The sequence below is a fragment of the Clarias gariepinus genome, chromosome 24 (genome assembly GCF_024256425.1).
Source record: "Clarias gariepinus isolate MV-2021 ecotype Netherlands chromosome 24, CGAR_prim_01v2, whole genome shotgun sequence".
Taxonomy (NCBI): domain Eukaryota; kingdom Metazoa; phylum Chordata; class Actinopteri; order Siluriformes; family Clariidae; genus Clarias; species Clarias gariepinus.
The window spans coordinates 23,162,109-23,234,197 of NC_071123.1; the positions used below are offsets into that span (position 1 = coordinate 23,162,109).

Consider the following 72,089-nt stretch of genomic DNA (forward strand, 5'->3'; position numbering starts at 1 on the left):
AACTATTAACCGCCAGGTCTGTTCACATCGCTGCTCTTCGGATGCATTAAAAATCAACAGTGCGCTACTGATTTCGCCTTAGCCCACTTACCGATTTCAATTGTATTTGCATCTTTTCTAAAAGCAATGTTCACCCCACCAAATATGCAAAAAAAAAAAAAAAAAAACTGGAAACAGAACTGTGTATGAAATTGTGTAACAAAAGGAAACCTTTCCTACAATGCCGCAGGTGTCTCCTGCCTAGCTAACGTTAGCTAACCAATGATTAAATCAACTTATCGTGATCATGAGTAGCCGCAAAACAAAAACACATCTGTCCTGAGGTTACTATCTACGTATTTGTTACAAAGACTCCCTCTATAAATGCTGGAACGTTTTTTTTTTTTTTTTAGCAGAAATGGACCCAAACGTAAGGACACCAGGTAATATTTTTGTTAAAAATATTTATTGTAAAAGAATGAATATTCAAGCTAATGAGGGATGAGTAGGTGAAGATGGCGATTTCTTGCAGGCAGATGTTGAAGAATAAGATGAACTGTATGAGGCGGGAATGGAGCTTGTACCGTAGTTGTATAGGATTGAGACTCAAAGTACTACGGGACATCCTACATACAGTATTCCCTAAAGGAACAGTGAAAGAGACATCTGTTATTACATCAGCGGGATTTGTTAGCTTCGAACCTTTCTTTTGTGACGAGTTCATGTACTGTATGGTACCAAACACTGCTAATGTGCGATTATGAGCGAAATTACTTTAGACCTCTGTTAACTTTGGAACCAGTACGAACGAAAGTATGATAAAACCGCGCTGAGACTTATCACTGTGTAGTGATCATTGCAGCTAATAAGGATAATCGCGGTGCGGATGCTAATAGCCTGTATGTACCATACCACACCCTTGCCTCGTTACATGGTAAACAAGTGACCAGCTGCATAAGACGCTTGTAGACAATGTTGTTTTACTAACAAGCCAAGTAATCTGATATCTGTTGGACATACAGGCACGGTGGGGTAGAGATTAGCCCTGTCGCCTTGCACTTCCTTGAACTCTTGACCCCGCTAGTGCGAGGCCACAGTGCTAACAGTACGTAGTGCCAAATTTACTTCTAATTACTCAGATTATTAACAACCTACGCAATACATTACAAGGAAATCCTATAATAATTCAGTAATTAGTGTATTAGTGTTTGTCTGCTATTCAGGATGAATGTTAATGACGTTTAATCCATCATTAACTCATTATGATGTCAATCACACCATGATGTTTTCTCCCAGGGCAACAATACAGGTGTACTTCACATCACCCTCAGGGACTTTTTGTCTGTTCAGAGAGAGCATAACAAATCATGTGCGCACAAATGCACACATGCATAAACACACACACACACAAAAAAAAAAAACGCTGGCACGCTTTGAAGCAAGAGGAAGCCTGACAGCGAGTAGTGATTAGCGCTCAGGTCAGTGCTAATAAAAGCTGGCGGCCATTTTGGGAAAGCCTCACATGAGTTGCTGAGTGCAGGTGTGTGTGGGGGGGGGATTTGTTTGGTGTTGGGGGTCTGCCTGGATATTATTGCATCTCAATATATATTTATTTTCCGTCTAAAAATTTTCTTTCAAAAATAAATTTTAAGCTCCTGAGATTAAGGATAGTGTTATTTTTTTCATGTAGCCATGCATCAGTTAGCCGAGTTAATAACAACATCAACAGACGTTCCTCACAAAGAGAGCAGCCATGTCTGTATGTGTATTCACCAAAATTCATTTGGTTTTAAATTCCTTATCACCAGGAAAAAGCTATTTCAACCATCATGACTCGGTCTAGAACATTGTTAAGGCAAAACGTGTGACGTTTATAAGCGTGGAAAAATGACAAGAGGAAGTGATCGAGGCTGTTGATCGAAAAGCCGCCCCGGGGCATCGTACACGGAAATCAGATTCCAATGAAAAACCAAGTGATTTGAAATGCAGACATTAAACAAGATGAAATCTGAAAAGTGAAGATAAAAGAGGAGACATTACTCTGCTATTCAAACTGTTGAGTGAGGAACAGTATTATGTTCAGTCTCATTGTCTGACAGCTGATAATACAATACACAGAGCTTTGCGAAAGTATTCATACCCCTTGAACTTTTCCACCTTTTGTCAGGTTGCAATCATAAACTTAAATGTATTTTATTGGGGTTTTAAGTGATACAACAACATAAAAGTGGTACATCATTGTGATGGGGAAGGAAAATGATAAATGGTTTTCAAATTTGTGCCACGTATTCAACCCCCTCTACTCTGATAACCATCCCCTCTACTCTGATAATAATCTAATTAAAATCCAGTGGAAACCAATTGCCTTCATTCCACCTGGGTGTAATTTAAATTCAGTATAAATACAGCTGTTCAGTGAAGCCCTCAGAGGTTTGTTGGAGAACATTAGTGAACAAACAGCATCATGAAGCCCAAGAAACAAGGAAGTTGTGGAAAAGTTTAAAGCACGGTTAGGTTATAAAAAAATATCCTAAGCGTTGAACGTCTCACTGAGCGCTGTTCAGTCCATTATTTGAAAATTGGAAAGAGTACGGCACGATTGCAAACCAACCAAGACTTGGCCGTTCACCTATACTGACGGGCAGGGCGAGGGGAGCATTAATGAGAGAAGCAGCCAAGAGACTGACCCATGGTAGCAGAGATCCACAGCTCAGGTGGGAGAATCTGTACACAACTTTTAGTTGTAAACTCCACAAATCTGGCCCTTATGACTTTAAGACCATTGTTTAAAGAAAGCCATAAGAGTTTGTGAAAATTTTATTATGATTGGAGAAATAAATATGGCATTTGATGACAATAACTACATATACAGCGTGGATGAAAAGTAACTAGGCATTACAGTAATAAAGTCCTCCAGTGTGCAATGATTTGTCCTGTACAAAAAAGTCACATGGAGTGAGATCTCAACTTCTTGGAGGCCATTAATGAGGTCCCAGCCAACATCCTGGAAAATGCTGGAGGACACACTGGAGGACTTGGGAGGCTTTAGGAGGTTCTCAGCAATTTCTCAAAAAGCTCCCTCCAGAAGATTCCACTCCTGTGCATTCCATCCCTGGCTGTTTGAGGAAACTGGTTAATGTTACCCGTGCCTACAGTACGTTAAAATTTTAAGATGTGCTTTAATTTTCCTATGTAATGAAGTACATGTACAATTTGTTTCAATAAATTTGTATTAGAAATATGCTAGTTACTTTTTACCCACGCTGTATATTTCACATGGTGGACTTCAGAGGAGACACAGCTCAATCAGTTACATTATGTAATTAGAGTGAAGGCACATTAACCAAAACATTGGGATTAATTAAGTAATTCAACAAATCAAATATCCTAAATTTATCATTATAATAGTTTAATAACCTTGATTTTATATCTCATGGCTTTATTAAGCTGGCACAAAGAACAAATTCTGATTCCCAGTGTTGGATCAAGTGCTATCCGCTGCTGAATAATGCGTGCGGTAGCCACTTGTTCAAAAACAGTAATATTTAACTAGAACTAAACTATTTAAAAACAAATTATGTTTTTAACATCTATGCAACTTTGTTGTTCTGGTTTAAAGATAAATTTCCATTTGTAAAGGTGGAACGCTAGATGCTTTCATAATAATTTCAATCAGAACCCGATAATTACATTTAGGTGATTGGGATAATGTGAACGGGATGCCCAGAAAGTTTAAGTCTTTGCATGGTCAAGTTCTCAACATAATTAGCTTTTCCTGCTAACTATGTGCTCTGCACACTGAATGTTACTGGATTGTCACCCAGTATGTGAGTACAATGGAAGTAATTGGGAAAAATTCAAAAACCTTTGTTCTGCGCAAAACTGCATTCTAAACTTCAGCCGAGACTCAAATAAAGCTTCTGCAGTCCCACTGAGATAAGGCAAGTTGGTCTCTTTCAAAGTTACAGTATAACATTAAATTACCAGTGTTACAAATTTAAGTCCTTATACTTACAATAAATAACTTTGCACAGATTAAAGGTTGTGGAATTTGTCCCCAATGAAACAAAGAACAAACATTTATAACGACCAAGACCTATGGTAATGTATTCATGTGCACCTCAATTTAGATTTAAAAGAGACTTACAAAAATGTGAACTATCTCTTTAACATAACTTTAGAACATACGTCGCAGTACTGTACATTGCCAGCTGGAACAGCCCAACCATCTAAATATTGGTCTTGGGGTGTTCCCTTCCTTGATGGATGTTGCAGAGGGAGGAAATACTTTATTCATCTACCAACCGGCCAAATCTGTTGGCTCGATGTACAGTAGGAGAAATGTCTTGACAACATAAACACAAACACACACTCGCATACATCATCAAAATGAAGGGAATTTATTCCTTTTATTTTTTTTTTCCACATATATACTCATTATAGATATTTTCTTTCTTATAATCACTTATTCGTAATATATGTATTATTGCTGCAATACCAGAGCCATATTCAGCACAGGTTCCATAATCCCATATCTGCATGGTGCTATAGTTTTCTGCTCAGCATGCTTTGGAGTACATAAACAGGGTGCAAATAAGAAAGAAAAAAAAGTCTTTTGCATTTTTTTTTTTTTTTTTTTTAGAAAATAGAAACAGCCCAGGACACTGTCTAGCCATTCTAATAATGCATCATTAACATGCCTTGGTATTTTTTTTTCTGCAGAAGGTTATGCAAAGTCTGTTTAAAAAAAAAAATCTTCTTTTATTATGTAATGTACAAGATTCTTTAATAAAGAGCAACAAATAAATACGTAAATAAATAAATAAAGTTCATATTTTCTTACTTTCTTTGATTTTTTTCTTTAAACAATCTTGCAATTCAGCAGCCCATTTGCGGTACTGTATTTTGGGTCAAGGACAGTCTGCTCACACACTATGGAAATCGAAAGGGGTCACAAGTTATTTTTTTTCTGAACATTTGCTTTGTGATCTTACTTATTTTAAACGTTGTTATTGTTGACGTGACAAACTCTACGTTCACATGTTAACTTTCTTTTTAAAAAGAAAACCTAACATCTAAAAGTGACATCTAACCCACCAAATCGAGAGCTATTATAATCCTAAATCGACAGAGTCTCCGATTGCTACACTGCTCAAGCAACTGAACACAACCTTCATGTACCAACCAGCAGGCACACCAGCAAGCTAGCTGGACAATTCCTTAGACCTGAAAGTGTGAATGCATAGTTTTGACAAAAGTTCAAATGGCAGAGATGAGTGACATGGATCGTGTGGGGTTTTACCCATGGTTAGCCCCACCCACAGATAGCGTATACATTGTCTGTTATACTGTATTACAATATAGAATTCCTGTGATTTCACCTGGCTGTAAAATAAACCACCTAGAATAGCTATGTAACATTTATAGCTCTATAGCTCCCTCTTCAACCTGTAAGAGATGGATGGCCGCGGATGGCCATCAAGATAAATATTATATCGTTAAACTTCTGAGCAAAATGCGTGAGAGCAGAAACTGTGCTTGACTTGGACATACAGGACCACCAGTTATACAAAGCAGCATTAAGTAATTGTTCAAATAATGCAGGAACCCATAATGCCAAAATATGTACAGAATTGTTTCTAGGCAGCAGCTCGAGGGCTCTAAGAGAAGTGAACAGAGTAACGAGTGTCTGGTTATTCTTTTTATTCATGGTTACTTTTAGGTAGATGACTAAGGTGGTGGTCCTCTTATTGCCCGGCTGCTGTAAAAGGGGGGAGGGGCTTGTTTTCATCATCAACCTCGTCGTCACCATCATCATCATCATCTTCTCATTCTTTACTTTTACATGTCAATTCTTGCAATTGTTATTTCACACAAAAAGAGACAGACCAAGCTTAAACTTGTCGCGTAAGACTTGAAAATGAATAATCACTGAGCAACTTGGTCTCTCTCCATCTCTGCCTCCCAAAAACAGTTCTTTTTGTTCGACATGGCTCTGTTTGGAAGACACCCACAGGTCTTGGGGAGACAGACATCCGAGTATCAGGATACCGTTCTTGCATGCGTATATGTTTTTGAGTCCCACAAAAGTTTCTCTCTTTAACATTTAGGTCCATGTCCCTTAAATCCCATCCCACTTCCCATAGTCCGACCCTGCGAATGATTACCAAGTCATCTCATGCTATCAGGTTATAATCGTAGGACGCGCCTTCTGCTTTCGTCTGGTCATCCATGCCCATGCCCTTCTAAGCCCCTCCCCTATTCTCCGTCAGACGTACGCCGACTCACTGCTCTGTGTGCGCCCCAGGTTGGGGAGCGAGGACAAGTGCGAGGCATCCTTCTTCCTGAGCTCGCACACCGACTTCCTGCGCTGCTGAGCGCCCCGTACTGCGGCTTTGATCTTCCTCCAGCCCAGGTGGTTGAGCTCGGCCAAGTTTAGCACGACGCAAACGCCGCTAACTGCAAACATAAACACCAGGAAGACAGTTTTCTCAGTGGGCCGTGATACGTAGCACTCGACCTCCTTGACACATGGGTAGCGGTCGCACTCGAACATCGCCGGCACATTGAATCCATAAAGAAAGTACTGGCCAGCAAGGAAGCCAATCTCCAACGCGTTACGGAACACCACCTGGATTACATAGAAGCGTGAGATGCCCTCCTGTCGCCGTGCCTTGACACTCTTTGAGGGCCGAGTAGGCCATGAAGGGATGTTCGGAATGTCCTTAAGCTCTGGAATTTCTTCGTCCTTGGAGTCGTGGACAAGGATGCCGTTGAGGCTGCGCATTTTACGGCTTGGCCCGTGCCCGTGGTCGATATAGGGGCCATGCAGGACGGTGTACTGGCGGTCTTTGTATTTGGCCGACTGGTGCACCGAGTAGGTAATGAAGCACAGGCTCGGGGTGCACACCAGGATGATCTGGAACACCCAGTAGCGTATGTGCGAGATGGGAAAGGCCTTGTCGTAGCATGCCTGGTTGCAGCCGGGCTGCAACGTGTTACATATGAACATAATTTGCTCATCCTCGTACACCTTTTCACCCACTATACCCACGATCAGGATGCGGAAGATCACCACCACTGTTAGCAGGATCCTGCACAGAGAGAGAGAGAGAGAGAGAGAGAGAGTGATGTCAAATTTGCATTCTTGCAGAAATTAAGGTCTCTAAAGCATACAGTCTTATTCCAAAGTTTGGGCACCCCTTGATAAATAACCAATGATTTTGGAGATTTTTTAATTGAAAAGATGTTAACACAGTCTCTCTTAGAAATTTAAAATAATGCACAATATTTTCAGCAAGCATTGATGCATAGTTACTTCATATGCCACGAATTGAACAAAAATAAAAAATAAAAACATTATAATGGCACTGTGCAATAATTTGGGCACCCCAAGAGTTCCAGAGTCTCAGATACTTTTTACAAGGTTTCAGACCTTAATCAGCTCGTTACATGCATGCCAACAGCTGTTATTAGTTAAAGACAATTTCAAAGCTTTACAAGTACTTTGACTCTTCAAACCCTGTGCACACACTTGGGGACACTCAACAACCATGGGTTCCTCTAAGCAGCTGTGTAAGACTCTGAAAATTGAAGTTATTGATGCCCAACAAGCAGGAGAAGAAGAAAAAAAAAATACATATCAGCAATACTCTTGCAAAATGATGCAAGGGGTTTACTCTTGCTCTGCGGATGATGCAAGGGGTTTATATTTTCTGTGATTGTTGTCGTAGACTTTTAAATAAATAATGCATTGTACGACTGTTAACATGGATAATTAGGAATAAACATGGGAATCAAAAACTGACCCAGAGATTTTACAAAAGGAATTCCCCAACAATGTTTGGAGTAAACTGCCTAATCAATTTAATCATACAGCTCTATGGTAAATTGATGCCACCTGAATAAGTTTTAGCGAGAGCTTTCTTACCACATCCTCTTCACATCTGAGTTCATTTGAATTGCATCTAATACATCTTGGAGATTCTTTGCATTTAAAACATTTTTTTATAGCAGGTCAAAAATAGCCAACTAATTTGTTATCACTTTTTGGAGAGGTTGGCTCTAAGGCCTGTAAACTGAAGGATTGGAAGGAGGTGGGAATCAAACAATCAGGCCAAAGTGCTGCCATTCCCAATTATAGCTTATCCTTATTCTCCAACTGCACCGTCTTTACATTACTCACTTTCACCCCTGTACATATGGACCTATACCCTTCATATACCAGATTGTTATTTATTGTAAATAGGCTGCTTAAGCACTTCTGGTTTGTACAATGACAATGAATTTGCATCTAATCTAATCTAAGACTAAGATATCAAGTGTTTCCAGTGCATGTGGATGTAGTGTGAGTTGGGGTAGGTTTAAAAATAATTTTGAAAATAAACATTAGCACATGATCGTACTGCCTGCTTCACGCCTGAAACACTGGCCTCCCAGGAACTCCATTAATGACCCACACATGTGGAACTGTCTTGGAACAAGGTCAGGACTGTACAGGGGAAGAGGCAATAACTCTCAAGCAGGTTCCTGTAAAGTGTAAGTGGTGTTGGTGAATGCGTGTGTATAGTTCACACAGACTGGTGCATCTCTTCCTCAAGTTGGTGATGTCATTTTTTTAAGGATCAGCCATTCCAATGGGCCAGCCGGGATCGTCATACCATCTTTTTTAACTCGTTTGCACCATTCAAATGTCTTACTGTGGTTAAGCGTCTAAACACAGTACTGTGCTTTGAGTCTTCTGTAAATGTCAGTTAGTTTAAAGGTTTTTTTATTTACCGGGGTTGAACGTCCTTCGTACAATATACTGTATGTATACACACACACACACACACACACACAATAATCAATGCTTGAAGTATTGAAGTCGACCAAATGTTTGATGTATGTTGGGGTGCCAATTCAGCACCACAAAGCCACGTAATTACACCATCACACAGCTGCAAATCATAACGTCCACATAACCCTGAACATCCATCAAACCTTCACACAGAACACACCCTGCTGAGCCGTTCTGACTAACACACAGATGTATACATGTGTGCGTGCGTGTGTGTGTTAATACCTCTGTGGATTAACTGGGTCACGCTATATCAAGGCCACTGAAGCTGTGCTCAAGTGTGTGTGTGTGTGTGTGTGTGTGTGTGTGTGTGACATTGCTGCTATGAATGGTGTCGTGGTTGGTGCTACAGCAAGGTTATTATTGTGATGAATGAAGGACACAGCCAGCCAGTTTATTCATCCATGGTGTGTGTGTGTGAGAGATGGGGAAAGAAAGACAGAACTGCAGAATTCGTGAACAAAATGAGTGCACCGTGTGTGTGTGTGTGTGTGTGTTTGCTCCCAAGATCACTCTTTCAGTTCAGATCTATCCAGTTCTTGCTTCTACACACACACACACACACACACACACACACCACATGCATGCACATTCACACACACACATGAATGCATGCACACACACACACACACACACACCACATGCATGCACATTCACACACACACACATGAATGCATGCACACACACACACACACACACACACATCTAATAGTTTCTCAGATAAAATTGTTTTTGTGGCAAGAGGTGGATAGTAATGTGTGAACCTAATTCATTCATTATTATGTGTGTGTGTGTGTGTGTGTGTGTGTGTGTATTCATTATGCTAATACCACCACCAAAACAATTGTCAGCAATATCAAAGTGACATAATTATTATAAACATATTAAAAGACCTTCTTTGAAACAGCTAGTTCTTTACTGCACTTTACTCTTCAGTTTCAGGAACATTCCAGAAAATTCCGAAGCTAATTTTTGACAAACTCTCGTTAGCATTTCTGAAGTGACTGTAACTTCTTGAAGGGGTTTGGCGCTAAGCTATATATAGGGCAGCAGGGTATAGATCACTGATGCTGTGAAAAAAAAAACCCAACAGATTCCTCGCCTTTGCGTGGGTGTAACAGATGCTAAATTAGCAGACTGCAAAGCAAAAACAAGAATGGCAGTTGTGCTAACATTAATCCAGTAACAGATGCTCAATTAGCAAAGTGCTGAGGTGAAAAAAGCAGAAAGGACACCGACAGAGATGTAGAGAAGGCTCTAAGATTAGCACACACCCATTAGACGTTTTACGCGAAATGCTAAATTAGCTATAAAAGAGGGAATTTGAATGGCAGATATCCATCCGCTGACTAGCTCAGGATATAGCGAGGCTAGCAGCGACGTGGCTGTGTGTCAGCCGTGAAGGTCCCTCGAGGGTCTTTAAATTAGCCACAACCTCGCCCCCCTCCAGGCCACCATTACCAAGGCAACATCCTAACGAAACCACTTAGCTAATTTCTCTCCCTCCCTTCATCCAGAGAGACACAGAGAGAGAGAGAGAGGGAGAGAAAGAGAGAGATGATTAATGGAGTACTGGCTCAGTAAAGAAGAAGGTGAGAGAGGGGACAGGGGAAGATGGATGGATAGAGAGAACAAGGGCACGCTGAGGTGAAAGACAGAGCAGAAAAGCAAGAAAAAGTGATGAAGAGCAAGAGGGATGTTAGCATGTCAAGAAGACGATCAAGCGTTGCACAAGTCAAGGAAATGATCGATATAACGAACGATGGATAAAAGGCCGAGAGGGACGAAGAGATTGATTGAAAGACAGGCTGACAGAGGTGTGGTTTCTACACACGTTAGCAAAAAATCAAGGCTAAATCAAGAGCTCAGTCCTAATCAATAATTACAGTGCACTACAAACTGCAACTTAGCATACAAAGTTTCTACGGTTTATGTTTCAAATTAATGGAAAATTCTCTGACACGATCCTCATGCGCACCAGTGATACCGCTAAACATTTATTTTTTTTAATAAAAATGTCCACAGCTAAAACATTACCTGCATAAACGTAGCAGAATTACTAGCTTTATAAACTCATAAAATCTATTACTATTTTAAAGGTAGCTAAACTATACTCACCAAACTATAACTTTTATAAATCTAGTTAATCTATAATAGTTTAATTATTATATTAATCTAGCAAAAGTATACTCATTGTTAAGCTGGCCAAAGTACAATTTTTTGTTTGGCAGTTCATCTATTACTATTTTAAAGCTAGCTAAATTATACTTAGTAATATGCTAGCAAACTTTAATAAATCTAGTTAATATATTAAACTTTTTTTAAATCTAGCTTAACTATATATATTTTTTGTAAAGCTAGCCAATCTATGTATAACTTTTTCTAATGTAGTTAATCTATTACTATTTTAAAGCTAGCTAAATAATATTTACTTTTAATCAAGCCAAACCTTAACTTTTATTATGCTAGTTACTGTTTTAAAGATAGCTAAACTATAACTTTCATGAATTTAGTTCATTCATTATTATTTCGATATAGCTAAGCTATAGTCATTATTAAGCTAATCAAATCCTAATGTTTTCAAAGGTAGTTAATCTATAACTATTTCAAAAACTAGCCATATTTGAAAATGCTAGCTAAGAAATTATACATTGCACAGCTAGCTAGATCATTACCGTTATACAACTAGCTAGTCATTGCCATACAGCTAGCTACCGTATTAGCTTTATAGAACTAGGTACATTTCCATAAAAGGTAAATTTCCATTTCTGTGAGTGTGTGTGTGTGTGTGTGTGAGAGAGAGAGAGAGAGCAAAGACAGATGGAAGAGGATGTATATAGGGATGAAGGAGAGACAGATGGCAATGTGTACCAGAGGAGTGTGAAGAGATAAAGAACGACAGTATGTGTGTGTGTGTGTGTGTGTGTGTGTGTGTGTTCAATTTTAAATTCCTCCTGTATGGTATATAAAACACACACAGGGCCGCTGCAGGACCAACTCTAACACCTGGTACTTATGTATGTATGTGTGTGTGTGTGTGTGTGTGTGTTTGCATGTGTCCATATGTTATGCTTTGGCTTTATGTTGTGTCTTGTACATTTGAGATTTAAACAGTAAAATAGTGGTTTTATATTTATTCACTGGGTATTTTTACATCAGAAGACTACAGAAGGGTAACTAACTAACTGACTACATAACTAACTAACTAACTAACTAACTGTTATATATTGCTGAACATTTCTTTGTTCTTTCTTTGTGCATAGCGGTTTGTAAAAAAAAAAAAAGATATTATATAATTAAATTTTACTCTCACTCACTCACTCATCATATGGACCACTTTAACCTGTATACCGGGCCGCAGCGATCATGGACCCTGTCCCAGGAGACACGAGGCGAGATACACTCTGGATGGTCTGCTAATCCATCATGGAGAGAGCACACACACACACACACACACACGCACACACACACACACACACATACACTACAGGCAAATTAGGAATGACAGTTGGTCTGATCTGCATGTCTTTGCACTGTGGGAGGAAACCGGAAACACCGGGCACACCGTGCCGTGTCCACATGGTGCCGTGTCCCCCAATTTCAGCCACACTAAAATCACTTATTTGACAATTACACTGAATACAGGTACCTTTTTCAATGTTGACCGGAGGTCCTACCACGGTTGTAAAAAAAAAAAAGGAGAATAAATAGTATGATCACCTCTGGCGTCCTAGTTGGACTACAGAGGTTCCTGTACGGATGGATGGATCTGCCTTTTCAGGATAAAACATAGAGAAAATGATATATCATGGAAGAATAAACCTACTATACAGTAGTAAACTCCTCAGTTAGAACAGCAGGCTTTTAGAACATCACCAACTGACCCATTAAAGTGTGTGTGTGTGTGTGTGTGTGTGTGTGTGTGTGTGTGTGTGTGTTAGTATGAAGAGTACATCCCCGCCAAAACGCTCCAAAAAACACATGGGTTCTTCATACACCTCCCACCCCACCCCGTATTCTTACATCTACATTTTTCACATTCTCTCTCACGTTTTCTCTCTCTCTCTCTCGTCTCTCCATCCCTCTTTTTATATATATTTATTAAAAATTATTTCTAACACCTTTCCTTTCACCCCTTTTTCCATTAATTTAATCTCTCTTTTTTTGCTCCTTACCAGAATTTTTATTACTTCTTTTGCTATCCGTCCTTCTCTCACCTCCACTTTCTCTCTCTCTCTCTCTCCACCCATTTATGCGTTGTCACACACACATCGTGTTCTTCATGAACAGTGGAACACGCTAGTATTTTGTCCCCAGAGCACTTGCACGTGTGTGTGTGTGTGTGTGTGTTAGATCTTATTAAACAAATCAAATATGTGCAAAATTATCTTTTTAATGATTTTACTTTTTAATAAAATATAAATACATATCTCTAGTTTGCATTCAATATGAATGTGTCTTTATTGAACTAAACTGAAACACACACTGTCTGGTGGTTTTATCTTTATGAGGACGAGCTATTGATAGAATTATAGTATATAGAATGTTACACTAAACCTAAATCTAATGCTAAACTCAGCCTCGGCAACTGAAATCATACCATCTAACACTTTAACTTTAAAGGAATTTGTTTAAAAAAATTAAAAGAAGGAAAAGGCTTAATGGGGACCTGCTTAACGAATGTCCCCACAATGTGAAACTTTCAGATATTTTTGATCTTTGTATAGTCAGCTGTTCGGCCAATGACGTACTCACATACAGCTAATTAATTAAGCAACTATAAGCCCAACTGTAGCAACTGAAATTAAACTTTTTTAATAAAAAAATATCTTTATATACTTTTTTACGAAAATAGAAAGAAGCACATTGCTTTATGGGGACCTGCTGAATGTTCCTCTAATGTCTAACCTGTCAGTTATTTCTATCTTTGTATAGAAAGTTTGCCCTCAACAAGAAAAACATGCCTACATGACACACACACACACACATTTTCTCTGCCACTCGGTCACACTGTTCTAAGCTCCAAGCTTTTCCCCTAGGTAGGCAGCATTTACACACTACCTGAATAAAACTGTCCTATTTGGACTGACGCTTCTTTGAAGCCTCTGAGGATCTCTAATATTATGTCTGTGTGTGTGTGTGTGTGTGTGTGTGTGTGTGTGTGTGTGTGTTATGACACAGATTATCTGTTCTCCAACTAGATCACTGCCCTCGGAATAAAGTTGCAAGCTTCCTGTGTTTCGCTGCTAGACGTCTGCTCCAGATGTATTAAAAGTCCTAAAGGTTCAACATTAATGACTACACTCTTAAACAGACAAAGAGGTTCTAAATATTTAGATAAATATAATAACTAAATATTTGTTAGCTTCATGCAAAAGTTTTCCTTGGAATTTTTTTACTTGGGATAGTGAGGACCTTTTTGGATTTTCTCAGAAGGTCAAACAGAGACCTGCTAAGTGTCTTACAGTATTAGAGTCACACCCTGCTGGAGGCTTGATGTTGCGGGAGGTAGTTAGATCACTTCCCAACCTACTGTACGTTCTATATCCTCACCTGCGTATGAACGGCTACAACAACGAGCCAAACTCCTCTGTCCCAAAGATGTGGGGAAACCCGAGGTCCCAGCTCTACCCTTAACCCTGGAGACTCCTTCAATCCCCTTACGGAAAACGTTTACCTTACACACTCCTGTATTTCCTGTATTGTAAATAACATTGTTGTAGTGCAACACAACCCTGTGAGTGAGGCGTTGCTACAGAAATTGTTCTATAATTTATTAATTACGTTAATCCGAATGAATTAACAAAAATGAACCCTGTGCGATTATCAGAAATTTATTCTTTTCAACAGAAAACTATTTAACACCTGACAGCCAATCAGGATCCAGAATCCGGTGGTGATGTAAAGTTAGAGTCAATATTTATTTATAACGTGATTGTATTAAATATCTCTTTCTCTTTTCTTTCTTTCTTTGTGTGTGTGGGTGTGTCTGCGTGTGTGTGTGTGTGTATGTTTCGCGGATTCTGAATGACAGACAGACATTTGATGTTACTAAAATTACTTCAACCCGCAGGAAAGGCGGAACTTGAATGTCATGTGCCGCTTCTGAGCTTCTGTGGGAATAAAACGATGCGTCATTTTTTGCCCTCTGTGTGTCTGTGTGTCCTTTTAAGACTTAAAAACCAGTATGTGTGTGTGTGTGTGTGTGAGTGTGTGTGTGTTTTTCTCTGTTTAAATCTGTGTGTGTGTGTGTCTAATTTATACCAAATATGCAAAAAGATTAACACAATGGCAAAATAGCATAGCAATTAGGCGTGTGCTTTTCTGTAAATTACATATTGAATAAAATGCAACACACACACACACACACACACACACACACATAGAAACACACAGGGAACCGTATTGATTACAGTGTTGTGTCAATTCAAAACCACAACACCAAGCAAACATTTAAAGTCTCTCTCTCTCTCTCTCTCTCTCACACACACACACACACACACACACACACACACACACACACACACAGCACTCTATTACACGCACACACAGAAATCTGTTTAAATATGCATCAGATTTTCAATTATCGGAAAGACTTCCTGCAGTCTAGATTGTATATGAATATTAATGAGATTCTGGTGAATATTAATGAGCATGTGCTGAATATTAATGAGCATGTGCTGAATATTAATGAGTATGTACTGAATTCTAATGATTGAGTATTAAGTAATGGATACTAACGCATACATAGCAGATCTATTAATGACACTACTGATAAATTGTCCTGATTTTGGACACTGTTCTGTCAGTGTGCGGACACACACACTCACACATACACTCACACACACACACTCACACACACGCACACACACACACCCATAGTTAAAGAGTAGAAGCTGTTTGTGTCAGTACTAATAAAGCTCAGCACCTGACAATCTATGGTGCTGAAGCAGCATTAGCAGTGTGTGTGTGTGTGAGTGTGAGTGCAGAGGCTGACGAACGTTAGCAAGGCTTTGGTTCATCTGATTCATGGTTTGCCGCTCCGCCTCACTCATTCTAGCCTTGGGTGCTTGATCTCGACTCGAAAACGACAAGTGAGATTTAAACAGAGAAAACCCACACACTCACACACACACACACACACACACAAACACACAAAATACAAGGACTCAAAATACATTCCTGAGCCTAAAAGATAAGAAAAAAAAATGTCTTAATGTTTAGTGCTTAATGCTAAACCGGACACTATAAGCTGGCGGTCCTTGTTAGCAACATTAGCAAGTAGCTGCTAATCGATAGCATCGGCTAATGAGTGTATTTGGCGTACATTCCACAAGCCTTGAAGGAAACTTTTACAAAAATATTCGCAATTTTAAATTTTTTTGACTTATTATTGATTTTTCGCCTAACAAACGTTTACGACAATCAAACACGCGCGAAAAACTCACGTTCGCAACGAACAGCTGAACGAAAGTAGTGGAGCCCTACGACATAAGGAACACGCAGCAGGTGTGAATGTTGAATCTTTAACCGTTTAGACGTCGTTGTTTTTCGGCTCTCTGTTAGCTTCGCCTTATATGGGATTGTGTGGGCGTGGCTAAGTGCGAACCAGCCTGTGTGTGTGGTGGATGTTGTCGAATCGGTGTTCATCGCTTGTCTGTTGCTTCCATGTCATTTAAACGACAGGACGTGCGGAGCTGTGGTGCTGGAATATTCCGCCGCTGCGAGACTGTAGAGCCGCGGGACTCGATTAGTCCTGCGTCATTTTGTTATCGTTGTGTCTCTCCGTCTCGTGCTGTGCGTCTGCAGCATTAATACGGCGACATCACCGCATCATTACCTGCTCATTTTAGTACGCTGCTAAATAGACAATAGCACTGGAGTTAAAAAGCAGACAGATTTAATCACTGTCTCTCTATCTCTCTCTCTCATACACACACACACATAGCCAACATATACACATACAAACACATACATACAACAAAGTGTTTCAAAATTATTGGCACCCTTTATCTGTCCATTGGGAAGTACACTGTCATCTGTCAGTCTACTGTAGCAGTACAAAATCGCAAAGTAGAGTGTGTGTGTGTGTGTGTGTGTAAGGCTTTTTATTAGGGTCCCCTATAGTCTAAAAATCAATCATCCTATTGAACCCAACCTCTCTCTCTCTTTCTCTCTCTCTTGCACATTTTTTTCACTCCTTTCGCTATTGATTCTTTATAATTAACTCAAACCACCTTAAAGTAAGCTGTAGGGCCATGAGGGGTGGAGGCGGCAGGAAAGAAGAGCAAAAACAGAGCTAGAGAGACAGAAAGGGAGAACAATGCATGCATCTTGCATACACACACACACACACACTTTGTGTGTCATCATTTTTTTTGTTGTTGTATAGGTTCAGCATTCGATATGCAAAGCGAAAAGAACAGGCAAGCACCGCCAACCCCCAACACTACTGCATTCATCCATCATCTGTGTCCACACACACACACACACACACACATGCACACATACAGCATTTATATACACTACCAGCACACATACACGCCTATTACTGTATACTTCACTACACCCCAAGGTAAAAACCTACAGTATGGTGACCCATACCATGCACACACACACACACAGGGCAGTTGTCTATGCAGTATATATCTTTGTGAGAATGGTGAGATCACATGACTCAGGTGGGGTTTCCATGGAGAAGTAGGAGGTGAGACTGTAGTTACTGTATGATTGACCAGTGAACCAGTTATCACACGTGAATGAAGGAAGGAGTCTCCAGTGTCAGCGCTTTGTAACAGTCAGAGACAAAACTGAACTTTAATGCTTTACCAGTCCAATTTGACCCCTCCCCCGTTTAAAAAAAAATAATATCAACAACTGTATTTTAGTTTTAGAATGACAACATCTAACGCAATAAAATTAAAAAGTATTTTATTTATTTATTATTTTTATTAACTAAAGTTACGGTGACCCTTTAGGCCTTCCATTCTACCAAAGAGCTATAAATAAAGGAAAGAAATCCAGATTTCACAAAACAGATCATTTTCGTAATGTTGTCATTATAGTGAATAGATCGATATATAATCCTTAATATTTTTGTGTGATTATCTTAACATGTGTGTGTGTGTGTGTGTGTGTGTGTATCCGCGTATGTTCATGATGGGCATCCTGATTATGGAAGCCCAATAAGGTCACTAAAAGTCATAAATTTTAGATTCAGGAATCTCAAGGGAAGTAATAAACGTCATTTAATTAAAAAAAACAGGAACGCTCAGATTTTATAAACTAAAAATATGTTTTTCTTTTAAATAAAAAGCACTTTCATTCTGTAAATCATGTTTGTTCGCTATTTAAATGTCTGATTTAATTATATTTTATTTCATAGTTTAATTTCTAGCTTAATTTGTTTATTGTAAATTCTATATTTAGTTTGTCATGAAAACATATGTGGTGTGATTATACTGTACTTCTCTTTGTAGTTTTTCTATTCTAGGTCAGGGACATGGTTTTGTATGTTGCAAATCGATTATTTTTTTCCATATAAAATTTCCTGATGTAACTAGATTTCTACTTGTATAATGAAACAAAATGTGAGATAACATTACTAATAATAAGCGGACACTTTTCTCACTCTTTTTTAGTAAAAAATTATGAATTTAAGGTTTTGCAAAATACAGTTTTCCAAAAAGATTTTGCGGAAAAAAATGTATTGGTTTTATATTTCTTAGGTCATTATATTGAAACGATATACATGTTTGTTTGTTTGTCTTGGCTTATTGTTTTGTTTTGTGTTGACTTCAGTAAATTACGTTTGAAAAAGAAATTCACAATTCCTTTATCGAGCCTCTGTATGTAATTAATATTAATGAAATCCAAATCAGATGCCTTGTTGGTTTATTAGTTTTATATATCTTGATGTCTTCACGCGAACAGTAATATGTGAGAGGTATGACCTTGTGGGGACCTTTCGCTGGTCCCTATGAGACAAACTGCTTTTGTACACAAAAAACTGCAGGTATAAATTACAACTACTAACAGAGCTAAAAAAAAAAAAAAAAAAAAAATTAATTTTAGGTTAAATAAAGTTAGAGAAAAAGTTAGATTTTGGTTTTCATTTATATTATTTTATCAGAAAATCCTCAGAAAGGTAATAGATGAACATGTGCATATGTGTGTGTGTGTGTGTGTGTGTGTGTGGGCTCACCTCCCGATCATGGTGGAGTGCTGCTGCACCGCAGCCTCCAGCAATCGCTCCAATATCGTCCACTCGCCCATGGTGGCTTTCCGCCCGTCGCTCTCGCCCTTGCTGCTGTGCGCCGCCGTACCGACGGACGTAAGCTGGGGTCACCACCTCTGACCCAGGACCGTCCCCGTTGCCAACGACCCCCTCGTCTTCCCTGGTGCCAGTGTGTGAGTCAGTGTAGATGAGTTAGCGGTGCTTCTGCAGCACTAATGCTGAGGATGCTGGAGTCACTCTCACACACACTCTCACACACACCTCAATTTCTTCTTTATCTCAGATCCTCCTGTCCTCGCATTGTGTCCGTCTGCACATTCGTCTCACACACAGCGGCAACACTGCACCTATCAGACCTCCCCATGCACACACACTCCCATGCTCACACCACATACACACTCGCTCATACACACGGTCACTGCAGTGTCCCTGTCTTCATTAACGGAACTGAGCTGAGACCATGCTGCACTCTGGAATACATATCACACACACACACACACACGCACACAAACGCAAACTGCTGTGATGGAAGCCGCTACGTCCGCTACAGCAAGGACATGAAAGCTCAATCTGTCCCTTCTTCCCCTTCTGCTCAGTCTTTTCCTTCACTTTTACCTCTCCTGTGAAAATGTATGTGTGTGAGAAGGTGTGTGTGGGTGGGGGGGGCCTGATGCTGACACCTTCGTTGTCCTCGTCCTCCTCTCAGCTCCTCCTTTCTCTTTCATCTGCCTGCATGCCGCCTCTCTCTCTCTTTCCTTCTCTGCTGTCACACTCTGCAAGCATGGCTCCCTTAAAGACCACCTCCTTCTCTCTCCCTCTCTCTGTCTCTCACTCGAAATCCCTCTCTCTCTCTCTCTCTCTCTCTCACACACACACACACACTGTATACGTCTCTCTCTGTAGGAATCACTGATGCTGCAGCTGCAGTTGTGCCTTATGCATTAATCTCTCTCTCTCGCTCTCTCTCACACACACATACACACACACACACCAATACACACACACACAGTAATAAAGAACCTTATCATTGATCATGTTTTATCACTCACAGGTCCAATTTATCTCGTCTCTCAGCTCTCTGGATAATACAGAGAATTCTCACCCTCTCTCTCTCTCTCTATATATATATATATAAATATATATTCATTAAACACCCTTTGCTCAGGTGGTCTAAGTGCAAAACTCAAAAATATTGAAAAAATGATTATAATAATTATAATGATATAATTATAATTTTAAAAAAGCACAATCATAATTATTATGAATTTAAAACACATGCTACATTTGTGTAACCCTGTATATATATATATATATATATATATAAATTTATCCTAAATTATAAAGCTAGAGTGAAAAACATAGAATAACGCATTTACGCTAGTCTGTACGTTAGCCTGTTTTCTATAATGCTAGTTTGTGCTATAGCCTGATTACTTAAAATTGCTAATCATCCATTAAAGACAATTATCACCATAAAAGACCTAAATATGTAATTAATTATAATAAATATGCATGCCCTTATGAAATTAAAACACATGCTACATTTGTCTTACCTTGTCCTTCTGTCTACTATAAGGCTAGTTTGTGTATTAAACTTTCAACTATAAATCTAGTTGTTTTTAGGCCCGTTAAACATACTGCTAGTTAAATATTAATCTGTTTACTATAATGCTAGTTCATATATGTACTGTATTACTACATTAATGCTAGCTTTATATATTAATCTGTTCACCTTAAAGCTAGTTCATACTGTTTACTTTAATGCTAGTTTGTACATTAGCCTACTTAGTATAATGCTAGTTTATACTGTATATAAATCTGTTTACTATAATGCTAGTTTGTATATTAATCTGTTTACTATAAATCTAGTTCATATGTTAATCTGTTTACTATAATGCTAGCTCACACGTTACTACAATAATGCTACCTTGTATATTAGCCTTTTTACTTTAACGATAGTTCATATATTAATCTGTTTACTATAATGCTAGTTTATATATGAACATGTTTACTATAATGCTAGTTCATATTAATCTGTTTACTATAATGATAGCTCAAACATTACTATATTACCGCTAATTTGTATATTAGCCTGTTAACTATAATGCTAGTTCATATATTACTATATTAATGCTAGTTTGTACATTAGCCTATTTTTTATAATGCTAGTTTTTACTGTATATTAGCCTGTTTACTATAATGCTAGTTCATATATAACTGTATTATTGCTAGTTTGTACATTAGCTTATTTAGTATAATGCTACTTCATATATTGCTCTGTTTATTGTAATGCTACATTGTAAACCTCTATACCATAATGCTAGTTTATATATTACTACATTAATGTTAGCTTTTATATTAGCCTGTTTACTATTATGCTAGTTTTGCTTTAGCTTGTTTACGAAAGGTTGTCAACCATCCAGTAACATACGGAATCCTCCCGCAATTGTAATTTAAAAGACCGATTTATTATTGAATCAATACAGGACGTTATTTGTTTCATACTTTTGAGAATCTATGGTAGAGAAATATTACAGGTTGGACTGCTAAGACACAGTCAATATTATGAGAAAGACGCATATAGTGGACAGAAGGAAACCCCTCCTCTCCGTGGCCCAATTTTAATTGTCATTAAAATTATTATTTTATTTTTTTAAGCTAGATGCTGTGATGTAATCTGGCTGAACACAATTTTCTGAGACTGGTTTTCGGCCCCCAGTGTATGAAACATAAAGATATCATTAAAAGAGTGAGTTCTGATCAATGTACAGACAAAACCTTGGTTTTATTAATAGAGATGTACACAGGAAAATACGTAAGTAAACCCCTTATTTAACTTACATCACTGTGTTGCTAGTTTAAATAACATTATATATAATTTCACGTTTTTTTCGTGAATTTCTCATGAATGAGGGTGTTAAATGAATTGTTAACATTTCAATCTGTTTACTAGCGTATTAAAGCTAGTTCATATATTAGCCTATTATTAGTAGTGTGTGTGTGTGTGTGTGTGTGTGTGTGTGTGTTTTGGATTAGGGCTGTGTTGCTTTGGCATTTCAATGTAATTCTAAAACTGTGTATAATTTAATTACATCAGTGCTATAGAGATCAGCATCAACAGAGAACACACACACACACACACACATATATATATATGCACTCCCATGATTCTCCCTGAGTGCACTGGAGTGAGTGGCACTGCTGAGAAACGGTTAATCACACAGCAGCAATGTCATTAGCACAGAGGGCATTGTGGGTAAGGACGTGCTGACTTTGGCCAAGTCAGGTGTTTCTGCACTGCTTAATGTGGAGTCCTGCTTAATGTGCACATGGGAACGTGAACACACACACACACAAACATTATAGGTTGACTTCAAAGAGCAAAATGATGGGCAGTGAGGCTTCAGTGCTTTGTGACAAACCTACTGACCTGGATCAAAACACACACACACACACACACACACACAAATTAATATGCAGGACCAAAGGAGGTCGGATAAATTATATTAACGTAGGAGTGTAAAATTAAAACATCCTGTTGTATTTTCAGTCTTCAGGTTTATTCAACATTGGTTTCGTGCCATAAGGCCGGTCTACTGACCTCTTTTGGTTTGCTAATGAACTATGAGGGGCGTTTAAGTCAAACTGTGAATTTTTGATTGCACAGTGCACAGTTCTGAGAGTAAAAACTCCCTTTATCTCTCACGCTACACTAATGCACTTATCCCAGCGTTTCACTGGAGTTTGGATTCCATGAAGGTAGAAAGTTCTCTCAGCACTGTCTGTCTGATTCATGTCACAAATGCCCGGCCTCCCTGGAACTCAGGTCAGGACTGTACGGGGGATGTGGCAATACACATGTGGCCATTAAGAATGCGCGTCTTGAGGAAAGAAACCTTATGAGCTGCTGAGGCAGTGCGCGGTCAGCTGTGAAGTTTTCAGGCACATGACGTACATTACCTGTAGGGGGCAGTTGTGTTTCAATCTCAGGTATTGCGTGTCTACTACTAATAATAATAATACATTTTATTTATAATGCACTTTATGTTTGAAGCAAATTTCAAAGTGCTACTGAAGCCAGTAATGTGTTCATCTCTCTTAGCTGCCTATTGACAGCAAGCGACAGAACTCATAAACATGTCATGCTCAAACTGTAAATACTGAGACATGTATTTATTCTTAAATTTATTCTTTCCTTTATTATTATTATTAGTAGTAGTAGAAGATGTACTTGCATTTTTTTTTTCCCTTGCTTTTGCTATAAATACTAAAAGTGCTACTGTACATGATTAACGTTATTATGTCGCTAACACGTCCTTATCGATCTCTCTCTCTCTCTCTCTCTCTATATATATATATATATATATATATATATATATATATTTTTTTTTTTTTCCTTCTTCTTTTTTTCTGTTTGTTCCATTTCCAGTTTTTGTTTCTTGAACCTGTTCAAAGAACTGATTTTAATAGTATTTTTCCATATAATTAGTACCTTTGGTTAGTGGATTACAATAGTCATTGTACTGTAGCTTTCATTCGTGATAGTTGTAAAGTTATTAAACCGGTTCCGCTGGTGGAAAATTGGGGGTTTTAAGACAAATTAACAAGACAAAGCAGACGACTCCGCCTAAAATTAATTTGTCCAGCAAAGCATAAAACAGATAAAAATAAAAATATTTACTGGTAGCAATTAAATCAAACTTTACAGTTGGATTTGATACTTTTTTAACATTTTGATTCCTGAGATTAACTTTAGTTTTTCCAGTGGGCCGTTGGACAACGTGGGCTCGCCCAGTCAGTACGCAATCATATTAAAAAATGACCAAAAACCATCGTATTGCATCTTTTTTCTACGCAGATAAATGAGTGCGTCAGTCATATGGGTGCCGCCGTGTTTGCGTGCCCTTGGTCTTGGGTGTGTCTATAATAAAACAACATAATTATAACGCTCAGAAAGAACTGTTTGTTTGGGGTAAAGTGACTGGTGTGCCTAAATTTTTTCAACAGTTTCAGAATATACGCTTCATATACGCTTCTTTTGAGAGAAACAAAAACATAAAGCCGCCTTCATTAAATTGTTTGTTTTCCTGCGACTAAGAGTCTCATCACCGTATTGTGTTTTATATAAGTTTTATATCAATCGCTGAAGCAACGTAAATATCAATTGCTTTTATTCCTTCATTCAGCAGAAAATACATCACACTGGTAGTTGTTAGCATTAGCATAAGTTATGGATGTAGCTTTAATGTATGTTTTAGCTAGCTGTGTTACAGAAAAACTGTTTCCTGATCCCTATTCAGAAGGTAAAGACCATGCCCACTTAATTTGTTTTTATTCATGGACAACCAGGCAAGTTGATTCTAAATCAAACCTGATCACACACACACGCACGCACACGCACACACACACACACCAGCAAAAATCTAAATAATTTATTAGAGCTGCATGTGCATTTGACCCAGAACCAATTTCCTATCCTAGTCACAGGGTTTCTGGTTAGTTTTAAATATAGTGACTGGTTTTCTATGCTGGGATCCCAGATTGGGTCAGTGTTAAAAATGGAGTGGGCAGGGATGTGAAAAGTATAATAGCAGGTTTAAATAAACTACAGTTTTATTAAAATTCTTATTAGACGTCTTTCCATATATGGTTTGTGATTCTAAACACACTGTTGCGTGTTGAAAAAAAAGGTTTCCTAAAGAAGACAAAAAGAAAAATGTGGAAAAAATCAAATAGATTTTACTGATAGTGTTTGGATACGCAATATCTCATGTTTCCAGCTTTTACTTTGCCTGAGCCTCGACTGCTGCCTCTGGTCTCCGGTTCACGGTGCTTAAAGGTAAAACGTTCTCCCGTTGATGACCCAAGCTTTCTGTTGTCTTTCAAATTTATGATTTATTTAGTACAAATTTAACCCTTTTCTTAGGCAAACTGGTATTTCCAGGGAAAGAGAATAGTGAAATTTGTGCTAAATACACCGTAACTTTAAAACTCATCTCGGTTGGACTGCAGAAGTTACATATAAGGAATGCATTTGTGCAGTGCAACTTTGGAATGCATTTATGGATGGAACAAGGGGTGTGGAATTCGGCCCCAATTACATGGTATTAGCATTCTTGATGACAAACTGTACAGTCTTTGTTCAGAGGAAGAAAATTTATTGCAATGGTACTTACAGTATATGCACCTTGACTTAGATTTATGACAGAGTTGAAAAAACCCGAACTATCCCTTTCATAACAAAAACTTACTTGCAGAAAAATGCAACAGATTCGATGCATACATTTTATCATAAAATTACGGCGGGTGTTTACTTCTTAATTGTCCCGGTAAAAAAAAGTATTTGAAAGCTTTACAGATTAATTAGATAATTGATTAATTAGAGAAGCTGAGAAAAAATATTCCCACTGAAGCAGACCGAAACCTACTGGTCTACTGTCTCTAAATTTAGCCTTACCTACAGTAATACATTCTACATAATGGATCGGAAATAAATCTATCAACAAAGAAACAACAGTCATTTCACTTTGAGCTTTTCCCTTATCTGTCATCAACACTGATGGCAACCCATAACATTTTTCGGTCCATGGTCAGGAAACTCTCCAGACCTTAATGCGGGTGAGAACCTCAATCTGGGCAATCTCACAAATTCTGTCAATCTTTAAGCATTGATTCTGCAAGAATAGGCTCCATCAGTCAAGAAGTGGCCCAGAAGTTGCTCAGAGCATGCCATAGTGAATTGCAGAGGTCTTGAAAAAGAAGGATCAACACAGCATATTTTTCATAAACTTTATGTAATTGCCAATAAAAGACTTTAACACTTATGAAATGCTTGTAATTCTACTTTCGTCTACCATAGTATACCAACATCTGACAAAAACACTAAAGCAGCAGAATTTGTGAAAATGTATATTTGTGTCATTCTCAAAACTTTTGGCCACGGCTTTAGTTAAGATGACCAGGTGATTGCTATGAAAATTATGATGTTGTTACTGGCACCTATGAGGAGTAAGGTATGCGGAAGCTACTTTTGTAAAAAGTGAAAGAGAAAATATTATTACAACCATAAATCAAATGTCAGTCTTGCTGTGTGAAAATATGCATTTAAAAATGCACCAAAGTGAAAAGTTTGACCATATGTGCTAAAATAATACTACATTATTTACTCAAACAAAGTATATATATATATATATATATATATATATATATATATATACTTTGTTTATAAACTTATTTCAACACTGCTGTCATTCCAAAACCATGAGTTGATCCTTCTTTGTTGTTATAACCAGGTACACTCCTCTGGGAAGGTGTTTCTCTAGAACATATTTTTGGCCATGGGAACTATTGTTCATTAATCTACAAGAGCATTAGTGAGCTCAGCTGCTAATGTCGGGATGTCAAGGAGGATCTAGTTTCAGTTCACTCCAAAGATGTTCAGTAGTGTTGAGTTCAGTCAAGGACACCTGAGTTCCTCCGGTCCAGTTTAACTTAACAAGCCATGTCTTTATGGAGCTGACTTTGTTGATCTCAGAATCAGGAGCATAGTCATGCAGGATAAGGGTTTAAAAATCTCAGTTCCAGTAAATGGAAAAGACATTTATGTATTCTAAAATTTAATGAAGAACAATTTATTGAAGTGATGGTCAGCAGGGTATATAACAATCCACAATACCAAATAAATATTGTAAATAGGAAGATGTAATATGTAAATATTAGAAAAGGAAGCTACAGCATGAACTAAGGACATTTAAAATGACTGGAACTGGGTTAAGAACCCTTTAACAGATTGTTAAAACCTTGAAGGACCTGCTGTTAACTTTGGGGAAGAAATGTATGCAGAAAAATATCTGAATGGAGATCACTTAAACACTTGGTAAAGGTGCTCACTCGCATGCTCACCGTCTATATCACTTAATTCACAGGGCACTAGTATTTCAGAGCATTTAGACACTGAGTTACAGATCAGAAGGTCGGCGGTTTGAGCCCCAGCTACACCAGGTTGCCATTGTTGGACCCTTGAGCCGACCCTACACTCTAACCCCAGCCATGCTGGGATATGCAAAGTGGTGTGCAGTAATGTATATGTGACAAATAATGGCTTAACATACTGTTATACAGGGTCGAAGGAGGCCTGGAGCTTATCCCAGTAGACTTGGTGCATGAGACAGGGTACCAATCCATTACACGGCAAACATACAATCACACACTATAGGCAATTTGGGAATTTGCATGTCTTTAGACTGTGGGAGGAAATCAGAGTAGTCAGAGGCAACTTAAAAACCATGGGGAGAACATGCAAACTTCACATAGACCCCAATCGAACCCTGACTATGGTATTGCAAGGCGACAGTGCTTACAACTAAGCTACCATGACACCTTTGGTGAAGCTGCATGTTAAAAAAATCTACATAAAAAATCAGAGCTATATTTCATAGTAAAAGTAATAGCAAATCCATACACACAGTGTGATAGGAACTTACAGGATTAGGACTAAACTGTTAGACTCATTAGAAAAAAAGGCTTCAGTTTGGTAGGGAGCATAAAGATTGGACTTTGGAGCGATGGAAAAAGGTCATATGACCTGATGAGTCCAGATTGAGCCTATTCCAGAGCGAAGGGTGTGTCAGGTTAGGAAGAGACGTGCATAAAGTGATGCACCCACCATGCATAGTGTCCACTGTACAAGCCTCTGGAGGCAGTGTTATGATCTGGGGTTGATCAGTTACTCAGGTCTACACTCAGCAACGACCTGAATGTACTAAATCACTAGGTTATCACATCTTCTATAGAAAGTATTCAAGGACTAAGAGTGTGAAAGAGTGGCTCTGCGAGTCTGAGGAGTCATTTTCACACATGAACTGGACACCACAATGTTTGCTATATTTAAAGCTAAAGGTGATTGAATGGCATCTTTCTTTGGCGTGGCAGTGTAATTATACATCTTGTATACACTCATTAATACATCTGGAGATGTTTAGGAGATAACGCATCAGCAATCTGAAAGTGCGAGTATTGTATGACCTCAAGGCACAAAGAACGCGGATACAGAGAAATAGAATAAACACCAAGAAGCCAAGCGGTGAAATTGAAATAATTGGGGCAGTTCCAATGCAGGAGGAAATACAACACACAACAGACGTTCAAGAAAAAAAAACTCAAAGGAAATTGCTGTGTTGCATACAGTATAAATAGTTCAATCGCCAGTCTGTGGTTCACATGAAAGTTAACACACAAAGGATTAAGAAGGAAACCACCTGGCTCATTCATAATGTATCAAAAATTCTTGATAATCTTCCAGTTCTTGATAGTGCTGGTGTTGGTGAACAACTCGACACAGTGGTGTACGCCATGTTATACTTTTACATGTCCAGAGCAGAATTGTAGTGGCGGAAAAGTGCCTGGTATGTGCGGTTGCTGCGACGTGTGTGCCAAACAACTAGGCGAAGACTGCGGTGGCCTGTACGGGATGATAGGGACATGCGACAAAGGCCTTGACTGTGATCTTCCACCTCAATATGTCAATGAGACGATTGTAATTATATACCTTGTAGGAGTTTGTAAAGGTATGTATATGGAGTATAGTCATGTTTGTGCAACTTTGCTCAATTTTGTTTAGTGCCCAGGTTTGGGTTTTATTTGTTCGTATTTGCTATCAAAAGCTATTGTTAAGAAATTTCCTTTGATAGCATGTTAAAACTAGTTATTATAGCTACATTATTTGTACTTTTTTAAATATCAAAACGGCACAGTGGCTTGCTTGATGGCTTCCTGAAGATCGTGTACAGAAATTTGCTTAATGCTTTTGGCTACCACTGTACTGTAGAACATTTTTTTTTATACAGAAATATACATAATTTTTTTATATAACATTTTTGTTTGTCCAGAATCCATAAATCAAACACATATTTCTTTAAAGTTAAAGTTTGGATTAAGTGTTTGTTTGTATTTTTTTCTCCCCTGATCATTATGAACCTTGAGTTATTAATAAATGTACTAACACTTACAGTAAAACCCACGCCAGGACCTAACGCAACAACACAATCAGGTGAGTCTTTATTATCACTATACATTATTTATAATTTTCCATAAAGTAAAACATTGTCTGCAGTCACAGTGTACAAAGAGTGACATTTCTGTGTTATAAGAGGGGCGTTCGGGCCAAACTGGGACTCTCCCTATGTAAAATATTGTCCTACATTTTGGAGTACTCTAAAAACAGTTATTTTAAAATTAAAATCCACACAAATATGTATTACAATATGGTGCAGAATAAGATTATTTTGTTTTGTTCATAAACTCGTTTTGTTTAACTTATTCATGTACCAACAACTAATCGAACAGATAAATCCAACATAGAAATTGAAGTACTGAAACCATCAAGTGAGAAATTATTACTACTACATTAATTATTATTTTCCATGTCGTGTCTGTGTCTGCAGTCTTTTAATGTCTTATCTTAACTAGGTATTATAAGACATCAAATTCAAATTCAAATTTTATTTGTCACATACACAGTCATACATAGTACGATATGTTCAATTCAATTCAACTCAATTCAATTTTATTTATATAGCGCTTTTAACAATGGTGATTGTCTTAAAGCAGCTTCACAAAAATTAAAGAAATTCATTAAAAAATAAATAAATAAATAAATAAATAAATATGCAGTGCGATGCTTAGACAACTGTCCGTCACCTTAAAATAAAAGTCTATGAATAGGAAATAAATATGAAAAAGAAAATAGAAGGTAAATTTAACTAAGAAAGAATAAAATAAAATATAAAATTACAATAAAATAATTGTACAGTACAAAATATACAATATAAAAAATATAGAGGCATAAGAAAAACAGCTGTACAATATAGAAATATAGAATTTATGGACTTTTTGTGTGGGAATGAAGTTAAATAGAAATGGAAATAAAAATGGAAATGTCCAGAGGGTGTGCAAATGTGCCTGAAAGAGTAATGATTTACATATCCACATCCACATATTTAAAGTGTCTTGTGCATCAGGGTAACAGAACGTCCAGGGGGTGTGCAAATATGCTTGAAATCGATTTATTTAAAGTGACTTGTGATAGAGTCATTTAATTAATGTTCACAACATTAGTTAAATTCTTCTGGGAAAAATTTTAATCGTCTTTATAGATAATATTGTAAAGATTCAATCATATGTCAAATGTGTAAAAGAAAAATCCAAGGAGAGTCTTATTGAATGTCTTTTTTTTCTCTAATCATTAAGAAATCTTTAACGTTGACTCATTATTAACAAAGACTGCACCAACAATCGGAGGATCAGCGGAAAATGAAGCTCTGACTGGATCTGGTGAGGCTTTACATTTCTGATTTCTTAAAGCACACATTTTAACTCGAAATTGTCACAACCAGTCAGAGATATGTGTAGAAGTTTCAGTCATTTCACCGAGAGCCTTGTTTATTTATCTTTTTAATAATTTTTGCACAGATGGTGTTGTGAGTGTCAGTTCCACACTGAAACCTGAAACATCATCAGTACAACAAGGTACGGTTTAATAAGGTTTTGCCAGTAAGGCCATCAGGGTAAAATACAATTTTTAAAAAACAGTTTGATTTTTTTTTTTTACCCTATTGTGACCTCATATAAGAAGAGCTCTTTCTCCAGCTTGTTGCTCAGCTCGGCAGTTCTGTAGGGGGCATGGCTCAGCGGTACTGTAGCTCATTTACAAAGACACTAAAACGTATGTAAAGGGGGTAAAATAAAGGCCGTTTGATCTCAAAGCCCAACTGTACCTCATCATGGTGAGGTCGAGTTGCAGGCAAATACAACTCTGGCCTGGGGAAACCTCCAGTATTAGTCCAGTACCTCCAGTATTCTGCCATCAAATTCCAAGGATAAACCTACAGTAATACAGAGTCAAATATGTTAGAGGGTATGGTAAAGGGTAGGGTCTACCACCACAGGAAGACTCATTATAGATGGAATCTGACATTCTTGATGAAGAGGTAGTACAGGCAGTTAAGCAGCTGGCCAATTAAAAGGCACCAGGAATCGATGGCATACCAGTAGAGCTCCTGAAACCAGACCAACTGCAGCACTAACTAATTGAACAGGAAAATCCAATGTAGAAATTGAAGTACTGACACCATTATTATTATTATTATTATTATTATTATTATTATTTATTATTTTCCATGAAATAATATCAGCAGTATTCTGTGTCTGCAGTCTTTTAATGTCTTATCATAAGACTTCTGGGTAAAAAGTTTAATTGTCTATATATAGATTATATTGTAAAGAACCAATATTATGTCTAATGTCCCATTATTTAAAAAATGCACCAACAATTAATTTTACAGCGAAAATCACAGGAGGAAATGAAGCACTGACAGGATCAGGTAAGGCTTTATTACATTTCTGATTTCTAAAAGAACACATTTTAGCACGAAATCGTCACTATCAATCAAAGATATGTGTAGAAGTTTGAGTCATTTTACTGAGAGCCTTATTTATTTATCTTTTTAATTATTCGAGGGCTGAGTGGTGGATTTGTGGATATCTGAAAAATAATCTCAATAAAGCGTTGACATCATTATCATCCAGGAAATGGCTACTTGTCTTGTCAATTGGTTGACAAAACACTATATGAGAGAAGAAAAAAACTGCTGTGGCATTTTTTTCAGAGATAGGATGGAAATGATAAAATTTGCATAAAACCCATTTTCCTGCAATTCAGATTACATAAAAGAAATCAGACTCCAGAGGAGAAAAAAATGGTGCATAATAAGCATAATAATTGTTTAAATTTGGCCGTTAATACAAGTAAAGTATCATACAATGGCGAAAAAAAAGGTATGTAAACCTTTTCGAGTTTTCTGCATTAATTTGTCTTAAAATGTGATCTGATCTTCATCAAGAGTATTGACAAATATAAAAAACTAATAAAAAAGACAGTTTTCTTGTCAAAGTGATTGTAAAGATTTCAGTAGTCTACAGTTACTGGCAAATGGAGACACTTTGGGATTGTGGCTACTCTACCAAAAAGTAGGCGTCCACTCGAAAAGGACCGAAGAGCACAACGGAGACTCATCAATGAGGTAAAAAAACAACCCCAAGTGACAGCCAAAGATTTGAACTCATCACTGGAACTGGCTAACATCTGTGTTCATGAGCCTACAGTATGTAAAACATTGAACAAGCATTGTGTCCATAGCATGACACCACAAAGGGAGCCACTTCTTACTAAATAGAACGTTGGTGCATGCCTGAAGTTTGCGAAACAGCACTTTGACACTCCACAGCAGTATTGGCAAAATGGTTTGTGCACTGATAAACTAAGATAAATCCATTTGAAAAGAACATGTAGCACTACATCTGGCGTGAAAAGGGCAACATCATTCCAACTGTAGTGTATAGAGTAGGAAACATCATAATTTGGACCTGCATTGCTGCATCAGGGCGTGGCCAACCAAGTCACAGAGGGGAAGATGAATTCCCAAGTGTATCAAAAAAAAATTTAGGATAAGGTCAGAATGTCTGTATGTCAGATGAAACTCTTTAGAGGTTGGGTGATGTTACTGGACAATGACTTAAAACACCGGAGCAAGTCCACAACAAAATGGCTTCAGAAAAAAACAAAATCCGCCTTTTGGAGCGGCCGAGTCAGAGTTCAGACCCCAATAGAGATGCTATGGAATGCCTTCAAAAGAGTCATTCACATGAGACGTCTAAAGAATATGACAGAGCTAAAGCAGTTCTGCCAGGGCTAAAATTACTCTTGAACGATGTGCAGGTCAGATCCTTAGCTACAGGAAGCGTCTGGTTGAGGTCATTGCTTCAGGGGGGTCAACCGGTTATTAATTCCAAGGGTTCACTTACTTTTTCCACTATCAATTTGAATGTTTAATGTTATTACTCATCATATTACTCATCTTCTATATGGCTTTATACTGTATTCAGGGTCGCGGGGACCTGGAGCCTATCCCAGGAGGCTTAGGGCATGAGGCAGGGTACACCCTGGACAGGGTGCTAATCCACTGCAGGGCACAATCACACATACACACACTCGTTTACACACTACGGGCAACTTGGGAATGCCATTAGACTGACCTGCTTATCTTTGGACTGTGGGAGGAAACCGGAGTAACCGGAGGAAACCCACTAAGCACAAGGAGAACATGCAAACTCCATGCACACAGAGACGGAAATTGAGCCTGGCTTTGGGTATTATTTTAGGCACATTATATTTATCAATATTATTGACTTAGATAAAGATCAGATTACATTTTATGACAAATGAATGCAGAAAACCATGAAATTCCAAAAGGTTTACATACTTTTTCATGCCACTGTATGTTGAGATTTTTTATGATCTGTTCTTTTATTGTGGTATTATTGGTTTCCAACTAAGGGAGTTGGCATGGAATACTGATGTTCTAAACAAACAGAACTGAATGGTTTTCATCTGAGTGACACTAATAGGCATAGCACGGCGGTCAAGCAGGTTTAGAAAATATGGTGCATAAAAAGCTTATTTTGTTTTTCTGTTCATTATGTACTCTATTAAGTTCGACTCCAACAATTTATTTTACAGGAACAACCACAGCAGAAAATGAATCACTGGGACCTACAGGTGAGGCTGTATTACATTTTTGATGTCTGAAACACACCTTTTAATTTGAGATCATCACTGTCAATCAAAGATAAGTATTACTATATAAGTAATACAGTTTGAGTCATTTCACTGGAAATTTATTATTATTTAATTATTTAATTATTTTTGCACAGCTGTTGTTGTGAGTGTCAGTTCCACACTGAAAACGGAAACACCATCAGAACAACAAGGTAAGGTTTAATAAGGTTTTGTCAGTAAGGAAATCAGTGTGAAATACATTTTTAAACAGCCTGTTCATTTTTTTTCTTCTATTTTGACATCCATTAGAGGAGCTCCTCCTCCAGCCTTGTGCTTAGCTGTGAGAGTCTATAGTGGGCGTGGCACAGCAAAAACACTGAATTCAAAAAGGGGTTTGAGGTGTATTTCAGCTGGAACATTAACACATACTGTATTTGCTCTGAGATCTGTGTTAAAAAAGGATTGCCAAGTTTAACTGTTACAGTATAGATAAAATGGGACCTTTAAATGTGCAATGTTTTAAAACATGCCCGATTTTGCCTAGCAGAAACACCTCAAAATGTAAATCATCAGCATAAAGGAAGAGCACCATAATCATCCAGTCTTGTCAACATGGTCCTTTTAGGGAAATAAAGCAGAGTGGAAATATTATTTTTAAGTGCTTAACCAGTTATGTTAGACCCAACATGCCTATTATCCTGAAACACAACTTGGAGAGAAAAAGTTTTTTTTTTTTTTTTTTTCCGGAGATAGGATGAAGGTAGTCAAATTGGAATAAAAAGTAAATTTTATTTTTAAAAATGTTACTTGCAATAAAAGTAAAGTTGCTTACATTAAGGTCTCTATTTACAATTTTCCTTACAACTTGTATTGTGTTTTTACTGATTTCCAACTAAAGAAGTTGACAGGGAATGCTGAACAAAAAAGTATCTTTGGTAAAGCATATTTAGCGTTACCACGACATAGCACGTCCAAGGCTCCTGGTTTGCTCCTGAGCTTGGGTTCAGCATGTTTTCTCAGTGTCCACTCAGGTTCTCTGGTTTTAAACTGGTATTATCACTACTGTACATTATTCACTATTTTCCATAGACTAACATGTTGTTTGCATAGAGTTCGTGTTCGAGCCAAACCAGGTCTTTCCTTATGTAAAATATTATCTTACTATTTAGACAACTCCAAATACGAAATCCTTTAAAACTAGACATAAATTAAAATCTACAGAAACATTTGTTACAATATGGTGCATAATGACCTTCTTTTGTTGTTCTGATCATTATAAAATCTTTTAGTTTGACTCATTAATCAATTAATGTATTAATTTATTTTACAGGAAAAAACACAGCAGGAAATGAAGCAGTGACGGAAGCAGGTGATGCTTCATTATTATTGCATTATTTACTATTTTCCATAAAGTAATAATGGTTGTATTCAGTGTCTGCAGTCTTCCTGTGTCTTATCTTAACTACGTATTTGTACAAAGACTTTTGGGAACATTGTGTGTATACAATTGAACTTTTATTTGTAAAAAAAAAAAAAAAAAATTTTACTTGATAAACGAGCAAGGTCTTGAAATATTAGTAGTACGTATACACTTTGTTTCCAAGCATCACGTGATTACAACTAAGTCAATGGTTCTTCTCTTACGCGCACTGTGGCGCACAGATTCTTTGGCTGACAACTTTTCGGGTTGTAGCCACCGGGTGGCAATATTGTATAAACAATCTATAGTAGTTGCATTCGCGGTGGTGTTTAAGGATCGTATGCCCAGCGGCGAAACTTTAGGTCGCTTGAGTACTGGATAGTCCCAAACTTGGACTTTCCCTATGTAAAATATCATCCTACACTTTGGACGACTCTGAATACAGTGCTTTAAAACTAGATGTAAATTAAAATATACACAAACATTTGTTACAATATGGTGCATACTAAGCTTCTCATGTTTCACTGATTATTATAAAAACGTTTAATTTATTTTTATACATTTATACATTATTTACTATTTTCCATGAAGAAATATGGGTTGTATTCACTGTCTGCAGTCTTCCTGTGTCTTAACTTAACTATGTATGTGTACAAAGACATTTGTGACAGTATTTTAATCTAATATCCTAACAATGAACCAATGATATGTCTACTGTGTAAGAAATGTTCCATGAAGAGTCCTTAGCACACAGAGTGACAATTCTGGGTTCTACAAGGGGTGTTACATATAAAGCAGCACAGTGCTTTAAAACTAGACATTAATTAAAATCTACACAAACATTTGTTACAATATGGTGCGTAATAAGCTTATTTTGTTGACAGAAGCAGGTGATGCTTCATTACTATTACAATATTTACTCTTTTCCATGAAGTAATATGGGTTGTATTCAGTGTCTGTGTCTTATGTTAACTATGTATGTGTAAAAAGAACAGTTATGTTAGACCCAACATACCTATTATTCTGTTCAGAGCCACAACTTGGAGAAGAAAAGGCTGCTATAGGTTTTTTTTTTTTTTTTCATTTTCTTTCGGAGATAGGATGAAGGTAGTCAAATTGCTTTAAAACTAGACATGAATTAAAATCTACACAAATGTTAATTATAACATGGTGCATAATAAGCTTATTTTGTTTTTCTGATCATTACGAAATCTATTAGTTTGACTTATTAATCAATAAATGTACCAACAATTTATTTTACAGGAAAAAGCACAGTAGAAAATGAATCACTGGGACCAACAGGTGAGGCTGTATTACATTTTTGATGTCTGAAACACACCTTTTAATTTGAGATCATCACTGTCAATCAAAGATAAGTATTACTATATAAGTAATACAGTTTGAGTCATTTCACTGGAAATTCATTATTATTTAATTATTTAATTATTTTTGCACAGCTGTTGTTGTGAGTGTCAGTTCCACACTGAAAACGGAAACACCATCAGAACAACAAGGTAAGGTTTAATAAGGTTTTGTCAGTAAGGAAATCAGTGTGAAATACATTTTTAAACAGCCTGTTCATTTTTTTTCTTCTATTTTGACATCACATTAGAGGAGCTCCTCCTCCAGCCTTGTGCTTAGCTGTGAGAGTCTATAGTGGGCGTGGCACAGCAAAAACACTGAATTCAAAAAGGGGTTTGAGGTGTATTTCAGCTGGAACATTACACATACTGTATTTGCTCTGAGATCTGTGTTAAAAAAGGATTGCCAAGTTTAACTGTTACAGTATAGATAAAGTGGGACCTTTAAATGTGCAATGTTTTAAAACATGCCCGATTTTGCCTAGCAGAAACACCTCAAAATGTAAATCATCAGCATAAAGGAAGAGCACCATAATCATCCAGTCTTGTCAACATGGTCCTTTTAGGGAAATAAAGCAGAGTGGAAATATTATTTTTAAGTGCTTAACCAGTTATGTTAGACCCAACATGCCTATTATCCTGAAACACAACTTGGAGAGAAAAAGAAAGTTTTTTTTTTTTTTTTTTTTTCCCGGAGATAGGATGAAGGTAGTCAAATTGGAATAAAAAGTAAATTTCATTTTTAAAAATGTTACTTGCAATAAAAATAAAGTTGCTTACATTAAGGTCTCTATTTACAATTTTCCTTACAACTTGTATTGTGTTTTTACTGATTTCCAACTAAAGAAGTTGACAGGGAATGCTGAACAAAAAAGTAGCTTTGGTAAAGCATATTTAGCGTTACCACGACATAGCACGTCCAAGGCTCCTGGTTTGCTCCTGAGCTTGGGTTCAGCATGTTTTCTCAGTGTCCACTCAGGTTCTCTGGTTTTAAACTGGTATTATCACTACTGTACATTATTCACTATTTTCCATAGACTAACATGTTGTTTGCATAGAGTTCGTGTTCGAGCCAAACCAGGTCTTTCCTTATGTAAAATATTATCTTACTATTTAGACAACTCCAAATACGAAATCCTTTAAAACTAGACATAAATTAAAATCTACAGAAACATTTGTTACAATATGGTGCATAATGACCTTCTTTTGTTGTTCTGATCATTATAAAATCTCTTAGTTTGACTCATTAATCAATTAATGTATTAATTTATTTTACAGGAAAAAACACAGCAGGAAATGAAGCAGTGACGGAAGCAGGTGATGCTTCATTATTATTGCATTATTTACTATTTTCCATAAAGTAATAATGGTTGTATTCAGTGTCTGCAGTCTTCCTGTGTCTTATCTTAACTACGTATTTGTACAAAGACTTTTGGGAACATTGTGTGTATACAATTGAACTTTTATTTGTAAAAAAAAAAAAAAAAAATTTTACTTGATAAACGAGCAAGGTCTTGAAATATTAGTAGTACGTATACACTTTGTTTCCAAGCATCACGTGATTACAACTAAGTCAATGGTTCTTCTCTCACGCGCACTGTGGCGCACAGATTCTTTGGCTGACAACTTTTCGGGTTGTAGCCACCGGGTGGCAATATTGTATAAACAATCTATAGTAGTTGCATTCGCGGTGGTGTTTGAGGATCGTATGCCCAGCGGCGAAACTTTAGGTCGCTTGAGTACTGGATAGTCCCAAACTTGGACTTTCCCTATGTAAAATATCATCCTACACTTTGGACGACTCTGAATACAGTGCTTTAAAACTAGATGTAAATTAAAATATACACAAACATTTGTTACAATATGGTGCATACTAAGCTTCTCATGTTTCACTGATTATTATAAAAACGTTTAATTTATTTTTATACATTTATACATTATTTACTATTTTCCATGAAGAAATATGGGTTGTATTCACTGTCTGCAGTCTTCCTGTGTCTTAACTTAACTATGTATGTGTACAAAGACATTTGTGACAGTATTTTAATCTAATATCCTAACAATGAACCAATGATATGTCTACTGTGTAAGAAATGTTCCATGAAGAGTCCTTAGCACACAGAGTGACAATTCTGGGTTCTACAAGGGGTGTTACATATAAAGCAGCACAGTGCTTTAAAACTAGACATTAATTAAAATCTACACAAACATTTGTTACAATATGGTGCGTAATAAGCTTATTTTGTTGACAGAAGCAGGTGATGCTTCATTACTATTACAATATTTACTCTTTTCCATGAAGTAATATGGGTTGTATTCAGTGTCTGTGTCTTATGTTAACTATGTATGTGTAAAAAGAACAGTTATGTTAGACCCAACATACCTATTATTCTGTTCAGAGCCACAACTTGGAGAAGAAAAGGCTGCTATAGGTTTTTTTTTTTTTTTTTCATTTTCTTTCGGAGATAGGATGAAGGTAGTCAAATTGCTTTAAAACTAGACATGAATTAAAATCTACACAAATGTTAATTATAACATGGTGCATAATAAGCTTATTTTGTTTTTCTGATCATTACGAAATCTATTAGTTTGACTTATTAATCAATAAATGTACCAACAATTTATTTTACAGGAAAAAGCACAGTAGAAAATGAATCACTGGGACCAACAGGTGAGGCTGTATTACATTTTTGATGTCTGAAACACACCTTTTAATTTGAGATCATCACTGTCAATCAAAGATAAGTATTACTATATAAGTAATACAGTTTGAGTCATTTCACTGGAAATTCATTATTATTTAATTATTTAATTATTTTTGCACAGCTGTTGTTGTGAGTGTCAGTTCCACACTGAAAACGGAAACACCATCAGAACAACAAGGTAAGGTTTAATAAGGTTTTGTCAGTAAGGAAATCAGTGTGAAATACATTTTTAAACAGCCTGTTCATTTTTTTTCTTCTATTTTGACATCCATTAGAGGAGCTCCTCCTCCAGCCTTGTGCTTAGCTGTGAGAGTCTATAGTGGGCGTGGCACAGCAAAAACACTGAATTCAAAAAGGGGTTTGAGGTGTATTTCAGCTGGAACATTACACATACTGTATTTGCTCTGAGATCTGTGTTAAAAAAGGATTGCCAAGTTTAACTGTTACAGTATAGATAAAGTGGGACCTTTAAATGTGCAATGTTTTAAAACATGCCTGATTTTGCCTAGCAGAAACACCTCAAAATGTAAATCATCAGCATAAAGGAAAAGCACCATAATCATCCAGTCTTGTCAACATGGTCCTTTTAGGGAAATAAAGCAGAGTGGAAATATTATTTTTAAGTGCTTAACCAGTTATGTTAGACCCAACATGCCTATTATGCTGAAACACAACTTAGAGAGAAAAAGAAAGTTTTTTTTTTTTTTTTTTTTCGGAGATAGGATGAAGGTAGTCAAATTGGAATAAAAAGTAAATTTCATTTTTAAAAATGTTGCTTGCAATAAAAGTAAAGTTGCTTACATTAAGGTCTCTATTTACAATTTTCCTTACAACTTGTATTGTGTTTTTACTGATTTCCAACTAAAGAAGTTGACAGGGAATGCTGAACAAAAAAGTATCTTTGGTAAAGCATATTTAGCGTTACCACGACATAGCACGTCCAAGGCTCCTGGTTTGCTCCTGAGCTTGGGTTCAGCATGTTTTCTCAGTGTCCACTCAGGTTCTCTGGTTTTAAACTGGTATTATCACTACATTATTCACTATTTTCCATAGACTAACATGTTGTTTGCATAGAGTTCGTGTTTGAGCCAAACCAGGTCTTTCCTTATGTAAAATATCATCTTACTATTTAGACAACTCCAAATACGGAATCCTTTAAAACTAGACATAAATTAAAATCTACAGAAACATTTGTTACATTATGGTGCATAATGACCTTCTTTTGTTGTTCTGATCATTATAAAATCTTTTAGTTTGACTCATTAATCAATTAATGTATTAATTTATTTTACAGGAAAAACCACAGCAGGAAATGAATCAGTGACAGAAGCAGGTGAGGCTTCATTATTATTACAATATTTACTCTTTTTTCATGAAGTAATATGGATTATATTCAGTGTCTGCAGTTATCTTGTGTCTTATGTTAACTATGTATGTGTGACCCATCGTGCCTATAATCCCGTTCAGAAACACAACTTGAGAAGAAAAGGCTGCTGTAGGTTTCCCCCCAGAGATAGGATGAAGGTAGTCAAATTGGAATAAAAAGTAAATTTCATTTTTAAAAATGTTGGTTGCAATAAAAGGATAGATAGATAGATAGATAGATAGATAGATAGATAGATAGATAGATAGATAGATAGATAGATAGATTATTCACAAGTTTGCATACATTGAGGTATCTAGTCACAATTATCCTTAACGTATTGTGGTGTTACTGATTTCCAAATAAGGGAGTTGGCAGGGAATGCTGAACACAAAAATCTTCAGTAAAGCAGGTTTAACGTTTTCAGGACATAGCATGTCCAAGGCTCCTGGTTTGCTCCTGAGCTCCAACATGAAACCATTTATAATCCTTTAAACCTAGACATAAATTAAAACCTACACAAACATTTGTTACAATAGGCTGCGTAATGAGCTTATTTTGTTTCTCTCATCATTATGAAATCTATGAGTTTGACTCATTAATCAGCAAATGTGCCAACAATTTTATTTTACAGGAAAAACCACATTAACAAATGGAGCAGTGACAGAAGCAGGTAATGCTTAATTATTATCGCATTATTTACTATTTTCCATAAAGTAATATTGGTTGCATTCAGTGTCTGCAGTCTTCCTGTGTCTTATGTTAACTATGTATGTGTACAAAGACTTCTGGGAACATTGTGTGTATACAATTGAAGTTTATTTGTAATAAATAAAAAAAAATTACTTGATAAACGAGCAAGGTTTTGAAATATGAGTGGTACGTAAATTAAAATATACACAAACATTTGTTACAATATGGTGCATACTAAGCTTCTGATGTTTCACTGATAATTATAAAAACGTTTAATTTGGCTCATTAATCAATAAATATGCCAACAATTTATTTTTATAGGAAAAACCACAGCAGGAAATGAAGCAGTGACAGAAGCAGGTGAAGCTTCATTATTATTACATTATTTACTATTTTCCATGAAGAAATATGGGTTGTATCCAGTGTCTGCAGTCGTCCTGTGTCTTACCTTAATTACGTATGTGTACAAAACTTCTGGAAACATTTGTGACTGTCTGTATAGACAGTATTTTAATCTAATATCCTAACAATGAACCAATGATATGTCTACTGTGTAAAAAATGTTCCATAAAGAGTCCCGACACATAGTGGCAACTCTGGGTTCTACAAGGGGCGTTACATATGAAGCAGCACAGTGCTTTAAAACTAGACATAAATTTAAATCTACACAAATATTTATTATAATATGATGCATAATAAGCTTATTTTGTTTCTCTGATTATTATGAAATCTATGAGTTTGACTCATTAATCAGCAAATGTACCAACATTTTATTTTACAGGAAAAACCACATTAACAAATGGAGCAGTGACAGAAGCAGGTGATGCTTCATTATTATCACATCATTTATTATTTTCCATGAAGTAATAAGGGTTGTATTCAGTGTCTGCAGTCTTCCTGTGTCTTATCTTAACTATGTATGTGTACAAAGACTTCTGGGAACATTGTGTGTATACAATGGAACTTTTATTTGTAAAAAAAAAAATTTTACTTGATAAACGAGCAAGGTCTTGTAATATAAGTAATACATATATGCTTTGTTTCCAAGCATCACGTGATTGCAACTAAGTCAATGGTTCTTCTCTCGCGCGCATTGTGGCGCACAGATTCTTTGGCTGACAACATTTCGGGTTGTAGCCACCGGGTGGCAATATTGTATAAACAATCTAGTTGCATTCGCGGTGGTGTTTAAGGATCGTATGCCCAGCGGTGAAACTCCAGGTCGCTTGAGTACTGGATAGTCCCAAATTCGGACTTTCCCTATGTAAAATATCATCCTACACTTTAGACGACTCTAAATACAGTGCTTTAAAACTAGACGTAAATTAAAATCTACACAAACATTTGTTACAATATGGTGCATACCAAGCTTCTCATGTTTCACTGATGATTATAAAAACGTTTAATTTGGCTCATAAATCAAAAAATATACCAACAAATTCTTTTTACAGGGAAAACCACAGCAGGAAATGAAGCAGTGACAGAAGCAGGTGAGGCATCATTATTATTACATTATTTACTATTTTCCATAAAGTAATATGGGTTGTATCCAGTGTCTGCAGTCGTCCTGTGTCTTACCTTAATTACGTATGTGTACAAAACTTCTGGAAACATTTGTGACTGTCTGTATAGACAGTATTTTAATCTTATATCCTAACAATGAACCAATGATATGTCTACTGTGTAAAAAATGTTCCATAAAGAGTCCCGACACATAGTGGCAACTCTGGGTTCTACAAGGGGCGTTACATATGAAGCAGCACAGTGCTTTAAAACTAGACATAAATTTAAATCTACACAAATATTTATTATAATATGATGCATAATAAGCTTATTTTGTTTCTCTGATTATTATGAAATCTATGAGTTTGACTCATTAATCAGCAAATGTACCAACATTTTATTTTACAGGAAAAACCACATTAACAAATGGAGCAGTGACAGAAGCAGGTGATGCTTCATTATTATCACATCATTTATTATTTTCCATGAAGTAATATGGGTTGTATTCAGTGTCTGCAGTCTTCCTGTGTCTTATCTTAACTATGTATGTGTACAAAGACTTCTGGGAACATTGTGTGTATACAATGGAACTTTTATTTGTAAAAAAAAAAAAAAATTTAACTTGATAAACGAGCAAGGTCTTGTAATATAAGTAATACATATATGCTTTGTTTCCAAGCATCACGTGATTGCAACTAAGTCAATGGTTCTTCTCTCGCGCGCATTGTGGCGCACAGATTCTTTGGCTGACAATATTTCAGGTTGTAGCCACCGGGTGGCAATATTGTATAAACAATCTAGTTGCATTCGCGGTGGTGTTTAAGAATCGTATGCCCAGCGGTGAAACTCCAGGTCGCTTAAGTACTGGATAGTCCCAAATTCGGACTTTCCCTATGTAAAATATCATCCTACACTTTAGACGACTCTAAATACAGTGCTTTAAAACTAGACGTAAATTAAAATCTACACAAACATTTGTTACAATATGGTGCATACCAAGCTTCTCATGTTTCACTGATGATTATAAAAACGTTTAATTTGGCTCATAAATCAAAAAATATACCAACAAATTCTTTTTACAGGGAAAACCACAGCAGGAAATGAAGCAGTGACAGAAGCAGGTGAGGCATCATTATTATTACATTATTTACTATTTTCCATAAAGTAATATGGGTTGTATTCGGTTTCTACAGTCTTCCTGTGTCTTACCTTAACCACATATGTTAACAAAGACTTCTGGAAACATTTGTGACTGTCTGTATAGACAGTATTTTTTATTTTTATCTAATATCCTAAAAATGGACCAATGATATGTCTACTGTGTAAAAAAATGTTCCATGAAGAGTCCCGACACAGAGTGGCAACTCTGGGTTCTACAAGGGGCGTTACATATAAAGCAGCACAGTGCTTTAAAACTAGACATAAATTAAAATCTACACAAACATTTGTTACAATATGGTGCTTAAATAAGCTTATTTTGTTTCTCTGATCATTATGAAATCTATTGGTTTGACTTATTAATCAATAAATGTACCAACAATTTATTTTACAGGAAAAAGCACAGTAGAAAATGAAGCAGTAACACAAGCAGGTGATGCTTCATTATTTTTACAATATTTACTCTTTTCTATACAGTATTCAGTGTCTGCAGAGACACAACTTGGAGAAGAAAAGGCTGCTGTGTTTTTTTTTTTTTTCCGGAGATAGGATGAAGGTAGTCAAATTGGAATAAAAAGTAAATTTCATTTTTTAAAATGTTGCTTGCAATAAAAGTAAAGTTGCTTACAATAAGGTCTCTATTTACAATTTTCCTTACAACTTGTATTGTGTTTTTACTGATTTCCAACTAAAGAAGTTGACAGGGAATGCTGAACAAAAAAGTATCTTTGGTAAAGCATATTTAGCGTTAGCACGACATAGCACGTCCAAGGCTCCTGGTTTGCTCCTGAGCTTGGGTTCAGCATGTTTTCTCAGTGTCCACTCAGGTTCTCTGGTTTTAAACTGGTATTATCACTACATTATTCACTATTTTTCATAGACTAACATGTTGTTTGCATAGAGTTCGTGTTCGAGCCAAACCAGGTCTTTCCTTATGTAAAATATCATCTTACTATTTAGACAACTCCAAATACGGAATCCTTTAAACCTAGACATAAATTAAAATCTACAGAAACATTTGTTACATTATGGTGCATAATGACCTTCTTTTGTTGTTCTGATCATTATAAAATCTTTTAGTTTGACTCATTAATCAATTAATGTATTAATTTATTTTACAGGAAAAACCACAGCAGGAAATGAATCAGTGACAGAAGCAGGTGAGGCTTCATTATTATTACAATATTTACTCTTTTCCATGAAGTAATATGGATTATATTCAGTGTCTGCAGTTATCTTGTGTCTTATGTTAACTATGTATGTGTGACCCATCGTGCCTATAATCCCGTTCGGAAACACAACTTGAGAAGAAAAGGCTGCTGTAGGTTTCCCCCCAGAGATAGGATGAAGGTAGTCAAATTGAAATAAAAAGTAAATTTCATTTTTAAAAATGTTGGTTGCAATAAAAGGATAGATAGATAGATAGATAGATAGATAGATAGATAGATAGATAGATTATTCACAAGTTTGCATACATTGAGGTATCTAGTCACAATTATCCTTAACGTATTGTGGTGTTACTGATTTCCAAATAAGGGAGTTGGCAGGGAATGCTGAACACAAAAACTATCTTCAGTAAAGCAGGTTTAGCGTTTTCACGACATAGCATGTCCAAGGCTCCTGGTTTGCTCCTGAGCTCCAACATGAAACCATTTATAATCCTTTAAACATAGACATAAATTAAAACCTACACAAACATTTGTTACAATAGGCTGCGTAATAAGCTTATTTTGTTTCTCTCATCATTATGAAATCTATGAGTTTGACTCATTAATCAGCAAATGTACCAACAATTTTATTTTACAGGAAAAACCACATTAACAAATGGAGCAGTGACAGAAGCAGGTAATGCTTAATTATTATCGCATTATTTACTATTTTCCATAAAGTAATATTGGTTGCATTCAGTGTCTGCAGTCTTCCTGTGTCTTATGTTAACTATGTATGTGTACAAAGACTTCTGGGAACATTGTGTGTATACAATTGAAGTTTATTTGTAATAAAAAAAAAAAAAATTACTTGATAAACGAGCAAGGTCTTGAAATATGAGTGGTACGTAAATTAAAATATACACAAACATTTGTTACAATATGGTGCATACTAAGCTTCTCATGTTTCACTGATAATTATAAAAACGTTTAATTTGGCTCATTAATCAATAAATATGCCAACAATTTATTTTTATAGGAAAAACCACAGCAGGAAATGAAGCAGTGACAGAAGCAGGTGAAGCTTCATTATTATTACATTATTTACTATTTTCCATGAAGAAATATGGGTTGTATCCAGTGTCTGCAGTCGTCCTGTGTCTTACCTTAATTACGTATGTGTACAAAACTTCTGGAAACATTTGTGACTGTCTGTATAGACAGTATTTTAATCTAATATCCTAACAATGAACCAATGATATGTCTACTGTGTAAAAAATGTTCCATAAAAAGTCCCAACAAATAGTGGCAACTCTGGGTTCTACAAGGGGCGTTACATATGAAGCAGCACAGTGCTTTAAAACTAGACATAAATTTAAATCTACACAAATATTTATTATAATATGATGCATAATAAGCTTATTTTGTTTCTCTGATTATTATGAAATCTATGAGTTTGACTCATTAATCAGCAAATGTACCAACATTTTATTTTACAGGAAAAACCACATTAACAAATGGAGCAGTGACAGAAGCAGGTGATGCTTCATTATTATCACATCATTTATTATTTTCCATGAAGTAATAATGGTTGTATTCAGTGTCTGCAGTCTTCCTGTGTCTTATCTTAACTATGTATGTGTACAAAGACTTCTGGGAACATTGTGTGTATACAATGGAACTTTTATTTGTAAAAAAAAAAATTTTACTTGATAAACGAGCAAGGTCTTGTAGTATAAGTAATACATATATGCTTTGTTTCCAAGCATCACGTGATTGCAACTAAGTCAGTGGTTCTTCTCTCGCGCGCATTGTGGCGCACAGATTCTTTGGCTGACAACAATTCGGGTTGTAGCCACCGGGTGGCAATATTGTATAAACAATCTAGTTGCATTCGCGGTGGTGTTTAAGGATCGTATGCCCAGCGGTGAAACTCCAGGTCGCTTGAGAACTGGATAGTCCCAAATTCGGACTTTCCCTATGTAAAATATCATCCTACACTTTAGACGACTCTAAATACAGTGCTTTAAAACTAGACGTAAATTAAAATCTACACAAACATTTGTTACAATATGGTGCATACCAAGCTTCTCATGTTTCACTGATGATTATAAAAACGTTTAATTTGGCTCATAAATCAAAAAATATACCAACAAATTCTTTTTACAGGGAAAACCACAGCAGGAAATGAAGCAGTGACAGAAGCAGGTGAGGCATCATTATTATTACATTATTTACTATTTTCCATAAAGTAATATGGGTTGTATCCAGTGTCTGCAGTCGTCCTGTGTCTTACCTTAATTACGTATGTGTACAAAACTTCTGGAAACATTTGTGACTGTCTGTATAGACAGTATTTTAATCTTATATCCTAACAATGAACCAATGATAAAACCAATGATATGAGTCTACTGTGTAAAAAATGTTCCATAAAGAGTCCCGACACATAGTGGCAACTCTGGGTTCTACAAGGGGCGTTACATATGAAGCAGCACAGTGCTTTAAAACTAGACATAAATTTAAATCTACACAAATATTTATTATAATATGATGCATAATAAGCTTATTTTGTTTCTCTGATTATTATGAAATCTATGAGTTTGACTCATTAATCAGCAAATGTACCAACATTTTATTTTACAGGAAAAACCACATTAACAAATGGAGCAGTGACAGAAGCAGGTGATGCTTTATTATTATCACATCATTTATTATTTTCCATGAAGTAATATGGGTTGTATTCAGTGTCTGCAGTCTTCCTGTGTCTTATCTTAACTATGTATGTGTACAAAGACTTCTGGGAACATTGTGTGTATATAATGGAACTTTTATTTGTAAAAAAAAAAAAAATTTAACTTGATAAACGAGCAAGGTCTTGTAATATAAGTAATACATATATGCTTTGTTTCCAAGCATCACGTGATTGCAACTAAGTCAATGGTTCTTCTCTCGCGCGCATTGTGGCGCACAGATTCTTTGGCTGACAATATTTCAGGTTGTAGCCACCGGGTGGCAATATTGTATAAACAATCTAGTTGCATTCGCGGTGGTGTTTAAGAATCGTATGCCCAGCGGTGAAACTCCAGGTCGCTTAAGTACTGGATAGTCCCAAATTCGGACTTTCCCTATGTAAAATATCATCCTACACTTTAGACGACTCTAAATACAGTGCTTTAAAACTAGACGTAAATTAAAATCTACACAAACATTTGTTACAATATGGTGCATACCAAGCTTCTCATGTTTCACTGATGATTATAAAAACGTTTAATTTGGCTCATAAATCAAAAAATATACCAACAAATTCTTTTTACAGGGAAAACCACAGCAGGAAATGAAGCAGTGACAGAAGCAGGTGAGGCATCATTATTATTACATTATTTACTATTTTCCATAAAGTAATATGGGTTGTATTCGGTTTCTACAGTCTTCCTGTGTCTTACCTTAACTACATATGTTAACAAAGACTTCTGGAAACATTTGTGACTGTCTGTATAGACAGTATTTTAATCTTATATCCTAACAATGAACCAATGATATGTCTACTGTGTAAAAAAATGTTCCATGAAGATTCCCGACACAGAGTGGCAACTCTGGGTTCTACAAGGGGCGTTACATATAAAGCAGCACAGTGCTTTAAAACTAGACATAAATTAAAATCTACACAAACATTTGTTACAATATGGTGCTTAAATAAGCTTATTTTGTTTCTCTGATCATTATGAAATCTATAAGTTTGACTTAATAATCAATAAATGTACCAACAATTTATTTTACAGGAAAAAGCACAGTAGAAAATGAAGCAGTAACACAAGCAGGTGATGCTTCATTATTTTTACAATATTTACTCTTTTCTATACAGTATTCAGTGTCTGCAGAGACACAACTTGGAGAAGAAAAGGCTGCTGTGTTTTTTTTTTTTTACGGAGATAGGATGAAGGTAGTCAAATTGGAATAAAAAGTAAATTTAATTTTTTAAAATGTTGCTTGCAATAAAAGTAAAGTTGCTTACAATAAGGTCTCTATTTACAATTTTCCTTACAACTTGTATTGTGTTTTTACTGATTTCCAACTAAAGAAGTTGACAGGGAATGCTGAACAAAAAAGTATCTTTGGTAAAGCATATTTAGCGTTACCACGACATAGCACGTCCAAGGCTCCTGGTTTGCTCCTGAGCTTGGGTTCAGCATGTTTTCTCAGTGTCCACTCAGGTTCTCTGGTTTTAAACTGGTATTATCACTACATTATTCACTATTTTCCATAGACTAACATGTTGTTTGCATAGAGTTCGTGTTCGAGCCAAACCAGGTCTTTCCTTATGTAAAATATCATCTTACTATTTAGACAACTCCAAATACGGAATCCTTTAAACCTAGACATAAATTAAAATCTACAGAAACATTTGTTACAATATGGTGCATAATGACCTTCTTTTGTTGTTCTGATCATTATAAAATCTTTTAGTTTGACTCATTAATCAATTAATGTATTAATTTATTTTACAGGAAAAACCACAGCAGGAAATGAATCAGTGACAGAAGCAGGTGAGGCTTCATTATTATTACAATATTTACTCTTTTCCATGAAGTAATATGGATTATATTCAGTGTCTGCAGTTATCTTGTGTCTTATGTTAACTATGTATGTGTGACCCATCGTGCCTATAATCCCGTTCGGAAACACAACTTGAGAAGAAAAGGCTGCTGTAGGTTTCCCCCCAGAGATAGGATGAAGGTAGTCAAATTGAAATAAAAAGTAAATTTCATTTTTAAAAATGTTGGTTGCAATAAAAGGATAGACAGATAGATAGATAGATAGATAGATAGATAGATAGATAGATAGATAGATTATTCACAAGTTTGCATACATTGAGGTATCTAGTCACAATTATCCTTAACGTATTGTGGTGTTACTGATTTCCAAATAAGGGAGTTGGCAGGGAATGCTGAACACAAAAACTATCTTCAGTAAAGCAGGTTTAGCGTTTTCACGACATAGCATGTCCAAGGCTCCTGGTTTGCTCCTGAGCTCCAACATGAAACCATTTATAATCCTTTAAACCTAGACATAAATTAAAACCTACACAAACATTTGTTACAATAGGCTGCGTAATAAGCTTATTTTGTTTCTCTCATCATTATGAAATCTATGAGTTTGACTCATTAATCAGCAAATGTACCAACATTTTATTTTACAGGAAAAACCACATTAACAAATGGAGCAGTGACAGAAGCAGGTAATGCTTAATTATTATCGCATTATTTACTATTTTCCATAAAGTAATATTGGTTGCATTCAGTGTCTGCAGTCTTCCTGTGTCTTATGTTAACTATGTATGTGTACAAAGACTTCTGGGAACATTGTGTGTATACAATTGAAGTTTATTTGTAATAAAAAAAAAAAAAATTACTTGATAAACGAGCAAGGTCTTGAAATATGAGTGGTACGTAAATTAAAATATACACAAACATTTGTTACAATATGGTGCATACTAAGCTTCTCATGTTTCACTGATAATTATAAAAACGTTTAATTTGGCTCATTAATCAATAAATATGCCAACAATTTATTTTTATAGGAAAAACCACAGCAGGAAATGAAGCAGTGACAGAAGCAGGTGAAGCTTCATTATTATTACATTATTTACTATTTTCCATGAAGAAATATGGGTTGTATCCAGTGTCTGCAGTCGTCCTGTGTCTTACCTTAATTACGTATGTGTACAAAACTTCTGGAAACATTTGTGACTGTCTGTATAGACAGTATTTTAATCTAATATCCTAACAATGAACCAATGATATGTCTACTGTGTAAAAAATGTTCCATAAAAAGTCCCAACAAATAGTGGCAACTCTGGGTTCTACAAGGGGCGTTACATATGAAGCAGCACAGTGCTTTAAAACTAGACATAAATTTAAATCTACACAAATATTTATTATAATATGATGCATAATAAGCTTATTTTGTTTCTCTGATTATTATGAAATCTATGAGTTTGACTCATTAATCAGCAAATGTACCAACATTTTATTTTACAGGAAAAACCACATTAACAAATGGAGCAGTGACAGAAGCAGGTGATGCTTCATTATTATCACATCATTTATTATTTTCCATGAAGTAATAAGGGTTGTATTCAGTGTCTGCAGTCTTCCTGTGTCTTATCTTAACTATGTATGTGTACAAAGACTTCTGGGAACATTGTGTGTATACAATGGAACTTTTATTTGTAAAAAAAAAAATTTTACTTGATAAACGAGCAAGGTCTTGTAGTATAAGTAATGCATATATGCTTTGTTTCCAAGCATCACGTGATTGCAACTAAGTCAGTGGTTCTTCTCTCGCGCGCATTGTGGCGCACAGATTCTTTGGCTGACAATATTTCAGGTTGTAGCCACCGGGTGGCAATATTGTATAAACAATCTAGTTGCATTCGCGGTGGTGTTTAAGGATCGTATGCCCAGCGGTGAAACTCCAGGTCGCTTGAGTACTGGATAGTCCCAAATTCGGACTTTCCCTATGTAAAATATCATCCTACACTTTAGATCACTCTAAATTCAGTGCTTTAAAACTAGACGTAAATTAAAATCTACACAAACATTTGTTACAATATGGTGCATACCAAGCTTCTCATGTTTCACTGATGATTATAAAAACGTTTAATTTGGCTCATAAATCAATAAATATACCAACAAATTTTTTTTACAGGGAAAACCACAGCAGGAAATGAAGCAGTGACAGAAGCAGGTGAGGTATCATTATTATTACATTATTTACTATTTTCCATAAAGTAATATGGGTTGTATTCGTTTTCTACAGTCTTCCTGTGTCTTACCTTAACTACATATGTTAACAAAGACTTCTGGAAACATTTGTGACTGTCTGTATAGACAGTATTTTTATCTAATATCCTAAAAATGGACCAATGATATGTCTACTGTGTAAAAAAATGTTCCATGAAGAGTCCCGACACAGAGTGGCAACTCTGGGTTCTACAAGGGGCGTTACATATAAAGCAGCACAGTGCTTTAAAACTAGACATAAATAAAATCTACACAAACATTTGTTACAATATGGTGCATACCAAGCTTCTCATGTTTCACTGATGATTATAAAAACGTTTAATTTGGCTCATAAATCAATAAATATACCAACAAATTTTTTTTACAGGGAAAACCACAGCAGGAAATGAAGCAGTGACAGAAGCAGGTGAGGTATCATTATTATTACATTATTTACTATTTTCCATAAAGTAATATGGGTTGTATTCGTTTTCTACAGTCTTCCTGTGTCTTACCTTAACTACATATGTTAACAAAGACTTCTGGAAACATTTGTGACTGTCTGTATAGACAGTATTTTTATCTAATATCCTAAAAATGGACCAATGATATGTCTACTGTGTAAAAAAATGTTCCATGAAGAGTCCCGACACAGAGTGGCAACTCTGGGTTCTACAAGGGGCGTTACATATAAAGCAGCACAGTGCTTTAAAACTAGACATAAATTAAAATCTACACAAACATTTGTTACAATATGGTGCTTAAATAAGCTTATTTTGTTTCTCTGATCATTATGAAATCTATGAGTTTGACTTATTAATCAATAAATGTACCAACAATTTATTTTACAGGAAAAAGCACAGTAGAAAATGAAGCAGTAACACAAGCAGGTGATGCTTCATTATTTTTACAATATTTACTCTTTTCTATACAGTATTCAGTGTCTGCAGAGACACAACTTGGAGAAGAAAAGGCTGCTGTGTTTTTTTTTTTTTTTCCGGAGATAGGATGAAGGTAGTCAAATTGGAATAAAAAGTAAATTTCATTTTTAAGAATGTTGGATGCAATAAAAGGATAGATAGATAGATAGATAGATAGATAGATAGATAGATAGATAGATAGATAGATAGATAGATAGATTATTTACAAGTTTGCATACATTTAGTCACAATTATCCTTAACGTATTGTGGTGTTACTGATTTCTAAATAAGGGAGTTGGCAGGGAATGCTGAACACAAAAACTTTTTTCAGTAAAGCAGGTTTAGCGTTTTCACGACATAGCATGTCCAAGGCTCCTGGTTTGCTCCTGAGCTCCAACATGAAACCATTTATAATCCTTTAAACCTAGACATAAATTAAAATCTACACGAACATTTGTTACAATAGGCTGCATAATAAGCTTATTTTGTTTCTCTCATCATTATGAAATCTATAGGTCTAACTCATTAATCAATAAATGTACTAACATTTTATTTTACAGGAAAAACCACAGCAGGAAATGAAGCAGTGACAGAAGCAGGTAATGCTTAATTATTATCGCATTATTTACTATTTTCCATAAAGTAATATTGGTTGCATTCAGTGTCTGCAGTCTTCCTGTGTCTTATGTTAACTATGTATGTGTACAAAGACTTCTGGGAACATTGTGTGTATACAATTGAAGTTTATTTGTAAAAAAAAATATATATATATATTTGATAAACGAGCAAGGTCTTGAAATATGAGTGGTACGTAAATTAAAATATACACAAACATTTGTTACAATTTGGTGCATACTAAGCTTCTCATGTTTCACTGATAATTATAAAAATGTTGAATTTGGCTCATTAATCAATAAATATGCCAACAATTTATTTTTATAGGAAAAACCACAGCAGGAAATGAAGCAGTGACAGAAGCAGGTGATGCTTCATTATTGTTACATCATTTACTATTTTCCATAGAGTAATATGGGTTGTATTCAGTGTCCGCAGTCTTCTCGTGTCTTATGTTAACTATGTACTGTATGTGTACAAAGACCAGTTATGTTAGACCCAACGTGCCTATTATCCTGTTCAGAAACACAACTTCGAGAAGAAAAGGCTGCTGTAAAGTTTTTGTTTGTTTGTTTTGTTTGTTCTCTTTCCCGGAGATAGGATAAAGGTAGTCAAATTTAAATAAAAAGTACATTTCATTTTAAAAAATTGAATTAAAATCTAAACAAATGTTTATTTTAACATGGTGCATAATAAGCTTATTTTGTTTTTCTGATTATTATGAAATCTATTGGTTTGACTTATTAATCAATAAATGTACCAACAATTTATTTTACAGGAAAAACCACAGCAGGAAATGAAGCAGTAACACAAGCAGGTGATGCTTCATTATTTTTACAATATTTACTCTTTTCTATGAAGTAATATGGGTTGTATTCAGTGTATGCAGTCTTCTTGTGTCTTACCTTAAATATGTATGTGTACAAAGACTTCTGGGAACATTGTGTTTATACAATGGAACCTTGGAATGTGAGAAACTTGTTCTTTCAGTGTTTTGCAAGACAACCAAAATTTTAAAATAAATTTTAAATTGATAAATGAGCAAGGTCTTTAAATATGAGTAGTACGTATTCGCTTTGTCTCCGAGCGTCACATGATTGCAATGGTTCTTCTCCTTCGCGCGCTGTGATATTTTGGATAATCATCTTCCAAACTTATAGTCAACATCTGTGTGCATTTGGACTGCATGACCATGTCCACTTTCCCTTGTGAGATGACTAATAAATCCACCGGTTCTCCCCTTCTTTTCGTGTAGTAATATAGTAATCCATTTTTTATTAGGTAGTAGGACGCTGGTCGCACACCTTCGTTGTCTTCTATCACTCCTTCTACCTCTCATACTTGTTTAAGGTGCATCTTCATGCTGGAGCAGTGCAAAATTGCCACCTTTTCGCACCTGCAGACTGCACGAGCCATGCCGATTGGGGTGCCCTCATTTTCGGCTTAGGTCTACCTGTTTGTTCCTTCTTCTTTTTTTCGCCTTTTTTCTCAGTCATTTGCCTGGGCCAATTCCTGCCTAGGAGACGAGGGACAGGTAGATTAGGCATAATCCTGGTGACAATGGAGTACTTCCCTTTTTGATTCTCCACCATGAACCGGGCCGCCGGAACCTCTCATGGGAGCCCCGCCGACTCGGACCCGGTGGGTAGCCGCGGGAAAGCTATCTTCTGCTCTGCGGCTATCTGCCCAGAGACCTCTAGGAGGAAGAGGACCTGGTGTGATCTGGTTCAATGGGCATTGGCTCATCCTGGGGTGTTTCGGGACAGTGCACTCTTTGGAAAGCTAGGACTTTCCCTATGGAAAATATCATCCTAGACTTCGGACGACTCTGAACACAGTGCTTTAACCTAGGCATAAATTAAAATCTACACAAACATTTGTTACAATAAAGGCTAAAGCATACTAAGTTTATAGTGTTTCTCTGATTATTATAAATTCTCTTAGTTTGACTAAGATTTGACTTTGATTTTACAGCAGGACATGAAGCACTGGCACAAGCAGGTAAGGCTTCATTATTACTACATTATTTGTTATTTTCCATAAAGTAATATAGGTTGTATTCAGTTTTTGCAGTCTTTCTGTGTCTTACCTTAGCTACGTATGTGTCCAAACACTTCTGGGAACATTTGTGACTGTCTAGACAGTATTTTAATCGAATATCCTAACCATCAACCAATGATATGTCTACTGTGTAAAAAATGTTCCATGAAGAGTTCTGTGCACGAGTAGTTCGAGTAGCAATTCTGGGTTCTACAAGGGACGTTACATATGAAGCAGTACTGTGGATTTCCCTATGTAAAATATCGTCCTACACTTTGGACGACTCTGAACACAGTGCTTTAAACCTAGGCATGAATTAAAATCCACACAAATATTCATTATAATATGGTGCGTAATAAGCTTATTTTGTTTCTCTTATGAAATCTATTAGTCTGACTCATACCAACAATTCATTTTACAGCAGTACAAGTTGTCCTACTGACAGAAGCAGGTAAGGCTTTATTACGTTTCTGAAATTAGGCAATGATCCCTTTTAACTTGAGATCATTACTATCAATCAATGATATGTGTAGAAGTTTGAGTTATTTCACTGTAATTCAACCTAACACCTCATCAGTACAACAAGGCAAGATTTAATAAGGTTTTGTCAATACATTTTTAAAAAGCCAGTTAAATTTTTTCCACTATTGTGAACTCATATAAGAAGAGCTCCTCCTTTGAGGTATAAAAATATGAATTACCTGAGAGGTATTTCAGTAGGAGCATTATCACACACGTTTGTAAAAGAAAGAGAAATCTTATATGGGGCCTTTTAACTTGCATTGTCTTAAAACATGCCTGATTTTATCCTTGATGGTAGAAACAGCCCTGGCTGGTGGATTTGTGGGTACGATAAAAGTCATAACCATGAAGCATGCACATTATAATTATCAGGGAATAGTCTACTTGTCTTGTCGGTAGGGTGCATTTGGAGAAATAAATCTGAGTGGGAAAAACATTATTTTTTGAAGTGCTCAACAACTCCTGCTATCCTACACGAGAAAAGAAAAAACTGTTGTGGCATTTATTTTCTATAGATAGGATGACATTAGTAAAAATTTGGTAAAAACTGCAGTTTCCAGTTTTCCAAATGCAGATTCCATGGAAGAAATCACACTCCTCAGAGGGAAAGATAATCTAAAAAGTGTTTGAAAAAAAAACAATAATTAAAAATTTTGCTTAGAATAAAAGTAGAGAGTCATATGTTGACATCTTTATTATCTATAATTTTATCTTGGGTTTACTGGTTTCCTATGAAAGGGAGTTGCCATGGAATGCTGAAGCAGAAACAATCTTTCTGTTTCTGTTCTGAGCAAACCAAAACGGTTTTCATCTGAGTGTCACTAATAGCGGGAGTCTGGCGGTAAAGCAGGTTAAACGTTAGGACGTCACACAGCTCCTGGGTTCCTGGTTTGCTTCTGTGCTCGGGTTCACCATGTCTTCCCAGTGTCCATGCAGGTCTCCCCTCCCTTGCCCCAGATAGTGCCAGATGGAATGGCTAGACTAGGTGTGAATGAGGTGATTAATGCGTGTGTGTAGTACTCTGTGACGGGTATCCAAGGGATATGATCCAGATCAACTTTTACGTTTACCAGAAAATACATAAGTAGGTAAATAAATGAATTGAATTAATCAGTATGTTTCTGCTGTTTGTGTTTGCACAGTTCCTTTAAATTCTGAAAATACAACTTCGGATTCCAGGCTGAAAAATGGAGTTTCTGGCTTTAACCAAACAAAAGGAGTCGACGTCTTGTGCCTCGTTGTGTTTCTTTGTGTTTTGGCTCATTTAAAATGATCATGTTGATTTAAGTATCTTTACCAAGTGATTGTAAACAGCTGACGATGATGTATATTTGTGCACGCGAGTGTGTTTAACTATATTTTAACCCTTAATTGTGTGTACATACTGCTGATTGATATCAGGTTTAACCTCATTATTTCTCAACATGTATTATATTGTTGGGTGTATTACAAAAATAATACAGGCGGCTTAGTGGTTAGCACAGTTGACTTGCACCTCCAGAGTTTCCTCCATGTACTCCGGTTTCCTCCCACAGTCCGAAGGCATACACGTGGCGTTCCCACGTTTACTGACAAACATCACAGCGTTTACCATGTTTAGTCTTTTGAGGAAAACACTTCTAGTTTTAGTCTTTAGCTTTAGTTAGACAAATGAACAATAAATCAGATTAAGGTTTTCTTTTCTCCAAAGTCAAATTTCTTTGAAATGTCTAATTTGCAGACCACAAATATGAGAATTTCCTACATTTATGATGAAAAAACAGGATTGCTAACTCCTATCTTCCCATTTCCTTTGCTATAACTGAAAGTATGAGCGTGAGAAACTAAGAGTATGTTAGCTAACATGTAATCCTCCAGGTTCCTAGTTCTGCTAGGCTAACAGGATATTAGCCTAAACAAACAAGCATAAAAAAAATTTTCATTTATTTAAAATTTTACCAAATGGCAGCATAGTGTTAGCACACATGTACAAACACATAGGCCCACCACTACTCCAATATGACATCTCACATTAGCCACTTCTTTTCCTCATAGACAAAAATGAGAAATGAGTCTTTGAGACTTAAATGAGATTTGAGGCATTTTCTCCATCTTCTCAAATGTTTCTCCTGAGAAAACTGTTTCTCATTGAGAAAACCTTGAAAACTCCAAGGTGTCTCAAATGTGGCTCACTATGGGGTGCACTTTAAGTTCTCAACTCGGTCTTCAGTCTTGCTCCAAGATCATTATCTCATATTTTTTAAACAATTAAACAATTTACATTCTCCTACTACCAGAATGATGATGTAAAATGTCAAACTCTGTAAAAAAAAAAAAAATGTAAAATGTGCATATTATTATATATAATAGCCTTGATATAAAATGTATATTTGCTGACAAGAGTGTTTTTTCATCAATAATTTTAGTAAATTATTATTATTATTATTATTATTATTATAATTATCGCATGTGATCTTGTAAATATGTTCTATTTTCTTTTACCCTGTTTATGTAACCCTACATAAGTTGTAATAAAATCCAGTTTATTATAGTGTCTGAAATAAATGTCGCTCTATATCACGCAACCCTGATCACAAAAAATTTGCTAAAACATAATAATGCAAAGAATGTCTAATAAAATGCTCTGAGGTTTAAGGCCTAGGGTTCTCTGACAAACAGTGCCATCTACACTTAAGTGTTTAATAAAAAAAAAAAATTTATACTTTATCTTACTTTTCACATACAGTTCACGTACACAGAGCAGAGGGTTAGTAGGATCTATGACATGTGAAATTAAAAAATAAAATTTTAACCACATCGTCACGGCGACCTGTTTGAGATATCAAAAATCCCTCCAGAATTACGCATCCTCAGTGTATTAAGATCACATAGGCCCGGTTTGGTGGCGATCGTATAAATCCCCTAGAAGGGAAGAAGTACATCAAAGTGCATTGGACAATGCAAAATAACTGACTTCCTGTTGAATAGAGCCCATGACATGCAATGCAAAAGTTGTTCAGCTCAATGAGCTCTTAAGTGTGTATGAGCTATGCAGCAAAATCTCATGTGAAGGCAAATTCTCAGGCCTCCTAATGTCAGCAGATTCCAACCTTTCTGCCAATATTTGAGCATGTTAAGATTTTTAAAAAGCCCCGGATGCTGGGGAAAAAAGAATAATCCTTCATACACCATGATGACATAGGGCTGATGTCATAGGTCTTGGGCCCTAAGTACACAAGGATGTTTTTCTTTTATTTCTTTTTTTCTGGTTTAATTTCAACCATGTTTTTAATGAATCATCTATGTATTACTGTACATTTTACCCACAAATATAATGTAGACATGTAGTTGGTAGTGACTAAAATTGTTTTGTAATAGATAGATGTTAGATTTTGTAATCTAAATCTGGGTGTCAAGAACTAACCGGGGTTGAACAGAAGACGTAGCAGTTAGCAATTAGCCCTTTGTAGCGTGGATGGTCCAGGCTGTCCAGGACCGGCTCCTGACAAACTCGCTGACATCCTTCATCATGGAGGGCCACCAAAAAGCACATCTGATGAATTGAAGGGTGCAACGGGTTCCGGGATGTCCTGCGATGGGCGAGGAGTGGCCCCACTGGATGACCTCTGATCTTACGGCCCGGCCTCCACAGCCTGTGCCTGTTGAACCCTCCAAGTCCCAGTGGAGGGGTGCTATGATTCGGGATAGTGGAATGACAGACGCGGGGTCTGCCCGGGGGACACCTTCTTCATATTGTCGGGAGAGGGCGTCGGCCTTTGTGTTCTTGGAATCCCGGGCGGTATGACAGATGGAAATCATACTGTTCAAATAACAGTGCCCACCGCGCCTGACGCGGGTTAAGTTGTTTGAGGTTACAGATGGTGATCAAGTTCTGAAAAGCACATTTCTCCAGCTTACAGTACAGTTGGTGGGCAAGCAATCTCTTGAGAACCGCCCAGACGTGTTGGATGTGTTCTTCGGTTGTTCGTAAATATATGAGAATATCGTCCAAATGAACTAACACCCACCGGCCTAGCATGCCTCTCAGAACATCATTGATGAATTGTTGGAGTCCAAAGGGAATGACCAGGCTCTCGTAATGTCAGGTGGGGATGATGAAGGCCGTCTTCCACTCATCACCCTCTCTGATGCGCACCAAATTGTAGGCGCTCCGGAGGTTCAACTTTGTGAAAATGGTGGCACCAGAGAAGGCGTCCAGGGCTAAGTTGATAAGCGGCAATGGGTGTCGGTTCTTAACAGTGATCTTGTTGAGCTCCCAATAGTCAACACACAGGTGAAGTTTGTGAGTACAGTAAGTAGAGATGGCTGCGGGGGGAAACGGAGCCTGGCTGAAGATCTATAGCCAGGTTATAGGGGCGATGAGGAGGAAGGTGGGTGGCACGTCTTTTGCAAAATGCTTCAGCCAGGGCCCGATAGGCGGTGGGGGATGGCGTTGGTGTTGACGTCGGGGGCCTCGGACTCCTTGGAACATGTCCCAGCCTGAGCCCGCAGGCAAAGTTCGGTGCAGGTCGACTGTAGGATCCGGTTCTGTGTCCAGGAGGTGAGGGGGTCGTGTTGGAGTAACCATGGCTATCCGAGTATATGAGTATGATGGGAGGTGAAAAAATGGAGGTGAGGTGAAAACGGAGCTGTTTTTGATGTTGGTCGATGACGAGAGTGATGAGAAACTCGAACACCAGATCTAATTTAGTTGGAAAAACACTACACTTCCCGTTCGTGCCATCCCATTTATCAGGTGGGCCAGGGGTAGCTCAGTGGTTAAGGCATTAGACTACGGTTTGGAAGATCCCAGGTTCAAACAAGTTGCCACTGTTGGGCCTAAATGCAAATGTAAATGTAGGTAAAGCAAGAAAAACATCAGAAGATGGGGGGTTGCGGTGCCGCGGCTATCCGCGTTATCCTGCAGAAGCTCCACCAGCTCATGGTGCAAGGCTGCGACATCTTGGACGCTCCGGCGAAGAGGCACGATCTCTCTGCTTAATTAGCTTGGCATGTCAGTTCACCACGTCGCAGAGGTGTGAGTAATCTGCTGTGTTCAGTGGTTAGGGCATTGGACTACGGTTAGGAAGATCCCAGGTTCAAACCCCACAACCACCAAGTTGCCACTGTTGGGCCCTTGAGCAAGGCCCTTAACCCTCAACTGCTCAGATGTGTAACGAAATAAAAAAATAATAAATTTTAAAAAGTAAATAATAAATAATAAATTTTAAAAGTAGATTCTAATGAACCTATAATTTCCACCAATTTCTCACACCTAATTTAAGTGGGCAGTTTGTTAGGTAAATATGCACAAAAAGAATCACCAGGCTTCTGTGTCAAGGCAACAAAAAACACTTAACCGAGGATCTGTTCAACTGGAATGAGTGGATCATTCATTTAGTCTTTTAGGGAGCATAGTGCACTCCCTACCTTGTATGCCCTAGATAAGATTAGGAAGACCAAGAAGATGACAAAACGGATGGTGAAAATAGGTTCTACTTTTCGCACTACATTTAACATTATGAACATAGTTATTATCGACAAGGAATCTGAATGTATGTTAACCACACAGAGTCTGTGGTCAAAAAAACATGTATATTTAAACTGAGAATTTGGACGAACTTGTGAAACATCCTCCAAAAGAGACTGATGTAGCTGGTGAGGGAAAACTTTTTCCAGGCAGTGGCCTGTTCCTGCCTCCCTTACATACAGCAACTAGCCAGAAATTATTCCAAAAAACATTTATCTCCTTTTTGACTGATTCTTTACACTGGAAGATCGTCACAATGCTGTAGCCTTTGTGTAACTCTTGAATAACTCATACTTTGGGTTGAGTAGTGTGACACTTAGGCCATGCCGGTGATGTAGTGGTTAGCACTGTCACCTTGCACCTCCAGGGTCTGGGCTCGATTCCCGTCTCCGTGTGCATGGAGTTTGCATGTTCTCCCTGTGCTTGGTGGGTTTTGATGATGGCTGGCACCCTGTCCAGGATGTACACCCTGTCCCTGTCCTGCCTCGTGCCCCAAGCCTCCTGGGATAGTCTCCAGGTCCCTGTGACCCTAAATACTGGATAAAGTGGTATACTATAGAAGATGAGTGTGACAATTAATTTCTTTGTCAGGTTTTGTGCCACTGTGTATCATTAATGCCTTGATTTTCCAGATTTTGCTGATGTCCGTTATATTGTGTAGATTGTAAGTTTATTACACAATATAATTTAATATTGTATTTTGTACATTTCAGTTCATTTTATTTATGTATTTATATTTATTTTTAAGACAAATAGAAAAGGCAAAGTTAAGCTTGTAATGAGAATGTTCAATTCAATCTCATGAGATTAAAGAAACATCATTCCGAACAACAAAAGTTTGCTATGGGAAACTGTAAACTACCTGTAAAAACTTTTTTGGCTCACAAAAAAAAAAAATCACCAAATTTGACCACCAACCCTATTTGTGAGGAAAATGTTATATTTAGCCCCAGCCACACAAACACTGACTCATCAGTCTCACGCTGTGATCTAAATTTCCGTGCTGCCCTCCAAATGTTTATGTACAAATAATAATACCAATAAGAGGGTGTTGCACGCTCTCACGAAAAGCTCTTCCTGTGGCTAGTGGCATTTTAAGCACAGAGACTCACCTCAGGGTGACACCTGCCAGACCTTTAACACAGCCACTGAATCTAATGAAGATACCTGCTACACTAAGGTCAAGTCCCATCATACCGTAGGTGCCAAAAAGATCAATATATATATAAAAAACAGAATAATCTAAGAAGTTGATATATTTTATATTTTATTTTATATTATATTTAGATTATTTCATTAAATATAATATCTCTATGCCAAAGAATCCCTTGGATAATTTACCAAAAAAAACATGTAAAACGTGATCTTTTACGGTTTTGGAAGAGTTTTAATGGTCCCTAAGGATCTCTTGCAGCTATACACATCAACACCTGTGTACGCTTCTGACCTTCCTATAAAGAAAGTTTCTACTCTATACACTGTTTATATTGAAAAAATATTACATGAACGCAAAGCGGTTTTTCCTAGTGTCAGAAACAATAAGCAGCAATATGAACGAGCAAGAATGTAAAAAGAGGTCTTAAGGTTAAAGCCTTTCTGCTTTGATTATCCGTAAAGGAGGTTGAAAGCCTGAAGGTCACGCGTCACATAAATAAATCAACAGCAATGACCTACTCATACTAATAGAACGATTTGTTCGGGGTTGCAGTGCAACCTGCAGAGTCTTTCACAGCTTCTTTGGGAAATGGATAATTAAAAAACAATATCATTGTTATCCTTGTTATATAATTTCACAATGCAAATAGAAAGAAAACCACCAGTACGCTCTATTATTTCAATCCCATGAGAAAACCGTGATAAAATGTTAGAAGCAGAAATTCCCTTCTCTGCATTTTGAGTAGTGACATGCTTGCAGAACAGACTGACCTTCAAATCCTTTATTCTCAAAGCGTATAAAATATATAGTTCACAGGATGTCAGGGGCGATCCTTGTAACAAGGGGCACAAATCATTCCTCCCCTTTCTGACATACACGAGCGCAGGGTGAGGGAGGCAATAAAGCCTCAAGTCATCAAGGTAAATCATGACTAATAAAAGCAAGAAACCTTCATACACACAAAAATCTAAGAGAGAGAGAGAGAGAGAGAGAGAGAGAGATTTAGAAGTATTATACTGCCATACTTTTTTCTTGGAAAAGAGGACAGCGCCCCCTGTAGTAATGAGTCATGTAGTGCACTTAATTTTTTTTTTTTTAAATGCAGGGGCCTGACACAGACACACATACACACACACACTCAATATCAAATATATGGCAGCAAATAACTGCTTTAGAGTAATAATGTCTTCAAAAAAAAAGTTTATACATTCAAAATGCTATTAAAAAAAAGCAGTAAACAGTAATTAATAAAGGCGGCATGGTGACTTAGTGGTTAGCAATGTCGCCTTCAGGGTCTGGGTTTAATTTCTGGCCGGGTTTGATTCTCGCCTCTGTGTGGATGGAATTTGCATGTTCTTCCCGTGCTTGGTGGGTTTCCTTCGGATACACTGGTTTCCTCCCACAATCCTCCCGCGACCCTATTGACTGGATTAAGCGGTATAGATGGTGAGTGGGTTTTGAAATCTATGTAATCTGGGGCTTAAATGATTGAGATCAAACAGTTTTTAACATTATACAAAGATAACCCAGGTAAACGGTGAGCAAGTTGTGCGCTGCACCCAGGCAGTGATGTAAATTATATAACACTAACAAATACAAAAGTAAGAAACATGAGCTATAAGGAAAGTGACAAAGATGACACTTTTTATTTAAGTCGAGAAGAAAAACTGACCAACTGGAAAAAGGCAGATCGTGATCAAATCTGAAAACAAATAGCCCCAAAAATAAAGATTTATTAATTCTACTGAGCACTTATTAATTATGATATTAATAAGCATTTGCCAATAGTGTTTATAGCAATACTGATGCATGTGTAGATATAAAATAATGCAAACAAAAATTATATATTTTCTTTTAATAAATAAAATGTAAAATAATAAATAAACACCTGCTCCGATTTTTCATGAGATGGACTTAAAGATCTAAAATTCATTCCAGATACACAATATTACCATTTCTCTCAAACATTGTTCACAAATCAGTCTAAATGTGTGATAGTGAGCACTTCTGCTTTGCTGAGATAATCCATCCCACCTCACAGGTGTGCCACATCAAGATGCTGATCTGACATCATGAGTAGTGCACAGGTGTACCTTAAACTGCCCACAATAAAAGGCCACCCTGGAATGTGCAGTTTTTTGCTTTATTGGGGGTCTGGGGACTCAGAACCGGTCAGTATCTGGTGTGACCACCATTTGCCTCATGCAGTGCAACACATCTTCTTCGCATAGAGTTTATTAGATTGTCACTTGTGGCCTGTGGAATGTTGGTCCACTCCTCTTCAATGGCTGTGCGAAGTTGTTGGATATTAGTGGGAACTGGTACACGCTGTCGTATACGCCGGTCAAGCACATCACTCAAAGGTTTTCACTCAAAATATCACGATACATGGCCCCATTCAGTTTTTCCTTTACACGGATCAGTCATCCTGGTCCCTTTGCAGAAAAACAGCCCCAAAGCATGATATTTCCACCCCCATGCTTTATAGTAGGTATTGTGTTCTTTGGATGCGACTCAGCATTTCTTCTCCTCCAAACACGACAAGTTGAGTTTTTACCAAAACATTCTATTTTGGTTTCATCTGACCATATGACATTCTCCTAATCCTCCTCTGGATCATCCAAATGCTCTCTAGCAAACTTCAGATGGGCCTGGAAGGGTACTGGCTTAAGCACATCTGGCACTGCAAAATTTGAGTCCCTGGTGGCGCAGTTTGTTACTGATGGTAACCTTTATTACTTTGGTCCCAGCTCTCTGCAGGTCATTTACTATGTCAGTTCTTGTGATCATTTTGACCACAGGGTGAGATCTTGCATGGAGCCCCAGATCAAGGGAGATTATCAGTGGTCTTGTATGTCTTCCCTTTTCTAATAATTGCTCCCAGTTGATTTCTTCCAAGCTGCTTACCTATTGCAGATTCAGTCTTCCCAGCCTGGTGCAGGTCTACAATTTTGTTTCTGGTGTCCTTTGACAGCTCTTTGGTCTTGGCCATAGTGGAGTTTGGAGTGTGACTGTTTGAGGCTGTGGCCAGGTGTGTTTTATACTGATAACAAGTTCAAACAGATGCCATTAATACAGGTTATGAGTGGAGGACAGAGAAGCCTCTTAAAGAACAAGTTACAGGTCTGTAAGAGCCAGAAATCTTGTTTGTTTGTATGTGAACAAATACTTATTTTAACAAAGAATTTACCGATTAATTCATTAAAAATCCTACAATGTGAATTTTTGGATTTTTTTTTTTTTTTGTAGTTAAGGTATACCTATGATGACAATTACAGGGCTCTCTCATTTTTTTAAGTGGGAGAACTTGCACAATATGTGGCTGACTAAATAGTACTGTACCTGTCAAACTGCTTAAGTGTTACATATGTACTTTAATACACACCCTGACAACACAGGCTTTGTTGGCACATGATGAAAGACAAAAAAACGGCAACCTTTTAGTAAGGAGATGATTTATTGAACATATTATGATGTTATTATTAAAGGAGTCTCCAGTGTCAGTGCTTTGAAAAGGTCAGAAGTAAAGTTGTTCAGACAAGGAACAAGGAAAAGTGAACAAGACAGCCAGGTTTATGCTTCATGGCTTTACAGAACATGTTGGCAATTTCAACCAACAAGGTGCTGGTCTACGGGTGCACTTTATTACAAAATAATTGCTTTAAACCCTGCAAAAACAACTGTTTGATCCCAGCTGGGGGTGTTTACATTTTGTCAATTTAAGCAACTTTAATTGTAAATACATATGAAATTGACTGTACACTCCATTAGCACGTAATGATAGATATAGGGAAAAGATTAGCTTAGCATTGATGTTATTTAAAGGACAAACACTGGGGATTTTTAAGTTTAAAGCAGATAAAAAAATACATAATAAACATTACAAATGGGGTTAAAAGAAAGAAAAAGAAAAATATATAGTTGCAAACCAATGGTGATTGAGCCCAAGGACCTACGCCATTGCCGCATCACACAATATATGTGTTTTCTGAGCATGTTAAGACCTCCAAAATTCCCCCTGCGCTAAAAACAATGCATCACGCTGTGATATCGCTCAATGTGATGCCACTCATAAAAGTAGAAAAAGCCAATTTTCAAACTGTTTAAAGTTTGTATAAAAAAAATTATGCTGGCCTGGTGTGGTGGTAGTGATCCTATGAATCCCCTGAGAGGGATTTCAATTTCATCGGGGGCATTGTGCCAACAACCCAAAATAAATGACTTTTTGTTATGTAGAGATAAAAGTTGCTAAGCTCCATGAGATCTAAATGTGTACCAGGTCTCACATGTACACGAGAAAGCGTGTATAAGCTATTCAGCCAAATCTCATGTGGATGCCCCCGGTGCCAGTCCAACTTGTGTGCTGATTTCCATGACTTTTTGAGCATGTTAAGAACACACCTATTCTCAGGTAATTTTATAGTTTGTATAGATAACTTGTACAGACTTTGATAAATCAGTAAGATTAGCTTAGCATTAATGCTACTTCATGTTCTGTTTGAAGGACATGAAAATTTAAAAATGTAATAATGTAAAAAAAAAATTATAACCAACATTACAAATGTGGTTAAAGGACAGGTGCGAGTATGTTAAATAAACATGATAAAACTTCACGGACTATGACATCATAAAGCTGTTTTCATAGTGCTTGGGCCCTAATAACTGATTTCCTGTTGAGTTGAGCCCATGACATGCATAGCGAATGTTGTTCAGCTCAATGAGATCTAAATGTGTACCGGGTTCACATGTATGAGCTATGCAGCAAAATATTGTGTGAAGGCCCTCGTGCCACGCCCGGGGCCGAGCCGCTTAGGCGTCCTAACGACAGCTGATTCCAACCTGTGTGCTGATTTTCATGTCTTTTTAAGTCAATTTTATGGTTTATAGCTTTTATAGATAACTTACACAAAAGTAAAATTTGATAGTTGATGAAAAATAGGTAAATAACTTTAGCTTAGCATTGACGTTACTTCAAGATCTGCTTGAAGGACATAAAAAAATTAAACACTGGAGATTTTTAACTTTAAAACATGTTAAGAAATGACAAACATTACAAACGTGGTTAAAAGAAAGAAAAATAAAAAATAGATGCGAGTATATATTTAACAAACTTGATAAAAAAATGTTAGCTTGTTTTGGTAACATTTGGCGTTTGCGGGGTAATTGAGGTGCATTGTGGGAGAGAGAGGAGTGATTGACGTGGCGGCCATTTTGCCGCTGGCCGCTCGCTTCCCATTGTGTGTGTGATAGTAAATACTGAGAGTGCCAGGCAAAGCTCTGCACATATTTCACTGCGCCAAATTAAACACATTGGGTCGAAGGTAAGTGCCCGGACCGCGCGCCAAATTTCACCTAAAACACTTTTCCACAGCTTTGCCGAACTTTTGGGTGAAATATTTGCCGTTTTGCGCGAAAAAACCGTCGCGTTTGCGTCGAAACGCGAGAAAAACCCGCTGAGAGAAAAGAGGGCTCGCTCTCTCTCGTTTTCCGTGTCGTCGGAAATCCCGTCCCACTTTTAATGTGCCTTCTTTACTTCGCTTATTCGCCTCGAATCCGCGACTGGCGGCCCGTTTTAACCGGACACGGCGGTGCCGAAGGGTCTCTAGTCTGCGATCGTGGACCGTTCGAGTCGGATCTCGTCGCGGATTTTGAATTTTCCGTCCAAGTTTAAGCGCTCGCCCGAGCTTCACTACAGCCCTCTCAGTCACAGTCGCGTTTCGAATCGCGGCCATAATCTTGCGGTAGTGGGCGGGGCCTCAAGAGGCTGCGCTGCCCCCGCAACACGCCAGCGCGCCCGCTGATTGGCTGGAGCCGCGATCTCCCGGCGTCTCATTGGCTCGGCGTCAGTTCACCTCTCTGTGATTGGCTCGCGGCTTCTTTCCTCGAGCGCTGACTGGCTCGTGCTGTTTGTTGCTTTTGTTTTATATTCCACCTCTACCCGCTCTCTGCGCGTGCGACAGGAAGTTGCCTGAAATAGCGAAGACGGGGCCGGAAATCGCACGTGCGTTTTCGTAAACTTTCTTGTTTTTCTTTTTCGTTTCTTTCCATTTTTTTAATGATAAATTAAAGTTTATAAGAATAAATAGATGTTTAAATTTGCGTTTCAATCTTAGTATTGTGACGCAAACGGTGAATGTTTACACGATGACGTTTGTGTCAATGTCGTCATAAAATAAACCTGCAGGAAATATTAGTGATTTAATAATGAAATTATATTACTGGTAGTGTTTATTATTTATAGGTTTCTTTAATGCTTTCTGGTTTTAGTGGTGATTGTTTTGTTTTTTCAACTAAACTGTAAATGTAAATTATTTATCTCAACATATACATTCCCAAAATTAATAAATAAATAAAACTAGCAAATAAAAATATTAAAATATAATTAAAAAAAAATTAATAAAAAATATTATTAGGATTAAAATACATTTCTATACATATTTTAAATAAATACAACTGTTAATATTTAGAAACAACAGTTTGTCTTTATTCATCATCACAATTTATTATCTTTACTATTAACGGTCTTCAACTTATTCCTGATATTTTGGAGTTAACAAACAAAGGAAGTTTAATTAACAAAAAATTCTAGTTTAAATCTAAACATGGTGATGTTAACGGTAAAAGGTTACACAATAACATTTGCGTCTATTTTGTTATTGTTATTAATTAAACTATTAAGATTAACTTGAATTAAATCTTATTTGTTTTAAAACAAAATAATATTACTTTTGTTTGTTTGTTGAATGCTTCCTGGTTTTGGTAGTTTTTTTTTTTTTTTACTAAATATCAAATTTTTTAAAAATGTAATAGAAAACTAGTTAATAAAAAATACTAAAATAACATCCAAAATCAGTAAAATGTGTTATTGTTTATATTATTAGAATTTAAAATATGTTTTAACAGTACTGTTATTGTTAAGAAACACATCTGGTTTGTCCTTATTTATAGTTTGTTATTATCATTATTATTATTAACTGTCATAATCTTATATCTAGTGTATGGAGAACATTAGTGTAAAGAATATTTGTTGACATTAATGGAGTATTTTTTTTTCCCTGCGTTATTTCCACCGTTGCTTGCGGATGGGATGTTTGTTGATCTCCAATTAATATAATTAATTTTCACATTTTCTTTGTTTTAAAGTTGCTTCTTAGATTAACAGATTTCTCTTTGTGTTATTCTGCCACAGATTAAAGAAGCATGGCTCGTACCAAGCAGACCGCCCGTAAGTCCACAGGAGGTAAAGCTCCTCGCAAGCAGCTGGCCACTAAAGCCGCTCGTAAAAGCGCCCCCTCTACTGGAGGAGTGAAGAAACCTCACCGTTACAGGTTAAAATCATCTTCTCGTTCATCTTGAGGCATTTACATTTTCACTTCTTGTTTCCTTTTTTTTAATGTTATTGTTGTGCTATGTATAGCCACAAGAGGGCACTCATTAAAGAAAAGAAAAACATTCAGACAGATCTTCATGTGAACAAAAACGTAGTAACAGCAGTTATACTCGAGTCAAGTTAGAAAGACTTATTATTTTTTCTGTCTTGTATTTTTTTTAAATCACTACACGTTAAGTGTCTTTGGTTTGATCAGTGTTGCGGGTTTCTGTGTCCAGGCCCGGCACGGTGGCTCTGCGTGAGATCCGTCGGTACCAGAAGTCCACTGAGCTGCTGATCCGTAAGTTGCCCTTCCAGCGTCTGGTGCGTGAGATCGCTCAGGACTTCAAAACGGATCTGCGCTTCCAGAGCGCCGCCATCGGCGCCCTGCAGGTGTGTGTCAGAACAGAGGCGTTTGATGTGTTTGTATTAGTATGTGTTATCTCCTGATGTAGCTTTTTGAGAGAGAGATGAAAGAAGGTGGGAGGGGCTGAGTTACCACTGCTTTAAGTTTGTTTTTACATTCTGATCCCTTTGTGTGTGTATGTTAATGCAGGAGGCCAGCGAGGCGTACCTGGTGGGTCTGTTCGAGGACACCAACCTGTGCGCCATCCACGCCAAGCGCGTCACCATCATGCCCAAAGACATCCAGCTGGCGCGCCGTATCCGTGGGGAGCGCGCCTAGACACTCGTTGTCCTGCTCCTTCCATCCTTTCTGTCTGTCTCACTCTCTCTCTCTCCCTGTCTCTCTCTTTCTCTCTGTCTCTCTCTGTCTCTGTCCCTCTTCACTCGTCTCTCCCCTTCTTTCTTGGTAGAGTTTAGAATATCTGCGACGGGGAGGCCAATGTGTTTCAGTCTACTAGTGCTGTCTCACTGACGCGTAGGGTACCTGTATGTGCATGTAACAGACGCTTCTGATCGCTCGCACGTGTGCGCACACACACACACTCACACTCGTACACACCCACACACACATACACACACACAAACATAAAGAGTCGGAGCGTAAAACGAGGTCCTCCCTTGCCAAGCTGGGGGTTTGAACACAGGCACACACATATACACACACACTCAGCATGAAGGAAGGTGCAATCTGGGGTTAGTCTGCTTAAGGGGAGCGGCAACTTCCACAGCAGGGTGCTACTAAAACTGCCCCAGAGCACCTTCAGTTACCCCGTATTTCATCCCTGATCATATTAGAAACCTCGTCTTGCCCTCAGAAACCCACGCACCCACCCACGTGTCTACACCCCTCTCCACATCCGTGTGCACGTGTGCGTACATGCATGTGTGCGTGCGCGCGTGTGCAGGATCAGCAAAGCCGAAATCGTATTCAACTGCAAACCAGCATCTATTGGTTATAAAGTTGTTACTTATAATATTGATGATTACTATTATTATTGTTGATGGTGTTTTTTTTTTTTCTTTCTTTCCTTGTTTTTTTTTCTATGATGCATAGTCATTCATTGTTTTACCACTGTTATGGGACAAAACAAACAAAACTACAAAAAATTTGAATGAGATTGACTTTTTCGTATTATTATTATTAATTATTATTATAATTTTTATTATAATTAATTTTCTTTTTGTTTTTTCTTTTCCATGGTGAATTGCCGATCCTGCTCCTCCTGTTCAAACTTTCAGGCAGCCACAGGGGGGCGCGCGAAACCAGCCTCTCATTCACTCTCACTGTTCTTCACACACCTCGAGTTTTCTCACTTCACTTTTTGATTTTTGTCGACCCAGGATGATTTTTCATTTTTTCTTCTTCTTTCTTTCCTCCACAGATCGGCGTTTGTCCAAATAATTGTAGCAACAAAAAAAAAAAAAAGAGATTTTGTCACGTTTAGTTTTTTGGAGTGTTTCGCTCTCTTTGTGTAGATTCTCCTGCTCTCTGTCGTGATACACGTGTATAACCTCATGTTCCTGTTTATTTTTCTTATTCAGAAATTTAAATAAGCTGATCTTTGTATTTTCCAAATTTCTCATACTATGGTGGTAATAAATAGATGTTACACAACATCTTTGTCATGCCTGCTTCCTTTAATTTTGCAGCAAACCTGCAGGAAATGATTGAGTGTTTGTGCGGTGCTGTTTTACAAGAACGTAGCATGTTGAACCTTTAGCATATACGTTACAATACTGCCAGGTTTAA

General features: G+C 36.9%; 2 protein-coding genes and 2 long non-coding RNA genes across 4 annotated transcripts; 3 read left to right on the top strand and 1 right to left on the bottom strand.

Moving 5' to 3' along the window:
* Positions 1–4,383: 4,383 nt before the first annotated feature.
* Positions 4,384–19,779, bottom strand: gjd1a (gap junction protein delta 1a). Its single transcript, XM_053485206.1, has 2 exons — positions 19,023–19,779; positions 4,384–7,073 (listed from the first exon to the last, which is right to left on the bottom strand). Exons 1-2 carry the CDS (start codon positions 19,091–19,093, stop codon positions 6,248–6,250), a joined length of 897 nt encoding a protein of 298 aa, XP_053341181.1. The 5' UTR covers positions 19,094–19,779; the 3' UTR covers positions 4,384–6,247.
* A 15,216-nt stretch (positions 19,780–34,995) lies between these two features.
* On the top strand, positions 34,996–39,337 carry LOC128511799 (uncharacterized). Its single transcript, XR_008356211.1, has 6 exons — positions 34,996–35,038; positions 36,353–36,391; positions 36,547–36,603; positions 37,729–37,767; positions 39,083–39,121; positions 39,277–39,337. It is a non-coding gene; the product is annotated as an uncharacterized LOC128511799 (long non-coding RNA).
* A 14,776-nt stretch (positions 39,338–54,113) lies between these two features.
* Positions 54,114–57,197, top strand: LOC128511814 (uncharacterized). The gene is made up of 4 exons (XR_008356212.1): positions 54,114–54,155; positions 55,313–55,339; positions 55,800–55,829; positions 57,043–57,197. It is a non-coding gene; the product is annotated as an uncharacterized LOC128511814 (long non-coding RNA).
* Positions 57,198–67,737: 10,540 nt separating this feature from the next.
* Positions 67,738–71,954, top strand: h3f3c (H3 histone, family 3C). The gene is made up of 4 exons (XM_053485843.1): positions 67,738–67,886; positions 69,755–69,893; positions 70,174–70,327; positions 70,491–71,954. The coding sequence occupies exons 2-4, from the start codon at positions 69,766–69,768 to the stop codon at positions 70,617–70,619; spliced, it is 411 nt and encodes a 136-aa protein (XP_053341818.1). The 5' UTR covers positions 67,738–67,886; positions 69,755–69,765; the 3' UTR covers positions 70,620–71,954.
* The last annotated feature ends 135 nt before the right edge of the window (positions 71,955–72,089 follow it).

What these genes read in the sequence shown, in the direction of transcription:
- h3f3c (XM_053485843.1), top strand. Translation starts at nt 69,766, where the DNA reads ATGGCTCGTACCAAGCAGACCGCCCGTAAGTCCACAGGAGGTAAAGCT. An exon ending in AAGAAACCTCACCGTTACAG is followed by an intron (nt 69,894 to 70,173) that starts GTTAAAATCATC and finishes TTCTGTGTCCAG; the next exon opens with GCCCGGCACGGTGGCTCTGC. An exon ending in CCGCCATCGGCGCCCTGCAG is followed by an intron (nt 70,328 to 70,490) that starts GTGTGTGTCAGA and finishes ATGTTAATGCAG; the next exon opens with GAGGCCAGCGAGGCGTACCT.
- gjd1a (XM_053485206.1), bottom strand. Translation starts at nt 19,093, where the DNA reads ATGGGCGAGTGGACGATATTGGAGCGATTGCTGGAGGCTGCGGTGCAG. An exon ending in CACTCCACCATGATCGGGAG is followed by an intron (nt 7,074 to 19,022) that starts GTGAGCCCACAC and finishes CTCTCTGTGCAG; the next exon opens with GATCCTGCTAACAGTGGTGG.